Source organism: Mesoplodon mirus, assembly GCF_964341445.2.
Source record: "Mesoplodon mirus genome assembly, chromosome: 1".
Classification (NCBI taxonomy): domain Eukaryota; kingdom Metazoa; phylum Chordata; class Mammalia; order Artiodactyla; family Ziphiidae; genus Mesoplodon; species Mesoplodon mirus.
In genome coordinates, this window is record NC_138976.1 from 106,225,016 (window position 1) to 106,297,104 (window position 72,089).

The window sequence follows — 72,089 nt, forward strand, 5'->3', positions numbered from 1 at the left end:
GGGTACTCTCTCCAAGTGCTATGTCACCGTGAGCATTGTCAGCATGGGCAATTTCACCATGAGTAATGCCACCAAAGTCACTATCACCATGAGCAATGTCACCGTGGACACTGTCACCAGGGGCACTATCACACGTGGTTTTTGTTAACATGGGCCCCTTCCCCGTGAGCACTGTCACAATGGGCACTGTCACCATGAGCACTGTCACCATGGCCATTACCTCCGAGGGCACTGTCACCATTGTCACTGTCACCGTGTGCTCTCTCACCATTGCACTGTGATCTTGGGCACTGTCATCATGGGTCTATCACCGTGGGTATTGCCAACATGAGCAGTGTCTCTATGAGCACTGCCACCATGAGCACTGTCACGTTGAGCACAGACACTGTGAACACTATCACCATAAGCACTGTCATCATCGGCACTGTCCACTTGAGCACTGCCACAATGAGCACTGGCACCATGTGCACTTCCACCATGAGCTTTGTAACCATGAGCACTGTCTCAATGAGGAGGGTCTCCAAGGGCAATGTCACAATGGGCACTCTCACCCTGTGCACTATCACTGTGAGCACGGTTACCATGATCACTGTCACCTTGTGCACTACCCATCGGTACTCTCAGCATGGGAACGGCCACCATGAGCACTGTCACCACGAGCACTGCCACACAGGGCACTGCCACCATGAGCACTGTCACCATGAGAACTGTCATTATGAGAATTGCAACCATGGGCAATTTCTCGAAGAGTACTGTCACCATGGGTAATTTCAGCTTGCGCACTGTCACTGTGAACAATATTACCATGAGCACTTTCACTGTGAGCACTGTCACCATGGGCAATGGCACAATGCAGACTGCCACCATGAGCCCTGTCACCATGGGCACTATCAGCATGGGCAATGTCAACTTCGGCATTGGCACAATGCGAACTCTCACCATGAGCCCTGTCACAATGGGCAATATCACCGTGAAAAGTGTCACCATAGGCAATGTCACCATGGGCACTGTCCCCATGTGCAGTGCCACCATTGCACTGTCATTTTGATCACTGTCACCGTGGGTACTGCAACCATGAGCACTGTCGCAATTGGCAGTATCACCATGTGCACAGTCACCATGGGCACTATCACCATGAGAAATGTCAGAGTGGGTACTGTCACTGTTGGAAATGGCACAGTGGGCACTTCCACCCTGGGCAATGTGAACATGGGCACTATCACTGTGAGCACTGTCAACATGAGCATGTCAACATGGGCACTGTCAACATGGGTACTCTCTCAAAGGGCAATGTCACCATGAACATTTCCAGGATGGGCAATTTCACCATGAATGCTGTCACCAAAGGCACTATCACCATGAGCAATGTCACAGTGGGCATTGAAACCAGGGACACTATCACCGTTGTAAATGTTATCATGGGCCCTTTCCCTGTCAGCACTGTCACCATGGGCAGTGTCATCATGGGCACTGTCACCATGGGCACTGTCACCATAAACACTCTCCCTATGGCCATTGCCTCCTTGGACACTGCCACCATTGGCAATGTTATTTTGAGCACTGTCACCATGGGTACTGCAACCATGAGCACTGTCACCATGAGCACTCTCAGCATTTTTCACTGCCACCATGTGCACTGCCACCATGTGCACTACCACCATGTGCACTCTCACCATGGGCACTATCACCGTGAGCACTGTCACCATGAGTACTGTCATCATGGGCACTGTCACCAAGGGCACAGCCACCATGTCACTGGGTACCATCATCAGTATCACCGTGAGCACTGTCACCATGGGAATTACCAACATAGGCACTGTCATCATGAGCACTTTCAGAATGGGAACTGTCACCATGGGCACTATCACCGTGAGGACTCTCACCATGGGAATGAGCGCCAGGGGCACTACCACCTTGAGAATTATCACCATGAGTACTGTCAACATGGGTATTGTCACTATGGACACGATCAGCATTAGAACTGTCACCGTCCTCATTGTCACCATGGGCTTTGTCACTGTGAGCACTCTCACAATAGGCAAAGTCACGGTTTGCACTGTCCCCATGGGCACTGTCACAGTCAGTGCTATCACCTTGAAGGTGGTGTCCATGGGCACTGCCACCATGGGCACTACCAACTTGAGAATTATCACCATGTGTACTCTCAGCATGGGCGCAGTCAACAAGTGCACTATCACTATGCTCACTATTACCAGGAGCACTGTCACCAGGTGCAACTTAACCATGGGCACTATCACCATGAGCACTATCACCATCAGCACTATCACTGTGATCACTGTCACCATGAACACTATCATGGTGAGCACAGTTACCATGGGAACTGTAACTGTGAGCACTGTCACAATGGGTAATGCAACCATGAGCCCAGTCACCATGAGCACTGTCAGCATGGGTTGTCACCGTGTGTACCATCACCATGAGCACTGTCACCATGTGCTCTGTCACCATTTTCCTCTGCCACAATGTGCATTACAAACATGTGCACTGTCACCATGCGCACTATCACCATGAGCGCTTTCACCATGAGTACTGTCATCAAGGGCAATGTCACCGAATGCACTGTCAACATCTGCAATCATACCTTGGTCACTATCACTGTGATCACTGTCACCAATGGAACTACCAACATGGGGACTGTCATCATGAGCACTTTCACCATGCGAACTGTCAGCATGGGCACTATCAACGTGAGAATGGTCACCATGGGCAATGTCACCATGAGCATTGTCACCATGGTACTGTCACCGTGAAAACTGGCACCATGTGCACTGTCATCAAGGGCACCATCACCTTGAGTAGTATCACCATGTGTACTGTCACCATGGGCAATGTCACCATGGGCACGGTCATCAAGTACACTATCACTATGCTCACTATGACTGAGAACACTGTCACCATGGGCAGCTTTACAATGGACACTATCACTGGGAGCATTATCAGCATCAGCACAACTGTTGTGATGTCTGTAACCATGGGTCATATCACCGTGAGCACGGTTATGATGGACACTGTCACCATGTGCACTGCCCCATCGGTACTCTCACCATGGGAACTGCCACCATGAGCACTCTCACCATGAGCACTGACACCACGAGCACTGCCACCCAGGGCACTACCACCATGAGCACTGTCACCATGAAAACTGTTACTATGAGAATTATCACCATGGGCACTTTCTCGATGAGTACTGTCAACATGGGTATTTTCACCTTGGGCACTCTCACCATAAACAGTATTACCATGAGCACTTTCACTGTGAGCACTGTCACCATGGGCACTGGCAATGCAGAATGTCACCATGAGCCCTGTCACCATGGTCAATGTCACCCTGAAAAGTGTAACCACAGGCAATGTCACCATGGGCAATGTCATCATGGGCACTGCCATTTTGAGCACTGTCACCATTGGCAGTATCACCATGTGCACTGTCACCATGGGCACTATCACTATGAGAACTGTCAGCATGAGCACAGTCACTGTGGGCACTGGCGTCGTGAGCAATTCCACCACGGGCAATGTCACCATTGGAACTATCACTGTGAGCACTGTCAACATGAGCACATCACCATGGGAACTCTCAACATGGGTACTCTCTCCAAGGGCAATGTCACCATGAGCATTGTCAGCATGGGCACTGTCACCAGGGGCACTGTCACTGTGGTTAATGTTATCATGGGCACTTTCCCCATGAGCACTGTCACCATGGGCACTGTCACCATGAGCAGTGTCACCATGTTTGCCTCCGTGGCCACTGTCACCATTGTCACTGTCACCGTGAGCTCTCTCACCATTGCACTGTGACCTAGGGCACTGTCACCATGTGTCTATCACCGTGGGTATTGCCAGCATGAGCAGTGTCACTATGGTCACTGCCACCGTGAGCACTATCACCTTGAGCACAGACACTGTGAACACTATCACCATAAGCACTGTCATCATCAGCACTGTCCCCATGAGCACTGCCACAATGAGCACTGTCACCATGTGCATTTCCACCATGAGCACTGTAACAGTGAACACTGTCACAATGAGGAGGGTCTCCATTGGCAATGTCACAATGGGCACTCTCACCGTGTGCACTATCGCTGTAAGCACGGTTACCATTGGCACTCTCAACTTGCGAACTACCCTATCGGTAATCTCACCATGGGAACTGCCACCATGAGCACTGTCTCCATGAGCACTGTCACCACGAGCACTGCCACCCAGGGCACGGCCACCATGAGCACTGTCACCATGAGAACTGTCATTATGAGAATTGCAACCATGGGCACTCTCTAGATGAGTATTGTCACCATGGGTAATTTCACCTTGGGCACTGTCACCATGTGCAGTATTACCATGAGCACTTTCACTGTGAGCACTGTCACTATGGGCAGTGGTACAATGCAGATTGTCACCATGAGCCCTGTCACCATGGGCACTATCACCATGAGCACTCTCACCTTGGTCACTGTCACCATGGACACTGTCACCATGAGCACTGTCACCTTCGGTACTGGCACAATGCGGACTGTCACCATGCGCTCTGTCACCATGAGCAATGTCACCGTGAGAAGTGTCACCATAGGCAGTGTCACCGTGGGCACTGTCACCATGGGCACTGCCACCTTTGGCACTGTCATTTTGAGCACTGTCACCATGGGTACTGCAACCATGAGCACTGTCACAATGAGCACTGTCACCATTGGCAGTATCACCATGTGCACCGTCACCATGGGCACTATCACCATGAGAACTGTCACCATGGGCACTATCACTGTTGGCAATGGCACCGTGGGCACTTCCACCATGGGCAATGTCACCATAGGCACTATGACTGTGAGCACTGTCAACATGAGCAAGTCACCATGGGCACTGTCAACATGGGTACACTCTCAAAGGGCAATGTCACCATGAGCATTGTCAGGATGGGCAATTTGACCATGAGTCTTGTCACCAAAGGCACTATCACCATGAGCAATGTCACCATGGGCACTGTCATCAGGGGCACTATCACCATGGTTAATCTTATCATGGGCACATTCCCTGTGAGCACCGTCACCCTGGGCACTGTCATCATGGGCACTGTCACCGTGAGCACTATCTCCATGAGCACAGCCACTGTGAACACCATCACCATAAGCACTGGCATCATCGGCACTGTCACCATGAGCACTGCCACAATGAGCACTGTCACCATGAACACTTTCACCATGAGCACTGTCACTATGAGAACTGTCACCATGGGTATTTTCACCATGAGTACTGTCACCCTGGTTAGTGTCACCATTTGCACTGTCACCATGAGCACTATTACCGTGAGCACTATCAACATGAGACATCTCTCCATGGTCACTATCACCATGGGCACTGGCAGAATAGGGACTGTCACCATGAGCACTCTCACCATGGGCACTCAAACCATGGGCACTGTCACTGTGAGCACTGTCACCATGGGTAATGAAACCATATGCAGTGTCACTGTATTTTCAGCATGGGTTTTCACCATGTGCACTGTCACCATGAGCACTGTCACCATTTTTCACTGCCACCATGTGCACAACCACCATATACACTCTCACCATGGGCACTATCACTGTGAGCAGTGTCACCATTCGCACTGTCACCATGAGCATTGTCACCATAGGCACTCTCACCGTGAGAACTGTAACCATGTGCACAGTCAACAAGGGCACTATCACATTGAGCAGTATCACCCTATGTACTGTCAACATGGACACTGTCACCATGGGCATGGTCAACAAATACACTATCACTATGCTCACTATTACTGTGAACACTGTCACCATGGGCAACTTAACCATGGGCACTATCACCGTGAGCACTATCACCATGGACACTATCATGGAGAGCACAGTTAAACTGAGCACTGTAACTGTGAGCACTGTCACAATGGGTAATGCAACCATGAGCCCAGTCACCGTGAGCACCGTCAGCATGGGTTGTCACCTTGTGCACTGTCAGCATGAGCACTGTCACCATGGGCACTATAACTATTTTTCAGTGCCACCATGTGCATTACAAACATGTGCACTGTCACCTTGGACACTATCACCATGAGCACTGTCACCATGAGTACTGTCATCATGGGCAATGGAACAGCCACCATCTACAATCTTACCATGGTCACTATCACTGTGAGCACTGTCACCAATTGAACTACCAACATGGGCACTGTCATCATGAGCACTTTCACCATACGAACTGTCACCATGGGCACGATGAACGTGAGAACGGTCACCATGGGCACTGTCACCATGAGCATTGTCATCATAGGCAATGTCACCGTGAGAACTATCACCATGCGCACTGTCCACAAGGGCACTATCACATTGAGCTGTATCACCATGTGTACTGTCATCTTGGGCACAGTCACCAAGGGCACACTCACCAAGTACACTATCATTATGCTCACTATTACTCTGAACACTGTCACCATGGGCACCGTAACCATGGACACTATCACCGGGAGCATTATCAGCATCGGCACAACAGGCGTGATAACTGTCACCATGGGTCATATCACCGTGAGCACGGTTGCCATGGGCACTGTCACGATGTGCAATGCCCCATTGGTACTCTCACCATGGGAACTGCCACCATGAGCACTGTCACCATGAGCACTGACACCACGAGCACTGCCACCGAGGGCACTGCAACCATGAGCACTCTCACCATGAGAACTGTTACTATGAGAAATGTAACCATGGGCAATTTCTCGATGAGTACTCTCACCATGGGTATTTTCACCTTGGGCACTCTCAACGTAAACAGCATTACCATGAGCACTTTCACTGGGAGCACTGTCACCATGGGCACTGTCACAATGCGGAGTGTCACCATGAGCCATGTCACCATGGGAAATGTCACCGTGAGAAGTGTCAACATAGGCAATGTCACCATGGGCAATGTCACCATGGGAAATGCCATTTTGAGCACTGTCACCATGGGTACTGCCACCATGAGTACTGTCACCATGAGTACTGTCACCATTGGCAGTATCACCATGCGCACTGTCACCATGGGCACTATCACCATGACAACTCTCAGCGTGAGCACTGTCACTGTGGGCACTGGCATCGTGAGCAATTCCACCATGGGCAATGTCACCATGGGCACTCTCACTGTGAGCACTCTCAACATGAGCACGTCACCATGAGCCCTGTCACTGTGGGCAATGTCAGCGTGAGAAGTGTCACCATAGGCAATGTCATCGTGGGCACTGTCACCATGGTCACTGCCACCACTGTCACTGTCATTTTGAGCACTGTCACCAAGGGTACTGCAACCATGAGCACTGTCACCATGAGCACTGTCACCATTGCAAGTATCACCATGTGCACTGTCACCTTGGGCACTATCACAATGAGAACTGTCAGCGTGGGCACTGTCACTGTTGGCAAGGGCACCGTGGGCACTATCACTTTGAGCACTGTCAACATGAGCACGTCACCATGGGCACTGTCAACATGGGTACTATCTCGAAGGGCAATGTCACCATGAGCATTGTCAGGATGGGCAATTTCACCATGAGCACTGTCACCAAAGGCACTATCACCATGAGCAATGTCACTGTGGGCCGTGTCACCAGGGGCACTATCACCATGGCTAATGTTATCATTGGCACTTTCCCCGTGAGCACTGTCACCCTGGGCACTGTCATCATGGGCACGGTCACTGTGAGCACTATCTCCATGAGCACAGCCACTGTGAACACCATCACCATAAGCACTGGCATCATCGGCACTATCACCATGAGCACAGCCACAATGAGCACTGTCACCATGAACACTTTCACCATGAGCACTGTCACTATAACTGTCACCATGGGTATTTTCACCATGAGTACTGTCACCCTGGTTATTGTCACCATTTGCACTGTCACCATGAGCACTATTACCGTGAGCACTATCAACATGAGACCTCTCTCCGTGGTCACTGTCACCATGGGCACTGGCAGAATAGGGACTGTCACCATGAGCACTCTCACCATGGGCAGTCATACCGTGGGCACTGTCACTGTGAGCACTGTCACCATGGGTACTGAAACCATGTGCAGTGTCACTGTATTTTCAGCATGGGTTTTCACCATGTGCACTGTCACCATGAGCACTGTCACCATTTTTCACTGCCACCATGTGCACTACCACCATATGCACTCTCACCATGGGCACTATCACCGCGAGCAGTGTCACCATTCGCACTGTCACCATGAGCATTGTCACCATAGGCACTGTCACCGTGAGAACTGTCACCATGTGCACAGTCAACAAGGGCACTATCACATTGAGCAGTATCACCCTATGTACTGTCACCATGGGCATGGTCACCAAGTACACTATCACTATGCTCACGATTACTGTGAACACTGTCACCATGGGCAACTTAACCATGGGCACTATCACCGGGAGCATTATCAGCATCGGCACAACAGTCGTGATAAGTGTAACCATGGGTTATATCACTGTGAGCACGGTTGCCATGGGCACTGTCACCATGTACCCTGCCCCACCGGTACTCTAACCATTGAACTGCCACCATGAGCACTGTCACCATGAGCACTGCCACCATGAGCACTTCCACCAAGGGCACTGCCACCATCAGCACTGTCCCCATGAGAACTGTTACTATGAGAATTGTCACCATTCGCACTTTCTCGATGAGTACTGTCACCATGGGTATTTTCACCTTTGGCACTCTCACCGTAAACATTATTACCATGAGCACTTTCACTTTGAGCACTGTCACCAAGGGCACTGGCACAATGTGGACTGTCACCATGAGCCCTGTCACCATGGGCAATGTCACCGAGAGAAGCGTTAACATAGGCAATGTCACCATGGGCAATGTCACCAAGTCACTGCCATTTTGAGCACTGTAACCATGAGTACTCTCACCATTGGCAGTATCACCATGTGCACTGTCACCATGGGCACTATCACCATGAGAACTGTCAGCGTGAACACTGTCACTGTGGGCACTGGCATCGTGAGCAATTCCACCATGGGCAATATCACCATGGGAACTATCACTGTGAGCACTGTCAACATGAGCACGTCACCATGGGAACTCTCAATATGGATACTCTCTCCAAAGGCAATGTCATCATGAGCACTGTCAGCATGGGCAATTTCACCATGAGAACTGTCACCACAGGCACTATCACCATGAGAAATATCACCATGGGCACAGTCACCAGGGGCACTATCACCGTGGTTAATGTTATCACGGGCCCATTCCCCATCAGCACTGTCACCATGGGCAGTGTAATCATGGGAACTGTCACCATGGGCACTGTCTCCGTGAGCACTGTCACTGGCCATTGCATCCGTGGACACTGGCACCATTGGCACTGTCATTTTGAGCACTGTCACCATGGGTACTGCAACCATGAGCACTGTCACCATTTTCCACTGCCACCATGTGCACTCTCCCCATAGGCACTATCACCGTGAGCACTGTCACCATAAGTACTGTCATCATGGGCACTGTCACCAAGGGCACAGCCACCATGTCAATGGGTACCATCATCAGTATCACCATGAGCACTGTCACCATGGGATTTACCAACATAGGCACTGTCATCATGAGCACTTTCAGAGTGGGAACTATCACCATGGGCACTATCACTGTGAAGACTCTCACCATGGGCACTATCGCCATGGGCACTGTCACCATGGGTATTGTCACTATGGGCACTATCAGCATTAGAACTGTCACTGTGGATATTTTCACCATGGGCTTTGTCACTGTGAGCATTCTCACAATAGGCAAAGTCACGGTTTACACTGTCCCCATGGGCACTGTCACAGTCAGCACTATCACCTTGAGGTTGGTGTCCATGGGCACTGCCACCATGAGCACTACCAACTTGAGAATTATCACCATGTGTAGTCTCAGCATGGGCGCAGTCAACAAGCGCACTATCACTATGCTCACTATTACCAGGAGCACTGTCACCAGGTGCAACTTAACCATGGGCACTATCACCATGAGCACTATCACCGTCAGCACTATCACTGTGATCACTGTCACCATGGACACTATCATGGTGAGCACAGTTACCATGGGCACTGTAACTGTGAGCACTGTCACAATGGGTAATGCAACCATGAGCCCAGTCACTGTGAGCACTGTCAGCATGTGTTGTCACCGTGTGCACTGTCACCATGAGCGCTGTCACCATGGGCTCTGTTACCATTTTCCACTGCGACAATATGCATTACAACCATGTGCACTGTCACCATGGACACTATCACCATGAGCACTTTCACCATGTTTACTGTCATCATGGGCAATTTCACCAAATTAACTGCCAACATCTGCAATCATACCATGGTCACTATCACTGTGAGCACTGTCACCAATGGTACTACCAACATGGGCACTGTCATCATGAGCACTTTCACCATGCGAACTGTCAGCATGGGCACTATCAACGTGAGAACGGTCACCATGGGCACTGTCACCATGAGCATTGTCACCATAGGCACTGTCACCGTGAGAACTGCCACCATGCGCACTGTCATCAAGGGCACCATCACATTGAGCAGTATCACCATGTGTACTGTCACCATGGGCAATGTCACCATGGGCACAGTCACCAGGTACACTATCACTATGCTCACTATGACTGAGAACACTGTCACCATGGGCAGCTTAACCATGGACACTATCACTGGGAGCATTATCAGCATCAGAACAACAGTCATGATATCTGTAACCATGGGTCATATCACCGTGAGCACGGTTATGATGGGCACTGTCACCATGTGCACTGCCCCATCGGTACTCTCACCATGGGAACTGCCACCATGAGCACTCTCACCATGAGCACTGACACCACGAGCACTGCCACCCAGGGCACTGCCACCATGAGCACTGTCACCATGAAAACTCTTACTATGAGAATTATCACCATGGGCACTTTCTCGATGAGTACTGTCAACATGGGTATTTTCACCTTGGGCACTCTCACCATAAACAGTATTACCATGAGCACTTTCACTGTGAGCACTGTCACCATGGGCACTGGCACAATGCAGAATGTCACCATGAGCCCTGTCACCATGGTTAATGTCACCGTGAAAAGTGTAACTATAGGCAATGTCACCATGGGCAATGTCACCATGGTCACTGCCATTGTGAGCACTGTCACCATTGGCAGTATCACCATGTGCACTGTCACCATGGACACTATCATTATGAGAACTGTCAGCATGAGCACTGTCACTGTGGGCACTGGCATCGTTATCAATTCCACCATGGGCAATGTCACCATCAGAACTATAACTGTGAGCACTGTCAACATGAGCACATCACCATTTGAACTCTCATCATGAGTACTCTCTCGAAGGGCAATGTCACCATGAGCATTGTCAACATGGGCAATTTTACCATGAGTACTGTCACCAAAGGCACTATCACCATGAGCAATGTCACCATGGGCACTGTCACCAGGGGAAGTATCACTGTGGTTAATGTTATCATGGGCACTTTCCCCATGAGCACTGTCACCGTGAGAATTATCACCGTGAGCAATGCCATGATGGGCACTGGCGCCATGGGTCTTTTCACTATGAGCACTACAACAATGGGCACTATCACCGTGAGAAATCTCGCCATGCTAACTGTCCCCAAGGACACTGTCACAGAGAGAAAAGTCACCATGGGCACTGTCACAGTCAGTATTCTCGCCATTGGCACTCTCATTTTGGGCACTGGCACTGTTAGTACTATTACCATGAACACTGCTACCATGAGCACTATCATGATAAGGACTATCACCATGGGCACGGCCACCATGGGCACTCTCATGGTCTGCACTGTCACCATGGGCACTGTCACCATGACCACTGTAACCATGGGCACTTTCACCATGGGCACTATCACCATGAGAAATATCACCATGGGCACTGTCACTATTTTTCACTGCCAGCACATGCACCATGACCATGTGCACTCTCACCATGGGCAGTGTCTCCATCGGTAGTCTCACCATGGGCACTGCCACCATGAGCACTGTCACCAAGAGCACTGTCACAATGAGCACTGCCACCATGAGCACTGTCACAAGAACAGTCACTATGAGAACTGCCACCATGGGCACTTTCACCATGATTACTGTCATCGTGGGTATTGCCACCTTGGGTAGAGTCAACGTGAATAATATCTCCGTGAGCACTATTACCCTGAGCACTGTCACCACGGGCACAGCCTCAATGCGGACTGTCACCATGAACACTGTCACCATGGGCACTATCACGGTGAGAACTGTCACCATGGGCACTGTCACCATGGGCACTGTCATTAAGAGAATTATCACCCTAGGCACAGTCACTGTGAGAACAGTCACCATGGGCACTGTCAACATGGAGACTATCACCTTGAGTCCTGTCACCATGAGCACTGTCACCATGAGCAATTTCCACAGGGTCACTTTCACCGTGAGAACTGTCTCCACGGGGACTCTCACCATTGGCACTACCTCCGAGGGGTTGTCCCGATGAGCACTATCAACATGGGCAGTATCTCCATGGGCAGTTTCACCGTGAGCACTCTCACTATTGGCACTATCACCATTGGCACTGTCATCATTGGCATGGTCACCGTGAGCACTGTCACAATGGGCGTTGTCACACTGGGTGCTGTCACAATGGACACAGTCACCATTAGCACTCTCACCATGGGCACTGTGATCTTGGTCACTGTCACCATGGGCTCTGTCCCCGTGGGCACTGTCACAAAGGAAAGTATAACCATGGGCTTTGTTAGCATGGGCACTGTCACCGTGAGCACTACAATGTGAGAATTCTGACTCTGGCCACTGTCATCATGGGCACATTCGTCATTGGCACTATCACCGTAAACACTGTCACCATGAGCACTGTCTCTGTGTGCAGTTTCACTATACCCACTATCACCATAAGCAATGTCACCATGAGCAATATCTCCATGGGCACTGTCACCATTTTGCACTGCCACCATGTGCAGTTTCACCATGGGCACTTTTATCATGAGTACTGTCACCATGGGTAATATCACCATGGGCACTGTTACGATGAGCACTGTCACTATGATAATTTTCACCATAGGCACTGTCACCATGAGAACTGTCACCATGGGCACTGTCAACATGGAGACCATCACCTTGAGCACTGTCACCATGAGCACTGTCACCATGACCAATATCACCATGGTCACATTTAATGTAAGAACTGTCACCACGGGGACTATCACCATTGATACTGTCACTGTGGGGTTGTCAGAATGAGCACTATCAAAATGGGCATTGTCTCCATGGGCAGATTCACCATGCGCACTGTCACTATTGGCACTCTCACCATCGGCACTATCACCACGGGCACGGTCACCATGAGCACTGTCACCATGGGCTTTCTCACACTGGGCACTGTCATCATGGGCTCTGTCACCCTGGGCACTGTCACAACAGGAAGTATCACCATGGGCTTTGTCAGCGTGGGCACTGTCCCCATGGGAACTGACACCGTGACATCTATCACCATAAACACTGTAAACATGGGCACTGTCACCATGAGCACGGTCACCATGAGCACTGCCACAATGAGCACTGTTATTTATGGCACTGCCAACATGAGCACTGTCACCATGAGCACTGTCACCATGGGCAAGACACCATGAGCAGTGTCACCATGGGCATTGTCACCCTAGGTACTCTCACCATTGGTATTATCACTGTGAGAATTGTGAACATGGACACTGTCACAATGGGCACTATCACAATGAGCACTGTCACCGTGAGTACTGCCACCCTGGGTATTTTCACCATGGGCACTGTCACTGTGAGCACTACACCATGAGAATTGTGACTATGGGCACTGTCACCATGGACACTCTCACCATGGGAACTATCACCGTGAACACTGTCACCATGAACAATGTCACTGTGTGCAGTGTCAACATGTGCACTATCACCGTAAGGACTATCACTGTAAGCAAAGTCACCATGAGCAATGTCACCATGGGTGCTGTCACTATTTTTCACTGCCACCATGTGCAATGTCACTGTGGGCACTATCACAATGAGAACTGTCACCATGAGTACTGTCATGGGCAGTGACACCAAGGGCGCAGCCACCATGTGCACTGTTACCATGGTCACTATCACCCTGAGCACTGTCACCGTAGGAACTACCAACATGGGCACTGTCATTATGAGCACTTTCACAACGGAAACTGCCACCATGGGCACTATTAACGTGAGCCCACCCACCATGGGCACTATCACCAAGGCACTGTCAGTTTCAGCACTATCACCATGGGTACTGCAAGCATGACCACTGTCACCATAAGAACTGTCACCATTCTCAGTATCACCATGTGCACTGTCAACATGGGCACTATCACCACGAGGACTGTCAGCCTGGGCACTGTCACCATGGGTATTGTGACTTTTTGCACTGTCACTGTGAGCACTGTAACCTTGGGCAATGGCACAATGTGGACTGTCACCATGAGCATTGTCATCATGGGCACTATCACTATTAGAACTGTCACCATGGTCACTGTCACCATGTGCACTGTCACCATGGGCAGTGTCACCATCGGTAGTCTCACCATGGGCACTGCCACCATGAGCACTGTCACCAAGAGCACTGTCACCATGAGCACTGCCACCATGAACACTGTCACTATGAGAACTGCCACCATGGGCACTTTCACCATGATTACTGTCACTGTGGGTATCGCCACCTTGGGCACTGTCAACGTGTGTACTGTCACTGGGTGCTCTAGCACACTGAGCAATGTCACAACGGGTACAACCTCAATGCGGACTGTCACCATGAACACTGTCCCCATGGGCACTATCACGGTGAGAACAGTCACCGTGGTCACTGTCACCACGGGCACTGTCACCATGAGCACTGTCACTAACAGCATTATCACCATAGGCACTGTCTCCTTGAAAACTGTCACCATGGGCACTGTCAACATGGAGACTATCACCTTGAGCACTGTCACCATGAGCAATTTCAACAGGGTCACTTTCACCGTGAGAACTGTCACCACTGGGATGCTCACCATTGGCCTCCGAGGGGTTGTCATGATGAGCACTATCACCATGGGCAGTGTCTCCATGGGCAGTTTCACCGTGAGCACTCTCACTATTGGCACTATCACCACAGGCACTGTCAGCATCGGCATGGTCACCGTGAGAACTCTCAAAATGGTCGTTGTCACACTGGGTGCTGTAATCATGGGCACAATCACCATTAGCACTCTCATCATGGGCACTGTGATATTGGGCACTGTCACCATAGGCTCTGTCACCATGGACACTGTCACAATGGGAAGTATCACCATGGGCTTTGTCAGCGTGGGCACTGTCACCGTGGGCATGGCCACCGTGACATCGATCACCATAAGCACTGTAACCATGGGCACTGTCACCATGAGCACGGTCACCATGAGCACGGTCACCATGACCACTGCCACAATGAGCACTGTCACTTATGACGCTGTCCACATGAGATGGGTCACCATGATCACTGTCACCATGGGCAGGACACCCTGGGTATTGTCACCATGGGCACTGTCACCATGAGCACTCTCACCATGGGTACTGTCACCTTAGGTACTGTCACCATCGGCACTGTCACCGTGAGCAATTTTACCATGAGCTCTGTCACCCTGGGTATTGTCACAACGGGCACTATCACCGTGAGAGTTGTGAAAATAGGCACTCTCACCATGGACACTATCACCATGAGCAATGTCACAATGAATACTGTCACCCTATGTATTGTCACCATGATAACTCTCACCATGAGCACTACACCGTGAGAATTGTGACTGTGGGCACTGTCACCATGGGCACATTCACCATCGGCACTATCGCCGTGAACACTGTCACCATGAGCACCACCACTGTGTGCAGTTTCAACCTAAACACGATCGCTGTAAGCATTATCACCGTAAGCAATGTCACCATGAGCAATATCAGCATGGGCACTGTCACCATTTTGCACTGCCACCATGTGCAGTGTTACCATGGGCACTTTCACCATGAGTACTGTCACCATGGGTAATATCACCATGGGCATTGTCACCGTGAGCACTGTCACTATGAGAATTTTCACCATTGGCACTGTCACTGTGGGGTTGTCACCATGAGCACTATCACCATGGGCAATGTATCCATGGGCAGTTTCACCATGAGCACTGTCACTATTGGCAATCTCACCATCGGCACTGTCACTGTGAGCACTGTCACCATGGGCCTTGTCACTCTAGGTGCTGTCACCATGGGTACTGTCGTCGTGGGCACTGACACCATGACATCTATCACCATAAACACTGTAAACATCGGCAATGTCACCATGAGCATGGTCACCATGAGCACTGCCACAATGTGCACTGTTATTTATGGCACTGCCAACATGAGCACTGTCACCATGAGCACTGTCACCATGGGCATGACACCATGGGCACTGTCACCATGGGCACTGTCACCCTAGGTACTCTCACCATAGGCATTATCACTATGAGAATTGTGAACATGGGCAATGTCACTGTGAGCACTAAACCATGAGAATTGTGACTATGGGCACTGTCACCATGGACACTCTCACCATGGGAACTATCACCGTGTACACTCACCATGAACAGTGTCACCATGTGCACTGTCACCGTAAGGACTATCACTATAAGCAAAGTCACCATGAGCAATGTCACCATGTGTGCTGTCACCATTTTGCACTGCCACCATGTGCAGTTTCACCATGGGTAATAACACCATAGGCACTGTCACCGTGAGAAATGTGACTGTCCGGAATGTCTCTATGGGCACTGGCACCATAGGCCTTGTCACTGTGAGCACTGTCACAACGGGCACTATCACTGTGAGAAATCTCACCATGGTAACTGTCCCCATGGGCACTGTCACCGTGAGAAGTGTCACCATGGGCACTGTCACCAAGGGCACTGCCTCCATGTGCACTGTTACCATGGTCACTATCACCGGGAGCACTGTCACAATGGGAACTACGAACATTGGCACTGTCATCATGAGCACTTTCACAATGGGAACTGCCACCATGGCACTATTAACGTGAGCACACTCACCTTGGGCACTATCACCAAGGGCACTGTCACTTTCACCACTATCACCATGGGTACTGCAACCATGACCACTATCACGATAAGCACTGTCACCATTCTCAGTATCACCATGAGCATTGTCACCATGGGCACTATCACCATGAGAACTGTCAGCCTGGGCACTGTCACCATGGGTATTGTGACTTTGGGCACTGTCACCGTGAGCACTGTCACCTTGGGCACTGGCACAATGTGGAATGCCACCATGAGCACTGTCATCATGGGCACTATCACCATTAGAACTGTCACCGTAGTCACTGTCACCATGGGCACTGTCACAGTGAGCACTATCACCGTGAAAGTTGTGACCATGGGCACTGTCACCATGGGCAGTGTCCCCATGGTCAATTTCACTGTTAGTACTGTCACCATGGACACTATAACTAAGGGCACTGTCACCGTGAGCTCTGTCACCATGGGCACTTTCACCATGAGCATTGCCACTGTGACCACTCTCACCATAAGAACTGTCACCATGGGCACTTTCACGATGGGCACTTCCAACATTGGCACTATCACCGTGAGCACTATCAACAAGATCACTGTCATGGAGGGCAGTGTCACCATGAGCACTATCACCATGAGCACGGTCACCATAAGCACTATCACCATGAGCACTGTCACCAAGAGTACTGTCAGCCTAGGTATTTTCACCATGGGCACTGTCACTGTGAGAACTACACCATGAGAATTGTGACTAAGGGCACTGTTACCGTGGACACTCTCACCATGGGAACTATCACCATGAACACTGTCACTGTGTGCAGTGTCACCATGCACACTGTCACCGTAAGGACTATCACTGTAAGCAAAGTCACCATGAGCAATATCACCATGGGCACTGTCACCATCTTGCACTGCCACCATGTGCAGTGTCACCATGCGCATTTTCACCATAAGGACTATCACTGTAAGCAAAGTCACCATGGGCACTATCACCATGGGCACTGTCACGATGTGCACTATCACTGTGAGCATGGTTACCATGGGCACTGTAACAATGCAAAGTGTCACCACCGGTACTGTCCCCATGGGAACTGCCACCAAGAGCACTGTCACCATGAGCGCTGTCACTGTGTGCAATTTCACCATACATGCTATCACCGTAAGGACTATCACCGTAAGCCATGACACCATGATCAATATCACCATGGGCACTGTCACCATTTTTCACTGCCACCATGTGAAGTGTCACCATGGGCACTTTTACCATGAGTACTGTCACCATGGGGAATATCACCATGGGCACTGTCACCATGAGCACTGTCACTATGAGAATTTTCACCATATGCACTGTCACCATGAGAACTGTCACTATGGTCACATTCAACATAAGAACTGTCACCACGGGGACTATCACCATTGGCAAAGTCACCGTGGGGTTGTCACCATGAGCACTATCACCATGGGCAATATCTCCATGGACAGTTTCACCATGAACACTGTCACTATTGGCACTCTCACCATCGGCACTGTCACCATGGACACGGTCACCATGAGCAGTGTCACCATGGGCCTTGTACACTGGGCGCTGTCACCATGGGCACTTTCACAATGGGAAGTATCATCATGGGGTTTGTCAGATTGGGAACTGTCCTCGTTGGCACTGACAGCATGACATCTATCAGCATAAACAATGTAAACGTGGGCCCTGTCACCATGAGCATGTTCACCGTGAGCACTGTCACCATGGGCCTTGTCACACTGGCGCTGTCACCATGGGCACTGTCACTGTGTGCACTGTTACAATGGGAAGTATCACCATGGGATTTGTCACCCTGAGCACTGTCCCCGTGGACACTGAGGCCGGGACATCTATCACCATAAACACTGTAAACATGGCACTGTCACCATAAGCACGGTCACCATAAGCACTGCCACAATGAGTACTGTTATTTATGGCACTGCCAACATGAGCATTGTCACCATGAGCACTGTCACCATGGGCATGACACCATGGGCACTGTCACCATCAGCATTGTCAACCTTGTTACTCTCACCATAGGCATTATCACTGTGAGAATTGTGAACATGAGCACTGTCACCATGGACACTATCACCATGAGCATTGTCACCATGAGTACTGTCACCCTGGGTATTTTCACCATGGGCACTGTCACTGTGAGCACTACACCATGAGAATTGTGACTATGAGCACTGTCACCATGGACACTCTCAACATGGGAACTATCACCGTGAACAATGTCACCATGAACACTGTCACTGTGTGCAGTGCCACCACGCACACTGTCACTGTAAGGACTATCACCACAAAAAAAGTCACCATGAGCAATGTCACCATTTTGCACTGCCACCATGTGCAGTGTCACCATGGGTAATATCACCATAGGCACTTTCACCGTGAGAAATGTGACCATGCAGAATGTATCTATGGGCACTGGCACTATGGGCATTTTCACTGTGAGCACTGTCACAATGGGCACTATCACCATGAGAAATCTCACCATGTTAACTGTCCCCATGGGCACTGTCACCATAAGAAGTGTCACCATTGGCACTGTCACTGTCAGCACTCTCATCATGGGAACTGTCATTGTGGGCACTGTCACCATGGCCCCTGCCACCTTGGGCTCTGTCACCATGAACACCATAACAATGCCCATTATCACCGTGTGCACTGTCACCATGGGCACTATCATCATGAGCACTGTCAGCATGTACACTGTCACTATTTAGCACTGTCACAGGTGAACTACCACCATGGGTACTGTCACGATATGCACTATCACCATGAGCATGGTTACCATGGGAAATGTAACAATGCACAGTGTCACCATGGGTACTGTCCCCATGGGAACTGCCACCAAGAGCAGTGTCACGATTAGCACTGTCACCACGAGCACTGCCACCTTCGGCACTGCTATTATGAGCACTGTCACAATGAAAACTGTCAATATAAGAACTGCCACCATGGGTATTTTCAACATGAGTACTGTCACCATGGGTATTGTCACCATTTGCACTGTCACCATGAGCACTATTACCATGAGCACTGTCACCATGTGCACTATTACCGTGAGCACCATCACCATGAGCACTCTCACTGTGGTCACTGTCACCATGAGCACTGTTGCCATGGGTACTGGCACAATGCAGACTGGCACCATGAGCCCTGTCAGTATGGGCACTATCACTGTGAGCACTCTTACCGTGGTCATTGTCACCATTGGGACTATTACCATGAGCACTGTAACCATAGGCAATGGCGCCATGGGCACTGTCACCATGGGCACTGTCATCATGGGTAGTGTCACCATGGGCACTGTAACCATGGGCACTGCCACCATGGGCAATATCACTGTGAGAACTGTCACCATGGTTACTGCAACAAAGAGAACTGTCACCATCACAATGCTCCATGAGCCCTGACATCACAATTTTCCATAAACCCTGTCATCAAAATGTTCCATGACACTTTTCATCAAATTGTTCCATGACCGACAAGTGTCAGGGAGATCTATGCCATTGTCATTACAACCCTCCCTGCCCCATATACCCCAGTGTTCCGTGCCCTTGTCATCACAATGCTCCATGCCCACTCTCATCGCAATAATCCATGAAAATTTTCAGACCAAAGCTCCATGCCCTTGTCATTATAATGCTCCATTACACCTGTCATAAAAATGCTCCATGACCCCTGTTGTCACAATGATCCACGGCCTTGTCATCACAAGGCTCCATGACCCTTGTCTTCACAATGCTCCAAGACCCCTGTAATCACAATGCTCCAGGCCCTTGTCATCACAAAGCTCCATGACGCATGTCATCAGAATGCTCCATGGCCGTCTTATCACAATACTCAATGCCCTTGTCATCACAATGCTCCAAGACCCGTGTAATCACAATGCTCCATGCACATTTTCATCTCAATGCTCCATGAACCCTGTCTTCACAATGCACCATGTCCACCATCATAATGCTTCATGCTATTGTCATCACAATGAAATCAAAATACTCCATGACCTCTGTCATTATCATGCTCCAAACCCTTGTTATCACAATATTCCATAACCCTTGTCATCACAATGTCCCATGACGCTCCTCATCACAATTATCCATGGCCTTCTCATCACAATGCTCCATGATGTTTGTCATCAAAATGCTCAATACACTTGTCATCACAATGCTCCCTGACACTTGTCGTCAGTATGCTCCTTGAACCCTGTCATGACAAGGCTCCATGCCTTTTTCATCAAAATGATCCATGCCCTTTTCATCACAATACTCCAAGACACCTGTAATCACAATGCTCCATGCACTTGTCATCAAAAAGCTCCATGACGCATGTCATCAGAATGCTCCATGGCCTTCTCATCAAATTGCTCCCTCCCCTTGTCATCACAATGCTGCAAGACCCCTGTAATCACAATGCTCCATGCTCCTTTTCATCAGAAAGTTCCATGAGACTTGTCATCACAATGCTCCATGGTCCTCTCATCACAATGCTCCAGGACCTCGTCATCACAGTGCTCAATTCCCTTGTCATCACAATGCTCCATGAACGATGTCATCACCATACTCCATGAAAATATTTACCCCAATGCTCCATGACATTCTCAACACAATGCTCCATGACCCCTGTCATCACAATGCTCCATGACCACTGTCATCAGAATGCTCCATGACCCCTGACAATAAAATGATCCTGGACCCTTGTCATCAAAATGCTCCATGACACTTGTCATCACAATGATCCATGCCCTTGTCATCCCAAAGCTCCATGACCGCTGTAATCACAATGCTCCGTGACGCTTGACATCACAGTGCTCCATGACACTTGTCATCACAATTCTCCATTCCTTTGTCAGCAAAATGCTACATGACATTATCATCACAATGCTCCATGCACTTGTCATCACAATCCTCCATGAAATTTGGGATCACATTGCTTCATGCCCTTGTCATCTCAATGCTCCATGCTCCTTGAAATCAAAATGATCCATGACCTCTGTCATCACAATGCTCCAAACCCTTGTGATCACAATGTTCCATAACACTTGTCATCACAACGCTCTATGATGCCTGTCATCACAATATAACAGGCCTTAGTCATCACAATGCCCCATGATCATTGTCATCACAATGCTCAATACACTTGTCATCACAATGCTCCTTGAACCCTGTCATGAAAAGGCTCCATGTCTTTTTCATCACAATGATACATGCCCTGTTCATCACAATGCTTCATGCAATTGTCATCACAATACTCCACAAGCTGGTCATCAGAATGCTCCATGTCCCTTGTAATCACAATGCTCCATGACCCCTGTCATCACAATGCTCCATGACCCCTGTCATCACAATGCTCCATGCCCCTTGTCATTAAAGTGCTCCATGATACTCGTCATCACAATTATCCATGGACTTCTCATCACAATGCTCCACGGTCTTGCCATCACAATGCTCCATTCCCTGGTCATCACAATGCTCCATGTCCTTTGTCATCACAATTCTCCACGTTCTTGTCATCACAATGCTCCATGACACTTCTCATCACAATATTACATGCTCTTGTCATCACAATTCTCCAGGCACTTGTCATCGTAATGCTCCATGACCCCTGTCATAGCAAGCTCCATGCGCTTGTCATCACAATGCTCCATGACACTACTCATCACAATGTTATATGCTATTTTCATCACAATTCTCCATGCACTTGTCATTGCAATGCTCCATGAACCCTGTCATAGCAAGTTCCATGTGCTTGTCATCGCAATGCTTCACGACATTGTGATCAAAATTCTCAATGACCCTTGTCATCACAATGCTCCATGCCCTTGTCATCACAATGCTCCATGACCTTTGTCATCAAAATGCCCCATGACCTTTGTCATCACAATGCTCCATTACCTTTGTCATCACAATCCTCCATGACACTTGACATCACAATGCTCCATGCCATTTTCATCACAATGGACCATGACATATGTCATCACAATGCTCCCTGACAAATGTCTTCACAATACTCCATGACCTTAACATCACAATGCTCCATGCCCTTGTCATCACAACATGCCATGCCCACTGTCATCACAATAATCCATGAAACTTGTCAGACCAAAGCTCCTTGCCCCTGTCATCACAATACTCCATGCACTTGTCATCACAATGCTCAATGACCCCTGTCACCACAATGCTCCATGACTGCCGTCGTCACAATGCTTCATGACCTTTGTCATCACAATGGTCCATGCCCTCGTCATCACAAGGCTCTGTGACCTTTGCCACCACAATGCTCCATGAACTTTTTATCACAATGCTCCATGACCCTTGTCATCACAATGCCCCATGCATTTTTCAGCACAATGCTCCTTGACCCTTGTCATCACAATGCTACATGCTCTTGTCGGCACAATGCTCCATGACCCATGTCATTACAGTGCACCATGCGCTTGTCATCATAATGCTCCACAACTTTGTCATCACATTGCTCCATAAACATTTGCATCAAAATGGCCCATGCACTTCTCATCAAAATGCTCTCTCACCACAGATATCACAGTGTTCCATCAATAGTCATCACAATACTCTGTCACCACTGTCATCACAATGTTCCATGACCCCTGTCATCACAATGCTACATGCCCTTATCATCGAAATGCTCCATGACCCCTGATATTACAATGTTCCATAACCCCTGTCATCAAAATTCTCCATGACCCTTTTCAACACAATGCTCCATGAACCATGACATCACAATATTCCATAACCACTGTCGTGAAAATATTCCATGACACTTTTCATCAAATTGCTCCATGACAGTTTCATCACAATGCTCCCTGCCCTTCTCATCACAATGCACCACGCCCTTGTCATCAAAATGCTCCATGACCTTTGTCATCACAATGCTCCATGACCCTTGGCATCACAACGATCCATGCTGTTGTCATCACAATGCTCCACGGAACCTCTCATCACATTGCTCCATGCCATTGTCATCACAAAGCTCCATGACGCTTGTCATCACAATGCTCGATGTCCTTCTCATCACAATGCTCCATGCCCTTGTCATGACAATAATCCATGACCCATGTATCACCGTGTTCCGTGCCCTTTTCATCACAATGTTCCATGCCCACTCTCATCACAATAATCCATGAAAGTTTTCAGACCAATGCTCCATGCCCTTGTCATCACATTGCTCCATTAACCGTGTCATAAAAATTCTCCATGACCCCTGCCATCACAATGTTCCACAGCCTAGTCATCACAAGGCTCCATGACCCTTGTCATCACAATGGTCCAAGACCCCTGTAATCACAGTGCTCCAAGACGCCTGTAATCACAATGTTCCATGTCCTTGTCATCACAAAGATCCATGACTCTTGTCATCCGAAAGCTGCATGGCCTTCTCATCACAATTCTCAATGCCCTTGTCACCACAATGCTCCATGAGCTTTTCATCACAATGCACTGTGACCCTTGTCAACACAATGCTCCATGCCTTTGTCAGCACAATGCTCCATGACCCATGTCATCACAATACACCATGCACTTGTCAGCACAATGCTCTACAACCTTGTCATCACACTGCTTCATAAAACTTGTCATCACAATGCTCCATGCACTTCTCATCAAAATGCTCTCTCACCACTGATATCACAATGTTCCATCACTAGTCATCACAATACCCCCAAACCCTTGTCATAACAATGTTCCATGACCCCTGTCATCACAATGCTACATGCCCTTATGATCACTATGCTCCATGACCCCTGACATCACAATGCTCCATAACCCCTGTCCTCAAAATGTTCCATGACCTTTTTCATCAAGTAGCTCCTTGATCCTCTCATCAAAATCTTCCCTGCCCTTCTCAGCAAAATGCACCACGACCTTGTCATCAAAATGCTCCATGAATTTTTTCATCACAATGCTCCATGACCCTTGGCATCACAATGCTCTATGCCATTCTGATCACAATGCTCCATGAATCCTCTCATCATATTGCTCCTTGCCCTTGTCATCACAAAGCTCCATGACATTTGTCATCACAATGCTTGATGAACTTATCATCACATTGCTCCATGCCCTTGTCATTACAATCCTCCATGACCTATGTATCACAGTGTTCCGTGCCCCTGTCATCACAATGTTCCATGCCCACTCATCACAATAATCCATGAAAAAATTCAGACCAAAGCTCCATGACCTTGTCATCAAAATGCTCCATTACCCCTGTCATAAAAATGCTCCATGACCCCTGCCATCACAATGTTCCACGGCCTTGTCATCACAAGGCTCCATGATCCATGTCATCACAATGCCCCAAAACATCAGTAATCACAATGCTCCACGGCCTTGTCATCACAAGGCTCCATGATCCATGTCATCACAATGCCCCAAAACACCTGTAATCACAATGCTTCACGTCCTTGTCATCACAAAGCTCCATGAGGCATGTCATCAGAATGCTCCATGGCCTTCTCATAACAATGCTCCATGCCCATGTCATCACAATGCTCCAAGAACCCTGTAATCACAATGCTCCATGCCCTTTTTCATCTCAATGCTCCATGAACACTGTCATCACAATGCACCATGCCCATCATCAAAATGCTTCATGCTATTGTCATCACAATGAAATTAAAATGCTCCATGACCTCTGTCATCACAGTGTTCCAAACCCTTGTGGTCACAATGTTCCGTAACACTTGTCATCACAGCGCCCCATGATGCTCATCATCACAATTATCCATGGTCTTCTCATCACAATGCTCCATGACCTTTGTCATCACAGTGGTCCATGCCCTCGTCATCACAAGGCTCTGTGACCTTTGTCACAACAATGCTCCATGAACTTTTCATCACAATGCTCTGTGACCCTTGTCATCACAATGCTCCATGCACTCGTTAGCACAATGCTCCATGACCCATGTCATCACAATTCGCCATGCGATTTTCAGCACAATGCTCCACAACCTTGTCATCACAATGCTACATAAACCTTGTCAGCCCAATTCTCCATGCACTTCTCATCAAAATGCTCTCTCACCATTGATATCACAATGTTCCATGACTAGTCGTCACAAAACTCCAAACCCCTGTCATCACAATGTTCCATGACCTCTGTCATCACAAGGCTCCATGACCCTTGTCATCAAAAGGCTCCATGACTTTTGTCATCACAAAGCTCCATGACCATTGGCATCACAAAGATCCATGCCATTGTCATCACAATGCTCCATGGCCTTCTCATCACATTGCTCCATGCCCTTGTCATAACAAAGCTCCATGACGCTTGTCATCACAATGCTCGATGCCCTTCTCATCACAATGCTCCATGCCCCTGTCATTACAATCCTCCATGACCCATGCATCACAGTGTTCCGTGCCCTTGTCATCACAATGCTCCATGCCCACTCTCATCACAATAATCGATGAAATATTTCAGATCAATGCTCCATGCCCTTGTCATCAAAATGCTCCATTACCCCTCTCATAACAATACTCCATAACCCCTGCCATTACAATGTTCCACGGCCTCGTCATAACAAGGATCTATGACCCTTGTCATCACAATGCTCCAAGATCCCTGTAATCACAATGCTCCATTCCCTTGTCATCACAAAGCTCCATGATGCATGTCATCAGAATGCTCCATGGCCTTCTCATCACAATGCTCCATGCCCTTTTCATCACAATGCTCCAGGACCACTGTAATCACAATGCTCCATGCCCATTTTCATCTCAGTGCTCCATGAACCTTGTCATCACAATGCAACATGCCCATCATCATAATGCTTCATGCTATAGTCATCAAAATGAAATCAAAATGCTCCATGACCTCTGTCATCAAAATGTTCCAAACACTTGTGATCACAATGTTCCATAACACTTGTCACCACAACTCCCCATGACGCTCGTCATCACAATTATCCATGGTCTTCTCATCACAATGCTCCATGACTTTTGTCATCACAATGCTCCATACACTTGAAATCACAATGCTCCTGGACACGTGTCGTCAGTATGCTCCTTGAACCCTGTCATGACAAGGCTCCTTGTCTTTTCCATCACAATGATCCATGCCCTCTTCATCACAATGCTCCAAGACCCCTGTAATCAAAATGCTCCATGCCCTTGTCATCACAATGCTCCATGACGCATGTCACCAGAATGCTCCATGGCCTTCTCATCACAATGCTCCATGCCCTTGTCATCACAATGCTCAAAGACCCCAGTAATCACAATTCTCCCTGAATATTTTCAGCACAATGCTCAATGAACTTCTCATCACAATGCTCCATGACCACTGTCATCACAACACTCCATGACCCCTGACAACACAATGATCCGGGACTCTTGTCATCAAAATGCTCCATGACACTTGTCAACACAATGAGCCGTGCCCTTGACATCCCAATGCTCCATGACCCATGTACACACAATGCTCCGTGACGCTTTCCATCACAGTGCTCCAAGACACTTTTCATCAGAATGCTCCATGCCTTTGTTAGCAAAATGATACATGACCTTGTCATCACAATGCTCAATACATATTTCAACACAGTGCACCCAGACACTTGTTGTCGGAATGCTCCTTGAACGCTGTCATGAAAATGCTCCATGCCTTTTTCATCACAATGCACCATGCCCATTTCAAAACAATGTTCCATGCCATACTCATCACAATACTCTACAAGCTTGTCATCAGAATGCTCCATGGCCCTCGCCATCACAATGCTTCATTAACTTTGTCATCACAATCCTCCATGATACATGGCATCACAATGCTCCATGCCATTGTAATCACAATGGACCATGACATATGTCATCACAATGCTCCCTGACACCTGTCTTCACAATATTCCATGACCTTGACAACACAATGCTCCATGCCCTTGTCATCACAATATGCCATGCGGACTGTCATCACAATAATCCATGAAACATGTCAGACCAATGCTCCATGCCTCTGTCATCACAATACTCCAGGCACTTGTCAACAAAATGCTCCATGACCCCAATCATCACAATGCTCCGTGACTCCAGTCATCATAATGCTTCATGACCTTTGTCATCAAAATGGTCCATGCCCTCGTCATCACAAGGCTCTGTGACCTTTGTCACCACAATGCTCCATGAAATTTTCATCACAATGCTCTGTGACCCTTGTCAACACAATGCTCCATGACCCATTTCATCACAATACACCATGTGCTTGTCAGCACAATGCTCCACAACCTTGTCATCACAATGCTCCATAAACCTTGTCATTGCAATGCTCCATGCACTTCTCATCAAAATGCTCTCTCACCACTGATATCACAATGTTCCATCACTAGTCATCACAGTACTCCCAAAACCTTGTCATCACAATGTTCCATTACCCCTTTCATCACAATGCTACATGCCCTTATGATCACAATGCTCCATGACCCCTGACATCACAATGCTCCATAACCCCTGTCCTCAAAATATTCCATGACGTTTTTCATCAAATAGCCCCATGACTCTGTCATCAAAAACCTCCCTGCCCTTCTCATCAAAATGCACCACGCCCTTGTCATCAAAATGCTCCATGAACTTTGTCATCACAATGCTCCATGACCCTTGGCATCACAATGATCCATGCCATTCTCATGAAAATGCTCCATGAACCCTCTCATCACATGGATCCATTCCCTTGTCATCACAAAGCTCCATGACACTTGTCATCACAAAGCTTGATGACCTTATCATCACATTGCTCCATGCCCTTGTCATTACAATCCACCATGACCTATGTATCACAGTGTTCCGTGCCCTTGTCATCATAATGCTCCATGCCCACACTCATCACAACATTCCATGAATCGTTTCAGACCAATGCTCCATGAACTTGTCATCACAATGTTCCATTACCCCTGTCATAACAATGCTCCATGACCCCTGCCATCACAATGTTCCATGGCCGTGACATCACAAGGCTCCATGATCCATGTCATCACAATGCCCCAAGACACCTGTAATCACAATGCTCCATGCCCTTGTCACCACAAAGCTCCATGATGCATGTCACCAGAATGCTCCATGGCCTTCTCATCACAATGCTCCATGCCCTTGTCATCACAATGCTCCAAGACCCCTGTAATCACAATGCTCCATGCCCCTTTTCATCAGAATGCTCCATGAGATTTGTCATCACAAGGCTCCATGGTCTTCTCATCACAATCCTGCAGGACCTTGTCATCACAATGCTCCATTCCCTTGTCATCACAATGCTCTATGACCACTGTCATCACAATACTCCATGAATATTTTCAGCCCAATGTTCAATGAACTTCTCATCACAATGCTCCATGACCACTGTCATCACAACACTCCATGACCCCTGACAACACAATGATCCGGGACTCTTGTCATCAAAATGCTCCATGACACTTGTCATCACAATCATCCATGCCCTTGACATCCCAATGCTCCATGAACCCTGTAATCACAATGATCTGTGACGCTTGTCATCACAGTGCTCCATGACCCTTGTCATCACAATGCTCCATGCCTTTGTTAATAAAATGATACATGACCTTGTCATCACAATGCTCAATACACATTTCAACACAGTGCACCCTGACACTTGTTGTCAGAATGCTCCTTGAACCCTGTCATGAAAATGATCCATGCCTTTTTCATCACAATGCACCATGCCCTTTTCAAAACTATGCTCCATGTCATTGTCATCACAATACTCCGCAAGATTGTCATCAGAATGCTCCATGACCCTTGTCATCACAATGCTCCTTGACCCCTTTAATCACAATGCTCCATGACACCTCTCATCACAATGCTCCATGCCCCTTGTCATTAGAGAGCTCCATGACGCTCGTCATCAAAATTATCCATTGCTGTCTCATCACAGTTCTCCAAGGTTTTGCCATCACAATGCTCCATGCCCTGGTTATCACAATGATCCATGTCCCTTTTCATCATAATTCTCCACGTCCTTGCCATCACAATGCTCCATGACACTACTCATCACAATGTTACTTGCTCTTGTCCTCACAATTCTCCATGCAGTTGTCATCACAATGCTCCATGAATCCTGTAATAGCAAGCTCCATGTGCTTGTAATCACAATGCTTCACGACCTTTTCATCAAAATTCTCAATGACCCTTGTCATCACAATGCTCCATGCCCTTGTCATCAGAATGGGCCATGCGCACTGTCATCACAATAATCCATGAAACTTGTCAGACCAATGCTCCTTGCCCCTGTCATCACAAAACTCCATGCACTTGTCATCACAATGCTCAATGACCCCTGTCTCCACAATGCTCCGTGACTCCAGTCATCACAATGCTTCATGACCTTTTTCACCACAATGCTCCATGAACTTGTCATCACAATGCTTCGTGACCCTTGTCATCACAATGCTCCATGCCTTTTTCAGCACAATGCTCCTTGACCCTTGTCATCACAATGCTAAATGCTCTTGTCGGCACAATGCTCCATGACACATGTCATTACAATGCACCATGCACTTCTCATCATAATTCTCCACAACATTGTCATCACAATGCTCCATAAAATTTGTCATCAAAATGCTCCATGCACTTCTCATCAAAATGCTCTCTCACCACTGATATCACAATGTTCCATCACTAGTCATCACAATACTCCGTCACCACTGTCATCACCATGTTCCATGACCCTTGTCATCACAATGCTACATGCACTTATCATCACAATGCTCAATGAACCCTGATATTACAATGTTCCATTTCTCATGTAATCAAAATGCTCCATGACCCTTTTCAACACAATACTCCATGACCCCTGACATAACAATGTTCCATAAGCCCTGTCATCAAAATGTTCCATGACCCTTTTCATCAAATTGCTCCATGACACTATCATCACAATGCTCCCTGCCCTTCTCATCACAATGCACCATGCACTTGTCATCAAAATGCTCCATGACCTTTGTCATCACAAAGCTCCATGACCCTTGGCATCACAATGCTCCATGCCATTGTCATCACAATGCTCCATGAAACCTCTCATAACATTGCTCCATGCCATTGTCATCACAAAGCTCCATGACGCTTGTCATCACAATGCTCGATGCCCTTCTCAACACAATGCTCCATGCCCTTGTCATGACAATCCTCCATGACCCAAGTATCACAGTGTTCCGTGCCCTTGTCATCACAATGCTCCATGCCCACTCTCATCACAATAATACATGAAAGTTTTCAGACCAATGCTCCATTCCCTTGTCATCACATTGCTCCATTAACCCTGTCATAAAAATTCTCCATGACCACTGCAATCACAATGCTCCACAGCCTAGTCATCACAAGGCCCCATGACACTTGTCATCACAATGCTCCAAGACCCCTGTAATCACAGTGCTCCAAGACCCCTGTAATCACAAAGTTCCATGCCATTGTCATCACAAAGCTCCATGACGCTTGTCATCCGAAAGTTGCATGGTCTTCTCATCACAATGCTCAATGCCCATGTCACCACAATGCTCCATGAACATTTCATCACAATGCTCTGTGACCCTTGTCATCACAATGCTCCATGTGCTTCTCAACACAATGCTCCATGACCCATGTCATCACAATACACCATGCACTTTTCAGCACAATGCTCCACAACCTTGTCATCACAATGCTCCATAAACATTGTCATCGCAATGCTCCGTGCACTTCTCATCAAAATGCTTTTTCACCACTGATATCACAATGTTCCATCACTAGTCATCACAATAGTCCCTATCCCTTGCCTTCACAATGTTCCATGACCCCTGTCATCGCAATGCTACATGCCCTTATGATCACAATGCTCCATGACCCCTGACATCACAATGCTCCATAACCCTTTTCATCAAAATGTCGCATGACACATTTCATCAAATAGCTCCATGACCCTGTCATCAAAAACCTCCCTGCCCTTCTCATCAAAATGCACCACGCACTTGTCATCAAAATGCTCCTAGAATTTTGTCATCACAATGCTCCATGACCCTTGGCATCACAATGCTCCATGCCATTCTCATCACAATGCTCCATAAACCCTCTCATTACATTGCTCCATGACCTTGTCATCACAAAGCTCCATAACACTTGTCATCACAATGCTCGATAACTTTATCATCACATTGCTCCATGCCCTTGTCACTACAATCATCCCTGACCTATGTATCACAGTGCTTCGTGCCCTTGTCATCACAATGCTCCATGCCCACTCTCATCACAATAATCCATGAAACTATTCAGACAAATGCTCAATGAACTTGTCATCACAATGCTCCACTACACCTGTCATAACTATGCTCCATGACCCATGCCATCACAATGTTCCACGGCCTTGTCATCACAAGGCTCCATGATCCATGTCAACACAATCCCCCAAGACACATGCAATCACAATGCTCGATGTGCATGTCATCACAAAGTTCCATGACACATATCATCAGAATGCTCCATGGCCTTCTCATCACAATGTTCCATGCCCTTGTCATCATAATGCTCCAAGAACCCTGTAATCACAAGGCTCCATGCCCTTTTTCATCTCAATAATCCATGAACCTTGTCATCACAATGCACCATTCCCATCATCATAATGCTTCATGCTATTGTCATCACAATGAAATCAAAATGCTCCATGACCTCTGTCATCAAAATGCTCCAAACCCTTGTGATCACAATGTTCCATAACACTTGTCATCACAACGCCCCATGATGCTCATCATCACAATTATCCATGGGCTTCTCATCACAATGCTCCATGACCTTTGTCATCACAATGCTCAATACACTTGTCATCACAATGCTCCCTGACACTTGTCTTCAGTATGCTCCTTGAACCCTGTCATGACAAGGCTCCATGCCTTTTTCATCACCATGATCCATGCCCTTTTCATCACAATGCTCCAAGACCCCTGTAATCACAATGATCCATGCCCCTTTTCATCAGAATGCTCCATGAGACTTGTCATCACAAGGCTCCATGGTCTCTCATCACAATGCTCCAGGATATTGTCATCACAATGCCCCATTCCCTTGTCATCACAATGCTCCATGACCCCAGTCATCACAATACTCCATGATATTTTCAGTCCAATGCTCCATGACCTTCTCATCACAATGCTCCCTGTCCCTTGTTATCACAATGCTCCATGACCACAGTCATCACAACACTTCATGACCCCTGACAACACAATGATCCGGGACTCTTGTCATCAATATTCTCCATGACACTTGTCATCACAATGATCCATGCCCTTGTCATCCCAATGCTCAATGACCCCTGTAATCACAATGTTCCGTGACGTTTATCATCACAGTGCTCCATGACCCTTGTCATAACAATTCTCCATGCCTTTCTCAGCAAAATGCTACATGACCTTGTCATCACAATGCTCCATGCTCTTGTCATCACAATCCTCCATGAAACTTGGGATCATATTGCTTCATGCCTTTGTCCTCAAAATGCTCCATGCTCCTTGAAATCAAAATGATCCATGACCTATCTCATCACAATGCTCTAAACACTTGTGATCACAATGTTCCATAACACTTGTCATTACAATGCTCCATGATGCCTGTCATCACAATACTCCATGCCCTTTTCATCACAGTGCTCCATGAAGTTTGTCATCACAATGCTCAAAACACTTTTCATCACAATGCTCCCTGACACTTGTTGTCAGAATGCTCCTTGAATCCTGTCATGCAAAGGCTCCATGCCCTATTCATCACAATGCTCCATGCCATTGTCATCACAATACACCCCAAGCTTGTCATCAGAATGCTCCATGACCCTTGTCATCACAATGCTCCAGGATCCCTATCATCACAATACTCCATGAACATTTTCAGTCCAATGCTTCATGACCTTCTCATCACAATGCTCCCTGTCCCGTGTCATCACAATGCTCCATGACCACAGTCATCACAACACTTCATAACCCCTGACAACACAATGATCCGGGACTCTTGTCATCAATATACTCCATGTCACTTGTCATCACAATGCTCAATGCCTTTGTTAGCAAAATGATACATGACTTTGTCATCACAATGAGAAATACATATTTCAACACAGTGCACCCTGACACTTGTTGTTGGAATGCTCCTTGAAAGCTGTCATGAAAATGCTCCATGCCTTGTTCATCACAATGCACCATGCCCTTTTCAAAACAATGTTGCATACAATTGTCATCACAATACACCCCAAGCTTGTCATCAGAATGTTCCATGGCCCTTGTCATCACAATGCTCCATGACCCATGTCATCACAATGTTCCATGACACCTGTCATCAAAATGATCCATGCCCCTTGTCATTAGAGTGCTCCATGACGCTCGTCATCATAATTATACATTGTTGTCTCATCACAGTGCTCCACGGTCTTGCCATCACAATGCTCCATGCCCTGGTCATCACAATGCTCCCTGTCCCTTGTCATCACAATTCTCAACGTCCTTGTCATCACAATGCTCCATGACACTGCTCATCACAATGTTGCATGATCTTGTCATCACAATTCTCCATGCACTTGTCATCACAATGCTCCATGAACCTTGTCATAGCAAGCTCCATGAGCTTGTCATCACAATGCTTCACGACCTTGTCATCAAAATTCTCAATGGCCCTTATCATCACAATGATCCATGCCCTTTTCATCACAATGCTCCATACCCCTTGTCATCACAATGCTCCAAGCACTTGCCATCAAAATGCTCCATTATCTTTGTCATCACAATCCTCCATGACACTCGGTATCACAATGCTCCATGCCATTGTCATCACAATGGCCCATGACATATGTCATCACAATGCTCCCTGACACCTGTCTGCACAATACTCCATGACATTGACATCACAATGCTCCATGCCCACTGTCATCACAATAATCCATGAAACTTGTCAGACCAATGCTCCATGCCCCTGTCATCACAATACTCCAGGCATTTGTCAACACAATGCTCCATGACCCCTGTCATCACAATGCTCCGTGACTCCGGTCATCACAATGCTTCATGACCTTTGTCATCAAAATGGTCCATGCCCTTGTCTTCAAAAGGCTCTGTGACATTTGTCACCACAATGCTCCATGAACTTTTCAACACAATGCTCTGTGACCCCTGTCATCACAATACTCCAGGCATTTGTCAACACAATGCGCCATGCCCACTGTCATCACAATAATCCATGACACTTGTCAGACCAATGCTCCATGACCCATGTCATCACAATACGCCATGCGCTTGTCAGCACAAAGTTCCACAACATTGTCATCACAATGCTCCGTAAACCTTGTGATCACAATGCTCCATGCACTTCTCAGCACAATGCTCGCTCAAAACTGATATCACAATGTTCCATCACTAGTCATCACAATACTCCCAAACCCTTGTCATCACAATGTTCCATGACCCCTGTCATCACAATGCTACAGGCCCTTATGAACACAATGCTCCATGACCCCTGACATCACAATGCTCCATAACACCTGTCCTCAAAATGGAACATGACCCTTTTCATCAAATAGCTCCATGACCCTGTCATCAAAAGCCTCCCTGCCCTTCTCATCAAAATGCACCACGCCCTTGTCATCAAAATGCTCCATGAACTTTGTCATCACAATGCTCCATGACCCTTGGCATCACAATGCTCCATGCCATTCTCATCACAATGCTCCATGAACACTCTCAGCACATTGCTCCATGCCCTTGTCATCACAAAGCTCCATGACACTTGTCATCACAATGCTCGATGAACTTATCATCACATTGCTCCATGCCATTGTCATTACAATCCTCCATGACCTATGTATCACAGTGTTCCGTTCCCTTGTCATCACAATGCTTCATGCCCACACTCATCACAATAATCCATTAAACATCTCAGAGCAATGCTCCATGACTTTGTCATCACAATGCTCCATTACCCCTGTCATCACAATGCTCCATTACCCCTGTCATAACAATGCTCCATGACCCCTGCCATCACAATGTTCCACGGCCTTGTCATCACAAGGCTCCATGATCCATGTCATCACAATGCCCCAAGACACGTGTAATCACAATGCTCCATGCCCTTGTCACCACAAAGCTCCATGATGCATGTCATCAGAATGCTCCATGAACTTCTCATCACAATGCTCCATGCCCTTGTCATCACAATGCTCCAAGACCCCTGTAATCACAATGCTCCATGCCCCTTTTCATCTCAATGCTCCATGAACACTGTCATCAAAATGCACCATGCCCATCATCATAATGTTTCATGCTATTGTCATCAGAATGAAATCAAAATGCTCCATGACCTCTGTCATCACAAAGCTCCAAACCCTTGTGATCACAATGTTCCATGATACTTGTCATCACAACGCCCTATGACACTCATCATCACAATTATCCATGGGCTTCTCATCACAATGCTCCATGACCTTTGTCATCACAATGCTCAATACATTTGTCATCACAATGCTCCCTGACACTTGTCGTCATTATGCTCCTTGAACCCTGTCATGACAAGGCTGCATGCCTTTCTCATCACAATGATCCATGCCCTTTTCATCACAATGCTCAAGGATCCCTGTAATCAAAACGCTCCGTGCCCTTGTCATCAAAATGCTCCATGACCACAGTTATCACAACACTTCATAACCCCTGACAACACAATGCTCCGGGACTCTTGTCATCAATATTCTCCATGTCACTTGTCATCACAATGCTCAATGCCTTTGTTAGCAAAATGATACATGACCTTGTCATCACAATGCGAAATACATATTTCAACACAGTGCACCCTGACACTTGTTGTTGGAATGCTCCTTGAAAGCTGTCATGATAATGCTCCATGCCTTTTTCATCACAATGCACCATGCCCTTTTCAAAACAATGTTGCATACAATTGTCCTCACAATACACCCCTAGCTTGTCATCAGAATGCTCCATGGCCCTTGTCATCACAATGCTCCATGACCCCTGTCATCACAATGTTACATGACACCTGTCATCACAATGATCCATGCCCTTTGTCATTAGAGTGCTCCATGACGCTCGTCATCATAATTATCCATTGTCATCTCATCACAGTGCTCCACGGTCTTGCCATCACAATGCTCCATGCCCTGGTCATCACAATGCTCCCTGTCCCTTGTCATCACAATTCTCAACGTCCTTGTCATCACAATGCTCCATGACACTGCTCATCACAATGTTACATGATCTTGTCATCACAATTCTCCACGCACTTGTCATCGCAATGCTCCATGAACACTGTCATAGCAAGCTCCATGCGCTTGTCATCACAATGCTTCACGACCTTGTCATCAAAATTCTCAATGGCCCTTGTCATCACAATGCTCCATGCCCTTTTCATCACAATGCTCCATACCCCTTGTCACCACAATGCTCCAAGCACTTGTCATCAAAATGCTCCATTACCTTTGTCATCACAATCCTCCATGACACTCGGTATCACAATGCTCCATGCCATTGTCATCACAATGGACCATGACATATGTCATCACAATGCTCCCTGACACCTGTCTGCACAATATTCCATGACATTGACATCACAGTGCTCCATGCCCTTGTCATCACAATGTGCCATGCCCACTGTCATCACAATAATCCATGAAACTTGTCAGACCAATGCTCCATGCCCCTGTCATCACAATACTCCAGGCATTTGTCAACACAATGCTCCATGATCCCTGTCATCACAATGCTCCGTGACTCCGGTCATCACCATGCTTCATGACCTCTGTCATCACAATGGTCCATGCCCTTGTCATCAAAAGGCTCTGTGACCTTTGTCACCACAATGCTCCATGAACTTTTCATCACAATGCTCTGTGACCCTTGTCATCACAATGCTCCATGCGGTTGTTAACACAATGCTCCACAAACTTTTCATCACAATACTCCATAAACTTTCTCATCACAATGCTCCATGCAATTATCAAAATGCTCTCTCACCACTGATATCACAATGTTCCATCACTAGTCATCACAATACTCGCTCACCCCTACCATGAAAATGTTCCATGACCCCTGTCATCACAATGCTACATGCCCTTATGATCACAATGCTCCATGACCCCTGACCAAACAATGATCCATAACCCCGGTCATCAAAATGTTCCATGACACTTTTCATCAAATTTCTCCATGACACTGTCACAACAATGCCCCATGCCATTCTCTTCACAATGCTCCATGAACCCTCTCATCACATAGCTCCATGCCCTTGTCATCACAATGGTCGATGACCTTATCATCACATTGTTCCATGCCATTATCATTACAATCCTCCATGACCTATGTATCACAGTGTTCCGTGCCCTTGTCATCACAATGCTCCATGCCCACTCTCATCACAATAATCCATGAAACTTTTCAGACCAATGCGCCATGACACCTGCCATCACAATGTTCCACGGCCTTGTCATCACAAGGCTCCATGATCCATGTTAACACAATGCCCGAAGACACCTGTTATCACGATGCTCCATGCACTTGTCATCTCAAAGCTCCATGACGCATGTCATCAGAATGCTCCATGGCCTTCTCATCACAATGCTCCATGCCCTTGTCATCACAATGCTCCAAGAACCCTGTAATCCCAATGCTCCATGCCCCTTTTCATCTCAATGCTCCATGAACCCTGTCATCACAATTCACCATGCCCATCTTCATAATGCTTCATGCTATTGTCATCAAAATGAAATCAAAATGCTCCATGACCTCTGTCATCACAATGCTCCACAGCCTTATGATCACAATGTTCCATAACACTTGTCATCACAAGGCCCCATGACACTCATCATCACAATTATCCATGGGCTTCTCATCACAATGCTCCATGACCTTTGTCATCACAATGCTCAATACATTTGTCATCACAATGCTCCCTGACACTTGTCGTCAGTATGCTCCTTGAAGCCTGTCATGACAAGGCTCCATGCCTTTTTCATCACCATGATCCATGCCCTTTTCATCACAATGCTCCAAGACCCCTGTAATCACAATGCTCCGTGCTCTTGTCATCAAAAAGCTCCATGACGCATGTCATCAGAATGCTCCATGGGCTTCTCATCACAATACTCCATGCCCTTGTCATCACAATTCTCCATGACCCCTGTCATCAAAATACTCCATGAACATTTTCAGTCCAATGCTACATGACTTTCTCATCACAATGCTGCCTGTCCCCTGTAATCACAGTCCTCCAAGACCACAGTCATCAGAACACTTCATGACCCCTGAAAACAAAATGAACTGTGACTCTTGTCATCAATATTCTCCATGTCACTTGTCATCACAATGCTCCATGCCTTTGTTAGAAAAATGATACATGATCTTGTCATCACAATGCTCATTACATATTTCAACACAGTGCACCCTGACACTTGTCAGAATGCTCCTTGAACCCTGTCATGAAAATCATCCTTGCCTTTTTCATCTCAATGCACCATGCCCTTTTCAAAACAATGTTCCATGCCATTGTCATCACAATACTCCACAAGCTTGTCATCAGAATGCTCCAGGGCACTTGTCATCACAATGCTTCATGACCCCTGTCATCACAATGCTCCATGCCCCTTGTCATTAGAGTGCCCCATGACGCAATTCATCACAATTATCCATTGGTGTCTCATCACAGTGCTCCACGGTCTTGCCATTACAATACTCCATGTCCTGGTCATCACAATGATCCATGTCCCTTGTCATCACAATTCTCCACGTCCTTGTCCTCACAATGCTCCATGACACTACTCATCACAATGTTACATGTTCTTGTCATCACAATTCTACATGCACTTGTCATCACAATGCTTCAAGAACCCTGTCATAGAAAGCTCCATGCGCTTGTCATCACAATACTTCACGACCTTGTCATCAAAATTCTCAATGGCCCTTGTCATCACAATGATCCATGCCCTTTTCATCACAATGCTCCATACCCCTTGTCATCACAATGCTCCAAGCCCTTGTCATCAAAATGCTCCATTACCTTTGTCATCACAATCCTCCATGACACTTGGCATCACAATGCACCATGCCATTGTCACCAAAATGGACCATGACATATGTCATCACAGTGCTCCCTGACCCCTGTCTTAACAATATTCCATGACCTTGTCATCACAATGCTCCATGCCCTGGTCCGCAATGTGCGCCATGCCCAGTGTCATCACAATAATCCATGAAACTTGTCAGACCAATGCTCCATGCCCCTGTCATCACAATACTCCAGGCATTTGTCAACACAATGCCCCATTAACCCTGTCATCACAATGCTCCGTGACTCCATTCATCTCAATGTTTCAGGACCTTTGTCATCACAGTGGTCCAGGCACTCGTCATCACAAGGCTCTGTGACCTTTGTCACCACAATGCTCCATGAACTTTTCATCTCAATGCTCTGTGACCCTTGTCATCACAATGCTCCATGTGCTCGTCAGCACAATGCTCCATGACCCAAGTCATCACAATTCGCCATGCGATTTTCAGCACAATGTTCCACAACCTTGTCATCACAATGCTACATAAACCTTGTTATCCTAATGCTCCATGCACTTCTCATTAAAATGCTCTCACACCATTGATATCACAATATTCCATCACTAGTCGTCACAACACTCCCAAACCCCTGTCATCACAATGTTCCATGACACCTGTCATCACAATGCTTCATGCCCTTATCATCACAATGCTCCATGACCCGTGACATCAAAATGTTCCACAACCCTTGTCATCAATATGCTCCATGACACTTTTATTCGCAATTATCCATGATCCCTGACATCACAATGTTCCATAACCCCTGTCATCCAAATGTTCCATGACACTTTTCATCAAATAGCTCCATGACCCTGTCATCACAATGCTCCCTGCCCTTCTCATCACAATGCACCACGGCCTTGTCATCAAAATGCTCCATGAACGTTGTCATCACAAAGCTCCATGACGCTTGTCATCACAATGCTTGATGCCCTTATCATTACAATCCTCCATGACCCATGCATCACAGTGTTCCGTGCCCTTGTCATCACAATGCTCCATGCCCACTCTCATCACAATAATCGATGAAACTTTTCAGACCAATGTTCCATGCCCTTGTCATCACAATGCTCCATTACCCCTGTCATAACAATACTCCAGGACCCCTGCCATCACAATGATCCACGGCCTTGTCATCACAAGGCTCCATGACCCTTGTCATCACAATGCTCCATGACACCTGTCGTCAGAATGCTCCTTGAAACCTCTCATGAAAAGTCTCCATTCCTTTTTCATCACAATGATCCATGTCCTTTTTATCACAATGCTCCATGCAATTGTCATCACAATACTCCACAAGCTGGTCCTCAGAATGCTCCATGACCCTTGTCATCACAATGATCCATGACCCCTGTCATCACAATGCTCCATGACACCTGTCATCACAATGTTCCATGCCCCTTGTTATTGCAGTGCTCCATGACGTTCATCATCACAATTATCCATTGTCATCTCATAACAGTACTCCACGGTCTTGCCATCACAATGCTCCATGCCCTGGTCATCACAATGCTCCATGTCCCTTGTCATCACAATTCTCCACGTCCTTGTCATCACAATGATCCATGACACTACTCATCACAAAGTTACATGCTCTTGTCATCACAATTCTCCATGCACTTGTCATCACAATGCTCCATGAACCCTTTCATAGCAAGCTCCATGCACTTGTCTTCACAATGCTTCACGACCTTGTCATCAAAATTCTCAATGACCCTTGTCATCACAATGCTCCATGCACTTGTCATCACAATTCTCCATGGCCATTGTCATCACAATGCTCCAAGCCATTGTCATCACAATGCTTCATTACCTTTGTCATCACAGTCCTCCATGACACTTGGCATCACAATGCTCCATGACATTGTCATCAAAATGGACCATGACATATGTCATCACAATGCTCACTGACACCTGTCTTCACAATACTCCATGAGCTTGACCTCACAATGCTCCATGCCCTTGTCATCACAATACGACATGCCCACTGTCATCACAGTAATCCATGAAACTTGTCAGACCAATGCTCCATGCCCCTGTCATCACAATATTCCAGGCACTTGTCAACACAATGCTCCATGACCCCTGTCATCACAATGCTCAAGTGACTCCAGTCATCACAACGCTTCATGACCTTTGTCATCACGATGGTCCATGCCCTCGTCATCACAAGGCTCTGTGACCTTTGTCACCACAATGCTCCATGAAATTTTCATCACAATGCTCTGTGACCCTTGTCATCACAATACTCCACGTGCTTGTCAACACAATGCTCCATGACCCATGTCATCACAATGTGCCGTGTGCTTGTCAGCACAATGCTCCACAACCTTGTCATCACAATACTCCATAAATCGTGTGATCACAATGCTCCATGCACTTCTCAGCACAATGCTCTCTCACTACTGATATCACAATATTCCATCATTAGTCATCACAATACTCCCAAACCGTTGTCATCACAATGTTCCATGACCCCTGTCATCACAATGCTCCATAACCCCTTTCATCAAAATGTTCCATGACCCTTTTCATCAAATAGCTCCATGACACTGTCATCAAAAACCTCCCTGCCCTTCTCATCAAAATGCACCACACCCTTCTCATCAAAATGCTCCATGAACTTTGTCATCACAATGCTCCATGACCCTTGGCATCACAATGTTCCACGGCCATGTCATCACAAGGCTCCATGATCCATGTCATCACAATGCCCCAAGACACCTGTAATCACAATGCTCCATGCCCTTCTCACCACAAAGCTCCAAGAACCCTGTAATCACAATGCTCCATGCCCCTGTTCATATCAATGCTCCATGAACCCTGTCATCACAATGCTCCAAACCCTTGTGATCACAAAGTTCCATAATACTTGTCATCACCACACCCCAAGACGCTCATCATCACAGTTATCTATGGGCTTCTCATCACAATGCTCCTTGACATTTGTCATCACAATGCTCAATACACTTGTCATCACAATGCTCCCTGACACTTGTCTTCAGTATGCTCCTTGAACCCGGTCATGACAAGGCCCCATGCCTTTTTCATCACAATGATCCATGCCCTTTTCATCACAATGCTCCAAGACCCCTGTAATCACAATGCTCCATGCCATTGTCATCAAAAAGCTCCATGACGCATGTCATCAGCATGTTCCATGGCTTTCTCATCACAATGCTCCATGCCCTTGTCATCACAATGCTCCAAGACCCCTGTAATCACAATGATCCATGCCCCTTTTCATCAGAATGCTCCATGAGACTTGTCATCACAAGGCTCCATGGTCTCTCAACACAATGCTCCAGGATCATGTAATCACAATGCCCCATTCCCTTGTCATCACAATGCTCCATGACCCCAGTCATCACAATATTCCATTAATATTTTCAGTCCATTGTTCCATGACCTTCTCATCACAAAGCTCCCTGTACCCTGTCCTCACAATGCTCCATGACCACAGTCATCAGAACACTTCATGACCCCTGACAACACAATGATCCGGGACTCTTGTCATCAATATTCTCCATGACACTTGTCATCACAATGATCCATGCCCTTGTCATCCCAATGCTCAATGACCCCTGTAATCACAATGTTCCGTGACACTTGTCATCACAGTGCTCCATGACCCTTGTCATAAAAATTCTCCATGCCTTTCTCAGCAAAATGCTACATGACATTGTCATCACAATGCTCCATGTGCTTGTCATCACAATCCTCCATGAACCTTGGGATCACATTGCTTCTTGCCCTTGTCCTCACAATGCTCCGTGCTCCTTGAAATCAAAATGATCCATGACCTCTCTCATCACAATGCTCCAAACCCTTGTGATCACAATGTTCCAGAACACTTGTCATCACAATGCTCCGTGATGCCTGTCATCACAATACTCCATGCCCTTTTCATCACAATGCTCCATGACGTTTGTCATCACAATGCTCAATACACCTTTCATCACAATGCTCCCTGACTCTTGTCGTCAGAATGCTGCTTGAATCCTGTCATGAAAAGGCTCCATACCCTTTTCAACACAATGCTCCATGACATTGTCATCACAATAATCCACAAGCTTGTCATCATAATGCTCCATGACCCTTGTCATCACAATGCTCCATGACCCCTCTCATCACAATGCTCCAAGACACCTGTTATCACAATTCTCCATGACCCTTGTCATTACAGTGCTCCATGACGCTCGTCATCACAATTATCCATGGTCTTCTCATCACAATGCTCCACCTTCTTGCCATCACAATGCTCCATGCCCTGGTCATCACAATGCTCCATATCCCTTGTCATCACAATTCTCCACGTCCTTGTCATCACAATGCTCCATGACACTTCTCATCAGAATGTTACATACTCTTGTCATCACAATTCTGAATGCACTTGTCATCACAATGCTCCATGAACCCTGTCACTGCAAGCTCCATGCACTTGTCATCACAATGATTCACGACCTTGTCAACAAAATTCTCAGTGACCCTTGTCATCATAATGCTCCATGCCATTGTCATCACAATGCACCATGACCCTTGTTATCACAATGCTCCAAGCTCTTGCCATCACAATGCTCCATTACCTTTGTCATCACAATCATCCATGACACTTGGCATCACAATGCTCCATGCCATTGTCATCAAAATGCTCCATGAGACTTCTCATCACAAGTCTCCATTACCCCTGTCATAACAATGCTCCATGAACCCTGCCATCACAATGATCCACGGCCTTGTCATCACAATCCTCCATGACCCTTGTCATCACAATGCTACTAGCACTTGTCATCACAATGCACAACTACCTTTGTCATCACAATCCTCCATGACACTTGGCATCACAATGCTCCATGCCATTGTCATCATAATGGACCATGACATATGTCATCACAATACTCCCTAACACCTGTCTTCACAATACTCCATGACTTTGTCATCACACTGCTCCATGCCCTTGTCCTCATAATGTGCCGTTCCCACTGTCATAACAATAATCCATGAAATTTGTCAGACCAGTGCTGCATTCCCATGTCATCACAATGCTTCATGGACTTGTCATCAGAATGCTCCATGACCACTGTAATCACAATGCTCCGTGACTCAGCCATCACAATGCTTCATGACCTATGTCATCACAATGGTCCATGCCCTCGTCATCAAAAGGCTCTCTGACATTTGTCACCACAATGCTCCAAGAACTTATCATCACAAATCTCCAAGACCCTTGTCTTCACAATGTTCCATGCCATTGTCAGCACAATGCTACATGACCCTTGTCATCACAATTCTCCATGCGCTTGTCAGCACAATGGCCATGACCATTGTCATCACAATGCTTCATGCCCTTATCATCACAATGCTCCATGACCCCTGACATCACAATGTTCCGTAACCCCTGTCATCTAAATGCTCCATGACCCTTTTCATAACAAAGCTCCATGACCCCTGACATCACAATGTTCCATAACAAATGTCATCAAAATGTTCCATGACCCTTTTCATCAAATTGCTCCATGACCCTGTCATCACAGTGCTCCCTGCCCTTCTCATCACAATGCACCACGCCCTTGTCATCAAAATGCTCCATGACCTTTTTCATCACAAAGTTCCATGACCGTTTACATTATAATTCTCCATGCCATTGTCATCACAATGCTCCATTAAACCTGTCATAACAATGCTCCATGAACAATGCCATCACAACGTTTCACAGGCTTGTCATCACAAGGCTCCATGACCGTTGTCATCACAATGCTCCAAAACCCCTGTAATCACAATGCTCCATGCCCTTGTCATCACAATGCTCCAAGACCCCTGTAATCACAATGCTCCATGCCCTTTTACATCTAAATAGACCATGAACACTGTCTTCACAATGCACCATGCCCATCATCATAATGCTTCATGCTATTGTCATCACAATGAAATCAAAATCCTTCATGACCTCTGTCATCACAATGCTCCAAACTCTTGTGATCACAATATTCCATAACACTTGTCATCACAATGCCCCATGACGCTCATCATTACAATTACCCATGGTCTTCTCATCACAATGCTCCAAGACCTTGTCATCACAATGCTCAATACAATTGTTATCACAATGCTCCCTGACACTTTTCGTCAGTATGCTCCTTGAACCCTGTCATGACAAGGCTCCAAGCCTTTTTCATCACAATGATCCATGCTCTTTTCATCACAATGCTCCAAGACCCCTGTAATCACAATGCTCCATGCTCTTGTCATCACAAAGCTCCATGACGCATGTCATCAGAATGCTCCATGGCCTTCTCATCACAATGCTCCATGCCCTTGTCATCACAATTCTCCATGACCAGTGTCATCACAACGCTCCATGACCCCTGACAACACAATGATCCGGGACTCTTGTCATCAATATGCTCTATGAACCTTGTCATCACAATGATCCATTCCCTTCTCATCCCAATACTCCATGAACCCTGTAATCACAAGGCTCCGTGACGCTTGTCATCACAGTGCTCCATGACTGTTGTCATCACAATACTCCATGCCTTTGTCAGCAAAATGTTATATGACATTGTCATCTCAATGCTCCATGTGTTTGTCCTAACAATTCTCCATTACCATTGTCATCACAATCCTCCATGAACCTTAGGATCACGTTGCTTCATGCCCTTATCATCATAATGCTCCATGACCATTGTCATCACAATGGTCAATACACTTGTCATCACAAGGCTCCCTGACACTTGTCATCAGAATGCTCCTTGAACCCTCTCATGTAAATGCTCCATGCCCTTTTCATCACAATGCTCCATGCCATTGTCATCACAATACTCCACAAGCTTGTCATCAGAATGCTCCATGACACAATTCATCACAATGCTCCATGACCCCTGTCATCACAATGGTACATGACACCTGTCATCACAATGCTCCATGCCTCCTGTCATTACAGTGTTCCATGACGCTCAACATCACAATTATCCATAGACTCCTCATCAAAATGCTCCACGGTCTTACTATCACAATGCTCAATGCCTTGGTCATCACAATGCTCCATGTCACCTGTCATCACAATTCTCCACGTCCTTGTAATCAAAATGCTGCATGACACTTGCCATCACAAGGTTACATGATCTTTTCATCACAATTCTCCATGCAATTGTCATTGCAATGCTCCATGACCACTGTCATAACAAGCTCCATGCGCTTGTCATCACAATGTTTCACGACCATGTCATCAAATTTCTCAATGGCCCTTGTCATCACAGTGCTCCATGCCCTTGTCATCACAATGCTCCATTACCTTTGTCATCGCAATCCTCCATGACACTTGGCATCACAATGCTCCATGCAATTTTCATCACAATGGACAATGACATATGTCCTCACAATGCTCCCTGACACCTCTCTTCAAAATATTCCATGAACTTGTCATCACAATGCTCCATGCCCCTGTCATCTCAATGTTCCATGACCTTTTTCATCACAATGCTGAACACACTTTTCATCACAATGCTCCCTGACACTTGTCATAAGAATGCTCCTTGAACCCTGTCATGTAAAGGCTCCATGCCATTGTCATCACAATAATCCACAAGCTTGTCATCAGAATGCTCCATGACACTTTTCATCACAGTGCTCCATGACCCCTGTCATCACAATGCTCCATGACACCTGTCATCAGAATTCTCCATGCCCCCTGTCATTACAGTGCCCCTTGACGCTCATCATCACAATTATCCATGGTCTTGCTATCACAATGCTCCATGCCCTGGTCATCACAATGTCCATACCCTTTTCATCACAATGCTCCATGCCCCTGTCATCTCAATGCTCCATGACCTTTTTCATCACAATGCTCAACACACTTTTCATCACAATGCTCCCTGGAACTTGTCATCAGAATGCTCCTTGAACCCTGTCACGTAAAGGCTCCATGCCTTTTTCATCACAATGCTCCATGCCATTGTCATCACAATAATCCACAAGCTTGTCATCAGAATGCCCCATGACACTTTTCATCACAATGCTCCATGACACCTGTCATCAAAATTCTCCATGCCTCCTGTCATTACAGTGCCCCTTGACACTCATCATAACAATTATCCATGGTCTTGCTATCACAATGCTCCAAGCCCTTGTCATCACAATGCTCCATTACCTTTGTCATCACAAACTCCATGACACTTGGCATCACAATGCTCCATGCTATTTTCATCACAATGTTCCATGACCACTGTCATCACCATGCTACATGCCCTTTTCATCACAATGCTCCATTACCTATGACATCACAATGTTCCATAACCCCTGTCATCAAAATTCTCCATGACCATTTTCATCACAATGCTCCATTATCCCTGATGTCACAATGTTCCATAACACCCGTCTTCAAAATGTTCCATGACACTTTTCATCAAATTGCTCCATGACCCTCTCATCACAATGCTCCCTGCCCTTCTCATCACAAAGCACCACGCCCTTGTCATCAAAATGCTCCATGTCCTTTGTCATCACAAAGCTCCAGGACACTTGGCATCACAATGCTCCATACCATTGTCAACACAATGCTCCATGAACACTCTCATCATATTGCTCCATGCCTTTGTCATCACAAAGCTCCATGCCGCTTGTCATCACAATGCTCGATGCCATTCTCATCACAATGCTACATGCCCTTGTCATGATAATCCTCCATAACCCATGTATCACAGTGTTCCATGCTCTTGTCATCACAATGCTCCATGCCCACTCTCATCACAATAATCCATGAAAATTTTCAAACCAATGCTCCATGCCTTTGTCATCACAATGCTCCATTACCCCATCATAACAATGCTCCATGACCTCTGCCATCAAAAGCTTCCAAGGTCTTGTCATCACAAGGCTCCATGACCCTTGTCATCACAATGCTCCAAGACCCCTGTAATCACAATGCTCCATGCCCTTGTCATCACAAAGCTCCATGACGCATGTCATCAGAATGCTCCATGGGATTCTCATCACAATGCTCCAAGACCCCTGTAATTACAACGCCTCATGCCCATTTTCATCTCAATGCACCATGAACCCTGTCATCACAATGCACCATGCCCATCATCATAATGCTTCATGCTATTGTCATCAAAATGAAAGCAAAATGCTCCATGACCACTGTCATCGCAATGCTCCAAACCCTTGTGATCACAATGTTCCATAACACTTGTCATCACAATGCCCCATGACGCTCGTCATCACAATTATCTATGGTCTTCTCATCACAATGCTCCATGACATTTGTCATCACAATTCTCAATACACTTGTCATCACAATGCTCCCTGACACTTGACATCAATATGCTCCTTGAACCCTGTCATGACAAGTCTCCATGCCTTTTTCATCCCAATGATCCATGCCCTTTTCATCACAATGCTCCAAAATCCCTGTAATCAAAATGCTCCATGAACTCGTCATCACAAAGCTCCATGACACATGTCATCAGAATGCTCGATGGCCTTCTCATCACAGTGCTCCATGCCCTTGTCATCACAATGCTCAAAGACACCAGTACTCACAATGCTCCATGCCCCTTTTCATCAGAATGCTCCATGAGATTTGTCATCACAAGGCTCCATGGTCTTCTCATCACAGTGTTCCAGGACCTTGTCATCACAATACTCCATTCTCTTGTCATCACAAAGCTCCATGACACCTGTCGTCACAATACTCCATGAATATCTTCATCCCAATGCTCCATGACCTTCTCATCACAATGCTCCATGACCACCGTCATCACAATGCTCCATGTCCCCTGTCATCACAACGCTCCATGACCTCTGACAAAACAATGAGCCGGGACTCTTGTCATCAAAATGTTCCATGACACTTGTCATCACAATGATCCATGCCCTTGTCATCCCAATGCTCCATGACCCCAGTAATCACAATGCTCCATGACGCTTGTCATCACAGTGCTAAATAACCCTTGTCATCACAATGCTCTATGCCTTTTTCATCCGAAGGCTCCATGACACCTGTAAACACAATGCTCCATGCCTTTGTCAGCAGAGTGATAAATGACCTTGTCATCACAGTGTTCCATGCGCTTGTGATCAAAATACTCCTTTACCATTGTCATCACAATCCTCCATGAACCTTAGGATCACATTGCTTCATGCCCTTGTTATCACAATGCTCCATGCTCCTTGAAATCAAAATGATCCTTGACCTCTGTCATCACAATGCTCCAAACTCTTGTGATCACAATATTCCATAACACTTGTCATCACAACGCTCCATGATTCCTGTCATCACAATATTCCATGCCCTTGTCATCACAATGCTCCATGACCTTTGTCATCACAATGCTCAATACACTTGCCATCACAATGCTCCCTGACACTTGTCGTCAGAATGCTCCTTGAACCGTGTCATGAAAAGGCTCCAAGCCTTTTTCATCACAATGCTCCATGCCATTGTCATCACAATACTCCACAAGCTTGTCATCAGAATGCTCCATGACACTTGTCATCACAATGCTCCATGACACCTGTCATCACAATGCTCCATGACACCTGTCATCACAATGCTCCATGCCCCCTGTCATTACAGTGCTCCATGATGCTCATCATCACAATTATCCATGGTTCTCTCATCACAATGCTCCACGGTCTTGCCATCACAATGCTCAATGCCATGGTCATCAAAATGCTCCATGACACTTCTCATCACAATGTTACATGCTCTTGTCTTCACAATTCTCCATGCAATTGTCATTGCAATGCTACATGACCCCTGTCATAGCAAGCTCCATGTGCTTGCCATCACAATGCTTCACGACCTTGTCATCAAAATTCTCAATGGCACCTGTCCTCACAGTGCTCCATGCCCTTGTCATCACAATGCTCCATGACCCTTGTCATCACAATGCTCCAAGCCCTGGTCATCACAATGCTCCGTTACCTTTGTAATCACAATCTTCCATGACACTTAGCATCACTATGCTCCATGCCATTGTCATCACAATAGACCATGACATATGTCATCACAATGCTCCCTGACACCTGTCTTCATAATACTCCATGACATTGTCATCACAATGCTCCATGCCCTTGCCTTCACAATACTCCCTGCCCTTGTCATCACAATGCTCCAGGCCCATGCCATCACACTGCTCCATGCCCTTGTGATCTCAATGCACCATGCCCACTGTCATCACTATAATCCATGAAACTTGTCAGACCAATGCTCCATGCCCCTGTCATCACAATGCTCCATGGCCTTGTCATCATAATGCTCCATGACCCCTGTCAACACAATGCTCCGTGACTCCAGTCATCACAATGCTTCATGACCTTTCTCATCACAATGGTCCATGCCCTCGTCATCACAAGGCTCTGTGACTTTTGTCACCACAATGCTCCTTGAACTTTTCGTCACAATGCTCCGTGAACCTTGTCATCACAATGCTCCATGCTTTTGTCAGCACAATGCTCCATGACCCTTGTCATCAAAATGCTCCATGCTTTGTCAGCAAAATGCTCCATGACCCTTGTCATCGCAATGTGCCATGCGCTTGTCATCACAATGCTCCAAAACCTTGTCATCACAATGCTCCTTAAAACTTGTCATCACAATGCTCCATGCACTTCTCATCAAAATGCTCTCTCACCACTGATATCACAATGTTCGATCACTAGTCATCACAATACTCCCTCACCCCTGTCATCACAATGTTCCGTGACCCCAGTCATCACAATGCTCCATGGCCCCTGACATCACAATGTTCCATAACACCTATCATCAAAATGCTCCATGACCCTTTTCATCACAATGCTCCATGACCCCTGACATCACAATGTTCCATAACCCCTGTCATCAAAATGTTCCATGACACTTTTCATCAAATTGCTCCATGCCCCTGTCATCACAATGTTCCTTGCCCTTTTCATCACAATGTTCCATGACCCCTGTCATCACAATGCTACATGCCCTTATCCTCACAATGCTCCATGACCCCTGACATCACAATGTTCCATAACCCCTGTCATCAAAATGCTCCATGACCCTTTTCATCGCAATGCTCCATGACACCTGATATCACAATGCTCCATACCCCCTGCCATCAAAATGTTCCATGACCCTTTTCATCAAATTGCTCCATGACATTGTCATCACAATGCTCCCTGCCCTTCTCATCAAATTGAACCATGCCCTTGTCATCAAAATGCTCCATGTCCCTTGTCATCACAAAACTCCATGACCATTGGCATAACAATGCTCCATGCCATTGTCATCACAATGCTCCATGACGCTTGTCATCACAATGCTCAATGCCCTAGTAATCACAATGTTCCATGCCCTTGTCATTACAATCCTCCAAAACCCGTGTATCACAGTGTTCCGTGCCCTTGTGATCACAATGATCAATGCCCACTCTCATCACAATAATCCATGAAACTTTTCAGACCAATGTTCCATGCCCTTTTCATCACAATGCTCCATTACACCTGTCATAACAATGCTCCATGACACCTGCCATCAAAATGATCCACGGCCTTCTCATCACAGGGATCCATGACCCTTGTCATCACAATGCTCCAAGACCCCTGTAATCACAGTGCTCCACGAACCCGGTAATCCCAATGTTTCATGCCCTTGTCATCACAAAGCTCCATGACTCATGTCATCAGAATGCTCCATGGCCTTCTCATCAGAATGCTCCATGGCCTTGTCATCACAATGCTCCAAGACCCCTGTAATCACAATGATCCATGCCCCTTTTCATCTCAATGATCCATGAACCCTGTCATCACAATGCACCATGCCTATCATCATAATCCTTCATGCTATTGTCATCACAATGAAATCAAAATGCTCCATGACCTCTGTCATCACAATGCTCCAAACCCTTGTGATCACAGTGTTCCATAATACTTGTCATCACAACGCCCCATGACGCTCGTCATCACAATTATCCATGTTCTTCTCATCACAATGCTCCATGACCTTTGTCATCACAATGCTCAATACCCTTGTCATCGCAATGCTCCCTAACACTTGTCGTCAGTATGCTCCTTGAACCCTGTCATGACAAGTCTCCATGCCTTTTTCATCACAATACTCCAAGACCCGGGTAATCTCAATGCTCCATGCCCTTGTCATCTCAAAGCTCCATGACACATGTCATCAGTATGCTCCATGGCCTTCTTATCACTATGCTCCATGCCCTTGTCATCACAATGCTCCAAGACCCCTGCAATAACAATGCTCCATGCCCCTTTTCATCTTGTTTGACCAAATTTCAAAAAAGAAGTGAAGAATGAACCTACCTGCCAGGAAGGGACATCGTGGGGTGCAGCATCCAGTCAGATCAGGGCTCTGCATCTCCTGCTCAGAAACCTTCGCCACCTGTCTCATGGTGTTGCTGGCAGCTGAGCAGCCCTGGAGAAGGTGATCTTGTATCCAGACCTCGCAGAGAAGCAGGGGAGTTCCCCGGAGGAGGTTGCTCACACCCTGGCATGTTCTGAGTGCCTCCTGCCATCAGCTCTGAGCAGGCCCTGGACTCTGGGCCCTGTGGTGGGGAAGGGCTGGCCGATACATATGCACTGCTGTGGGGCCTGCAGAGCCGGTGCCCAGGCAGGGTGAGCTCTGAAGGAGAAGGCTTCCACAGTCCCCAACAATCTCCGCATGGTGTCCCATTCCGTGCCAAACCCCTGCCACCCACAGCGAGAAGACCCAGCCACTAGAAAGTCCAGAATGGGCCCCGCCCTTTGCCTTTGGGCTGGGGTTTCTCCACCAGCTGGGCTTGCATGTGCCCCCTGCCTCACCCACTGCCCCGCCTGCCCTTTCTCTGTGACACGTACAATGGACATGTCACAGAGGCAGGCAGAGCCGTCAGATATAAAAGGAGTGAGAAGCTCTCCCACTGTCACTCTCTGCTCTCAGATCAGGCACGCAGCAGCTCTGATATGGAAGCCATGGACACCACACCTCCTTCCCATGCCATCATCTACCATTCTGCTCCTGTTTTCCACAGCACCCCATTTACGGCTTTGGCGGGCATCTGTGCTTCAGCAGGCAGCACGTCTGACCCCAAACCTATGGACACCACACCTCCTTCCCACGCCATCATTTTCCATTCTGCTCCTGTTTTCTCCAGCATCCAATTTACGGCTTTGTCGGGCATCGGTGCTTCAGCAGGCAGCACCTCAGACCCCAAACCTATGGACACCACACCTCCTTCCCACGCCGTCATCTTCCATTCTGCTCCTGCTTTCTCTAGCACCCGTTCACGGCTTTGGCAGTCATGGCGTTGGCGGGCGTCAGTGCTTCGGCAGACAGCACATCTGACACCAAAGCTACGGACACCTTACCTCCTTTCCAGGCTGACAAGACCCAACAGATATAAAGCAGAAAAAAATAATAAAAAAATAAAAAAACAGAAAACAGACAAACAAAAAAACAAAACAAAACAAAAAAAATAGACCAACACTTCAATGTTATGACAGAAAGTTGAGTAAGGTATACATGTGGAATTTCATTTATTATTATTAAAAAGCACAACTGTAGTGCTTAGACTATAACAAGTACTATTCTAAGTCCTTATCAAATATTAACCCACATATTCCTCATAATGGCAACCCTATAGGCAGGTAATGTTCTTTTTTTTGTGGTACACAGGCCTCTCACTGTTGTGGCCTCTCCCATTGCGGAGCACAGGCTCCGGATGTGCAGGCTCAGTGGCCATGACTCACGGGCCCAGCCACTCCACGGCATGTGGGATCCTCCCAGATATGGGCACGAACCCGTGCCCCCTGCATCAGCAGACGGACTCCCAACCACTGCACCACTATGGAAGCCCGGCAGGTAATATTCATAATATTTACTTTGGGGGGGGGGAAACTGAGGCCCAGAGATGTTGAATAGCTTGCCTAATGCCACACAGTAAGTAGGTGGCAAAAACCCAGGATTAAAACCAGACCATCTAGACTTTCATCACTTTGCTGTGTCACTTTATTATAAGTTGTGGTTAGGGAAGGGACTAAATTGGCAAGACTCTGAATTCAAAGGAGAAGGGAGAAATGAGAAAATGAGTGATCCTAGAAACTAGAGAAGATTTAGGCTCAGAAATTTCTGGTGATGAGACCTGGAAGATCAAGAACTTGGTTGGAATATTAACTTGGGGTAGTATCTGAATCCATTGAGGAATGGTTTTGTTTTCTGTAAAATTTAGAAAGGACAGTTGGATGAAGACTAATGAAGAAAAAAGGAAGGAAAAGGAAAAGGTGCCTTAAGTGAGACATAACCACTTCACTCTAAGTACTAGGTGTGTGGTCCTGTGGGAGAGGATGGAGCTCTCTCTACGAGGTTTGTCACCAGGATGAACAAGGAAAAACATGGCAACCATTGTACTGGTTTTGATGATCCCTCAAAACCACGGCTTCAGTTTCCAATAATGACTTACGGTAGCATAACTACTGTGTGTCAGACATGCCACTATGTGTGTTTCCAGTGCCACATTTTAATTGGAGAAAAGGTTCAATAGTCTTATCTACCTAAGATCACACAGAGGGTGGGAGAGCCCGTTTTTAAACCATCTGTCTCCAATTCCAGGTGCCAGGAGCCAGACTCAGCCTACAGGTCTCTTCTGCTCGCCTGGAAGTGAAACCATGTGTCATGATTAGTGAAATCCTGTCTTCACTCATCAAGGTACCTTGAACACTTGCATGTCCTCCAAGTAGCATGTAGCAGAAGCAATAAGATGTTTGCCCCGGTATTGTCCAGGAACATGGAATCAGCTGTGCCTAGTTAGGCGGAGCTGGTTTAGAGTGGAGAGGACCACCAATCTTCCACCTGGGCAAGTGCCTTTTGACCTTCTGCCATCAGAGGGACAAAAACTCCAACCTGAGAATGTGCTGAGCCCTGTAGCCTATTACAGCAGCTCAGAACAATGATGAGCACATCTTTTTCCAATCACCTTTCCTCATGCTCCCCATGACCCATACTGCCCTGCTTCTTTATTCTTTATCCCACAGATACCCCAAGCCCCTTGCCTTCGGGAAGGAGGATTTGACACGTATTCTCACGTCACTTCCTCGCTTGGCTGCACTGTGAATAAACCTCCTCTTTGCTTCAAACCTCAGCATCTCAGTGTTTTGGCTTGCTGCACCTCAGACACAATGGTTGGGAGCAGTGGTAAAGGTCCCTTGCCTGTAAGGGAAGCTGGTGCCTAGTAGTCACTTTGCGGATGTTTTCTCCTCCCGGGGTGCAGACGTCCTGCTCTTCCAGAAAGGGAGAAATGCAGGAGCTGGACCCTTGCCCTCAGCATCACCATCACCTAGGAGCTTCTTAGAAGCACAGAATCCAGGCCCCACCCAGAACTACTGAATACCAGCCTGCATTTAACAAGATCCCCAAGAGAGGCACACCCATATGAAAGTTGGAGAGGCACCAAGCTGTCATCCTCTTCTCCGCAGCTAATGAAAACCAAGCAAAGATTCATCCCGAGCCTACTCTGCCTCAGTCACTTGGATATCACAGGAGCTCATTTAATCCTCCCCAGAACCTGCAAATGAGACTGCCCATGCCACTGAGCAATTAAGACCGTGCGCCACAACTATTGAGCCTGCGCTGTAGAGCCCGTGAACCGCAACTACTGAAGCCCACGCATATACACTACATGCTCAGCAACAACGAGAAGCCACCCCAATGAGAAGCCTGTGCACTGCAACAAAGAGTAGCCCCCACTCACTGCAACTAGAGAAAGCCCGTGCACAGCAATGAAGAGCCTATGCAGCCAAAAATAAATAAATACATAAATCTGTTAAAAAATAAATAGTGTTTTAGTAACTTACTAAAAGGCACACAATCAGTAAATTTGAGCAAGAATTCAATCCCAAATCTGTCACACTGAAGTTTAAGCTAGTACTTGAGATTAATAAAAACAGCACTAAATTAAAAGTTCAGATATATATATATATATATATATATATATATATATATATATATATATATTTCATACTCTTTCACTAACACTCTTTGGAGATAAATCATTTCATTTATATGGGCCATAGTTTTTTTTTTTTTTTTTTTTTTTTTTTTTCTTTTTTTTTGCAGTATGCGGGCCTCTCACTGCTGTGGCCTCTCCCGCTGCGGAGCACAGGCTCCGGATGCGCAGGCCCAGCGGCCATGGCTCACGGGCCCAGCCGCCCCGCGGCATATGGGATCCTCCCAGACCGGGGCACGAACCCCTATCCCCTGCACCGGCAGGCGGACTCTCAACCACTGCGCCACCAGGGAGGACCTGGGCCATAGTTTTTACAACTATAATAGTTGGAAGCTTGACTAGATGATCTGTATGTAGTCTTCCAATTCTAAAATGTTCCACTAATTTGGATTCCTACAATAATTGCTCTTGCAATACATGCATGCGGCCACCAAGTAGCAGTAGAGACTACTAGTTCCTTTTTTATCCCTAGTGGGGAGTGCATTTTGACATCAGACTTATCCGTCAATAGTACAACCTGTTAGTATAACTATAAAATAACAGAATAATCTGGTATTCTTTCCTGCAAAGCAGAAGCTTTACATTGTGTCTGTGAGTCGTATCACAATCACTTGTAGATTTTGAAACATAGAGGAAATCCAGAACCCATTGAATGAGAATCTTCAGAGACAGGATTTGGGCATCTGGATTTTTGGCATCCCATCATTTATATATTTTATTTCATTTTATTTTTTGCCTATGTACAATATTAGTCACATCCTTTTGAATCTTTAAAAGTTTCTTTTTGTTTTAAAATTTAGAATATTCCATAATCTTCACCTACTTGTCTTAAGGTGTTATCTGTTATGTGTATTCGATCTTGTGCTTCTCCTGGTTAAGACTTCATTATTTTCTTTTTTTTTCCAGGGCCCTGCCTCATGTCTTGCAGGATCTTAGTTCCCTGACCTGGGATTGGACTCAAGGGCCACAGCAGTGAAAGCACCAAGTTCTAACCACTGGACCACCAGGGAATTCCCAAGGCTTCTGTTTTAAATGACTTTTTTCCCAGTCTAATTCATTCCTGGGATGAATTTCATGCTTGAATATTAAAGCAACCTGGCATTACCAAAATAAAGCTACTTTGATTGGTGATAGATGTCACGGGGGCCGTGCCAACTGTGACAGTGCCCACGCTGACAAAGCCCATGGTGATACTTCCCATTGTGACAGTGCCCACGGTGACAGAGCCCATGGTGACGGTGCCAAAGATCACAGAGCCCATGGTGAGAGTGCTAACGGTGACTGTGCCCATGGTGACAGTGCCCAGTGTGACAACGCCCATTGTGACAGTGCTCACAGTGTCCGTGATGATGATGACAGTGCCGATGGTGATAGTCCCAATAGTGAGGGTGCTCACGGTGAAACTGCCCATGGAGACACTGCCCATGGTGATAGTGCTCATCGTGACAACCCCTCGGAGGCAGCGCCAATGGTGAGAATCCCCGTGGTGACAGTTCTCACGGTGAAAGTGACCCTGTTGAAATATCTCATGGTGACAGTGCTCATGGTGACAATGCTCATGGTGACAGTGCTCAAGGTGATAGTCTCCATGTTGACAGTGCACATGCTGACTGTTCTCACGGTGACAGTGCCTATGGTGATAATGCTCTTAGTGACAGTGCTCACGGTGACAGTGCCCATGGTGACAGTGACCACGGTGAATGTTCTCACCGTGATAGTGCCCCTGGTGACAGTGTTCATGGTGACAGTCCGCATTGAGGCTATGCCCGTGGTGACAGTGCTCAGTGTGATAGTGCTCACGGTGATAGTACTCACGTTGACAGGGCCAAGGTGACAATACCCACGGTGACAGTAATCATGGTTAAAGTGCCCATGGTGTCAGTTCTCATAGTGACATTTCTTGTGACAGTGCTCATGGTGGCAGTGCTTGTGGTGAGAGTGCTCTCAGTGACAGTGCTCATGGTGGCAGTGCCCATGGTGAGACTACCCATGGTGACACTGCCCATGGTGACAGTGCACATGGTCATGGTGCATCTGGTGGCAGTGCAAAATAGTGACAGTGCCCATGGTGATATTGCTCATGGTGATAGTGCCCATGGTGAGAGTGCCCATGGTTACAGTGCTCATGGTGACAGTGCCCATGGTGAGAGTGCCCATGGTTACAGTGCTCATGGTGACAGTGCCCATGGTGACAGTGCCCCTGGTGACAGTGCACACTGTGAGAGTGCCCATGGTGGCCATGCCCATGTTGACCGTTCTTATCATGATAGTGCTCACGGTAGCAGTGTTCATGGTAATAGTGCTGATGGTGGCAGTGCCCACAATGAGACTGCCAATGGTGAGAATACTGTGACAGTGCCCATGGTGACTCTTCTCTCTGTGACAGTGCCCTTGGGGACAGTTAGCACGCTGAGATTTCTCACGGTGATAGTGCCCATTGTTTCAGTGCTCGTGGTGACAAGAACCATGGCGCCAGTGCCCATCATGGCATTGCTCACAGTGATAGTTCTCTCTGTGACAGTGCCCATGGTGCTATTACCCATGGTGACAGTACTCAGTGATAAAGTGATCATGGTGACAGTGCCTAAGGTGATACTGCACATGGTGGCAGTGCAAAATGGTGACAGTGCCCATGGTGACATTGCTTAATGTGATAGTCCTTGTGGTGATAGTGTGCATGGTGACACTGCCCACCGTAACAGTGCTCATGGTGATAGTGCCAATGTTGGAAGTGCCCAACGTTAAAATGCCCATGGTGACAGTTCTAATGGTGAGAGTGGTCAGAGTGGCAGTGCTCATGGTGAAAGTGCCCATGGTGACAGAGCTCACGGTGACAGTGCCCATAATTATAGTGTCCATGGTGACAGTACTAACAGTGAAATTGTCCATGGGGTCACTGCCCATGGTGACAGTGCCCATGGTCACAACCCTCAGGGTGATAGTGCTCACCGTGACAGTGCCCATGATGACAGTGCTCATGGTGACAGTCCACATTGTGCCAGTGCCCAAGGTGACAGTGCTCATGGTGACAGTGCCCAAAGTCACAATACCCATGGTGACAGTTCCCAGGCTGACAGTTCTCATGTTGATAGTGCCCATGGTGACAGTGCACATGGTGATACTGAGAATGGTGACAATGCTTATGTTGACAGTGGTCATCGTTGCAGTACCCATGGTGATAGTGCAGAAACTGACAGTGCCCTTGGTGATAGTGCCCATGGTGAGTGTGCTCATGTTAATAGTGACCATGGTGCCAGTTCCCATTGTGAAAGTGCTCATGGTGACAGTGTTCATGTTGGTAGTTCCCATGGTGACAGTGCTCACGGTGATAGTGACCATGGTAACAGTGCACATGGTAGCTGTGCCCTTGGTGACAGTGCCCGTGATGACAGTACTCATGATGACAGTGCTCACGGTGATAGTGCCCATGGTGACAGTGCCCATGGTGGTAGTGCACATTGTGGCAGTGAAAAATGGTGACAGTGCCCATGCTGACAGTTCTCATGTTGACAGCGCACACAGTCACAACCCATGCTGACAGTGCTCATGGTAGAAGTACCCGTGGTGACAGTGCTCACAGTGATAGTGCCCATGGTGGCAGTGCCCATGGAGACACTGCCAACAGTGACAATGCCCATGATGACAGTGCCCATGGTGACAGTGCCCACAGTGCCATTTTCTTGGGTGACAGTGCTCACAGTGACAGTACCCATGGTAACAGTGACCACGGTGAGAGTGCTCATGGTGGTAGTGTCTATGGTGACAGGGCTCATTGTGACAGTCCGCATTGTGCCAGTCCCCAGAGTGAAAATACTCACGGTGAGAGTGCCCATGGTGAGAGTGCTCACAGTGGTAGTGCTCACAGTAATAGTACTCATGATGACAGTGCCGAAGTTGAAAGTGCTCACGGTGACAGTGCTCATGGTGATAGTGCCCATGGTAAGAGTCCGCACGTTGATAGTGCCCATGGTGGCAGTTCCCATTGTGAAAGTGCCCATGATGACATTGCCCATGTTGGTAGTTCCCATGGTGACAGTGCTCACGGTGATAGTGACCATGGTAACATTGCAGATGGTGGCAGTGCCCTTGGTGACAGTGCCCATGATGACAGGACTCATGGTGACAGTTCTCATTGTGATAGTGCCCACGGTGACATTGCATATGGTGGCAGTGAGAAATGGTGACAGTGCCCATGTTGACTGTTCTCATGGTGACAGTGCACATGGTGACAACCCATGCGGACAGTACTCACAGTGACAGTTCTCTTTGTTGCGGTACCCATGGTGACAGTGCTCACAGTCATATTGCCCATGATGACAGTGCCCATGGTGAGAGTGCCCATGGCGCCATTGCCTATGGTGAAAGTGCTCATGGTAACAGTTCCCATGGTGACAGTGACCAAGGAGACAGTGCTCACAGTGATAGTGCCCATGGTGACAGGGCTCATGGTGCCAGTCCGCATTGTGCCACTACCCATGGCGACAGTGCTCATGGTGACAGTGACCACAGTGAGGGTGCTCACAGTGATAGTGCTCACGGTAATAGTGCTCATGGTGACAGTGCAAATGGTGACAATACCCATGGTGACAGTACTCATGTTGAAAATACCCATGGTGAACAGTTCTCATAGCGACAGTTTTCATGGTGACAGTACTCATAATAGCAGTGCTCAAGGTTGCAGTGTTCGTGGTGACAGTGCTAATGCTGACACTGCACTTGGTGGCAGTTCCTATGGGGACAGTACCGTTGGTGACACTGCGCATTGTTACAGTGCCCATGGTAACTGTGCTCACAGTGATAGTGCACATCGTGACAGTGCCCATGGTGGTAGTTCACCTGGTGACAGTGCTAAATAGTGACAGTGGACATGCTGACAGTGCTCATCGTGAAAGTGCCCATGGTGACAGTGCAGATGGTGATAATGGGCATTGTTACAGTGTTCATGGTGACAGAATCCAAGGTGGCAGTGGCCATGGTGACAGTGCCCACAATGAGAGTGCCCATGGTGACACTGCCAACAGTGACAGTGCCCATGGTGACACTTCTCACGGTGACAGTGCCCATGGGGACAGTTAGCAAGTGAGATTTCTCACGGTGATAGTGCCCGTTGTGATGGTGCTCACAGTGACCTTGCCCTTGGTGCCAGTTCCCATAGAGACATTCTGCAAGGTCACATTTCCCACGGTGAAACTGCTTATGGTGATATTACCCATGGTGACACTGCACATGGTGGCAATGCAAAATGGTGACAGTGCCCATGGTGACATTGCTCATGGTGACTTTTCTTACTGTGATAGTCCTTATGGTGACAGTGCACATGGGGACACTGCACACAGTGACAGTGTTCATGGTGACAGTGTTCACGGTAATAGTTCCCATGGTGAGAGTGTCCATGGTGACATTGCCCATAGTCACAAATCTCATAGTGTAGTGCTCACAGTGACAGTGCCCATGGTGAAAGTACCCTGGGTGACAGTACTCATGGTGACAGTGCTCATGGTGATAGTGCCCATGGTGACAGTGCCCATGTTCACAATTCTCACAGTGATAATGCCTATAATGAGAGTACCTAGGGTGACAATGCCCATGGTGACAGTGCCCATGGTGTCATGCACATGGTGACAGTGCTCATGGTGATAGTGCTTATGTTGGCAGTGCCATAAATAACAGTGCTCATTGTGGCAGTACTCATGGTGACCCTGCTCATTGTGACAGTGCCCCTGTTTACATTGTTTATGGTGATAGATGTCATGGTGGCAGTTCCCACGGTGAAAGTGCCCATGCTGACAAAGCCCATGCACATTCTTCCCATTGTGACAGTGCCCACGGTGACATTGCCCATGGTGACAGTGCCCAGTGTGACAAGGCCCATGGTGACAGTCCTCACGTTGACCGTGCCCATGGTGACAGTGTTGATGGTGAGAGTGACAATAGTGACAGTGCTCATGGTGAAACTGCCCATGGAGATATTGTCCATGATGATAGTGCTCATGGTGACAACCCCATGGTGACAGTGCCAATGGTGATAGTCCCCGTGGTGACAGTTCTTACGTTGAATGTGACCATGGTGACATTGATGATGGTCACAGTGCTCAAGGTGATGGTCTCCATGTTGACAGTGCCCATGGTGACATTTCTCATGGTGACAGTGCCTATGTTGAAAATTCTCATAGTGAGAGTGCTCATGGTGACAGTGCCCATGGTGATATTACCCATGGTGACAGTACTCATGGTAAAAGTGCCCATGGTGACACTGCACATGGTGGCAGTGCAAAATGGTGACAGTGCCCTTGGTGATATTGCTCATTGTGACATTGCTTATGGTGATAGTCCTTACAGTCATAGTGTGTATGGTGAAACTGCACACAGTGACAGAACTCATGGTGACAGTGTTCATGGCAATAGTGCCGATCGTGAATGTGCCCATGGTGACAGTGCCCATAGTCACAATTCTCACGGTGTAGTGCTCATGGTGACAGTGCCCATGGTGACAATACACAGGTTGACAGTATTCATGGTGATATTGCTCATGGTGATAGTGTCCACGGTGAGAGTGCCAATGTTCACAACTCTCAAGTTGATAGTGCCCATGTTCACAACTCTCAAGGTGATAGTGCCCATGGTGACAATACCCAGGGTGACAGAGCTCATGGTAAAAGTGCTCAAGGTGACAGTGCCCATGGTGACAGTACCTAAGGTGAGAATTCCCATGGTGAGTGTGCTCATGGTGATATTGCCAATGGTGACAATACCCTGTGTGTCCTGCCCAAAGTGATGGTGATCATGGTGACACTGCTCATGTGGACAGTGCCATAAGTGACAGTGCTCATTGTGGAAGTGCTCTTGGTGACTGTGCTCATGGTGACAGTGCCCATGGTTACAGTGCTTATGGTGATACATGTCATGGTGGCCATGCCCACGGTGAAAGTGCCCATACTGACAAAGCCCATGGTGATACTTCCCATTGTGACAGTGCCCACGGTTACCGAGCCTATGGTGACAGTGCCCAAGATTACAGTGCCCATGGTGACTGTGCCCATGGTGACAGTGCTCAGTGTGACAACGCACATTGTGACAGTGCTCACGGTGACCGTGCCGATGCTGACAGTGCCAATGGTGATAGTGCCAATAGTGAGTGCTCATGGTGAAACTGCCCATGGAGACACTGTCCATGTTGATAGTGCTCATCGTGACAAACCCTCGGAGGCAGTGCCAATGGTGAGGGTCCACATGGTGAAAGTTCTCACGGTGAAAGTGACCCTGTTGAAATTGCTCATGGTGACTGTGCTCATGGTGACAGTGCTCAAGGTGATAGTCTCCATGTTGACAGTACCCATGGTGACTGTTCTAACGGTGACAGTGCGTATGGTGATAATGCCCTTAGTGACAGTGCTCATGGTGACAGTGCCCATGGTGACAGTGACCACGGTGACTGTTCTCACCATGATAGTGCCCATGGTGACACTGTTCATGGTGACAGTCTGCATTGAGGCTGTGCCCGTGGTGACAGGGCTCAGGGTGATAGTGCTTCCAGTGATAGTACTCACGTTGACAGTGCCCAAGGTGACAATAACCACGGTGACATTAATCATGGTGAAAGTGCCCATGGTGGCAATTCTCATAGTGACAGTTCTTGTGACAGTGCTCATGGGAGCAGTGTTCGTGGTGAAAGTGCTCTTGGTGACAGTGCTCATGGTGGCAGTGCTCACGGTGAGACTACCGATGGTGACACTGCCCCTGGTGACACTGCACATGGTCATGGTGCATCTGGTGGCAGTGCAAAATAGTGAAAGTGCCGGTGGTGATATTGCTTATGGTGATAATGCCCATGGTGAGATTGCCCATGGTTACAGTGCTCATGGTGACAGTGCCCATGGTGACATTACTTAATGTGATAGTCCTTGAGGTGATTGTGCGCATGGTGACACTGCCCACCATGACAGTGCTCTTGTTGAGAGTGCTTACGGTGATAGTGCCATTGCTGGAAGGGCCCATCGTGAAAGTGCCCATGGTGACATTTCTTATGTTGAGAATGGTCACAGTGGCAGTGCTCATGATGAAAGTGTCCATTGTGACAGAGCTCACGGTGACAGTGCCCATAGTTATAGTGTCCATGGTGACAGTACTAACAGTGAAATGTTCCATGGGGACCCTGCCATGGTGACAGTGTATATGGTCACTACCTTCATGGTGATAGTGCTCACGGTGACAGTGCCCATGGTGACAGTGACCACGGTGACAGTTCTAACAGTAATAGTGCCCATGATGACAGTGTTCATGGTGACAGTCCACATATTGCCAGTGCCCAAGGTGACAGTGCTCATGGTGACAGTGCCCTAAGTCACAATACCCATGGCGACAGTGCCCAGGCTGACAGTTCTCATGGTGGTAGTGCCCATGGTGACAGTGTACATGGTGATACTGAGAATGTTGACAGTGCTTATGGTGACAATGGTCATGGTTGCAGTACCCATGGTGATAGTGCTGAAACTGACAGTGCCCTTGGTGATACTGCCCATGGTGAGTGTGCTTACGTTAATATGGCCCATGGTGGAAGTTCCTATTGTGAAAATGCTCATGGTGACTGTGCCCATGTTGGTAGTTCCCATGGTGACAGTGCTCACGGTGATAGTGACCATGGTAACAGTGCACATGGTAGCTGTGCCCTTGGTGACAGTGCCCATGATGACAGTACTCATGGTGACAGTGCTCACGGTCAGAGTGCCCATGATGACAGTGCTCATGGTGGTAGTGCATATGGTGGCAGTGAAAAATGGTGACAGCACCCATGCTGACACTTCTCATGGTGACAGTACACATGGTGACAACCCATGCTGACAGTGCTCATGGTAGCAGTAAGCGTGGTGACAGTGCTCACAGTGACAGTGATCATGGTAGCAGTACCCATGGTGATACAGCTCACAGTGATAGTGCCCATGGTTGCAGTGCCCATGGTGACACTGCCCATGGTGACAATTCCCATGATGACAGTGCCCACAGTGCCATTCCCTATGGTGACAGTGCTCACAGTGACAGTACCCATGGTAAAAGTGACCACGGTGAGAGTGCTCATGATGATAGAGTCCGTGGTGACAGGCCTCATTGTGACAGTCCGCATTGTGCCAGTACCCATAGTGAAAGTGGCCACGGTGACAGTGCCCATGCTGACAGTGACCATGGTGAGAGTGCTCACGGTGGTAGTACTCACAGTAATATTGCTCATGGTGACAGTGCCGATGGTGACAGTGCTCACAGTGACAGTGCCCATGTTGGTAGTTCCCATGGTGAGAGTGCTCAAGGTGATAGTGACCATGGTAACAGTGCACATGGTGGCCATGCCCTTGGTGACAGTGCCCGTGATGACAGGACTCATGGTGACAGTTCTCATGGTGATAGTGCCCACGGTGACATTTCACATGGTGACAGTGAAAAATGGTGACAGTGCCCATGTTGACAGTTCTCATGGTGACAGTGCAAACGGTGACAACCCATGCAGACAGTACTCACAGTGACAGTTATCTTTGTTGCAGTACCCATGGTGACAGTGCTCACAGTGATATTGCCCATGGTGGCAGTGCCCATGGTTACAGTTCCCATGGTGGCACTGCCCATGATGACAGTGCCCACGGTGACCGTGCCCACAGCGCCATTGCCTATGGTGAAAGTGTTCATGGTAACAGTGCCCATGGTGACAGTGACCACAGTGAGAGTGCTCACAGTGATAGTGCCCATGGTGACAGGGCTCATGGTGCCAGTCCGCATTGCATCAGTACCCATGGCAACAGTGCTCATCGTGACAGTGACCACAGTGAGAGTGCTCATGGTGAGAGTGCTGACGGTAATAGTGTTCATGGTGACAGTGCAAATGGTGACAATACCCATGGTGACAGTACTCATGTTGAAAATACCCATGGTGGCAGTTCTCATATCGACAGTTTTCATGGTGACAGTGCTCATAATAGCAGTGCCCAAAGTGGCACTGCTCGTGGTGACAGTGCTAATGGTGACAGTGTTCTTGGTGGCAGTTCCCATGGGGACAGTACCCATAGTGACACTGAGCATTGTTACATTGCCCATGGTAACCGTGCTCACGGTGATAGTGCACATTGTGACAGTGCCCATGGTGGTAGTTCACCTGGTGACAGTGCTAAATAGTGACAGTGCACATGCTGACAGTGCTCATGGTGAGAGAGCCCATGGTGACAGTGCACACGGTGATAATGGGCATTGTTACAGTGTTCATGGTGACAGAGCCCAAGGTGGCAGTGGCCATGGTGACAGTGCGCACAATGACAGTGCCCATGGTGACACTTCTCACGGTGACAGTGCCCAAGGGGACAGTTAGTATGGTGAGATTTCTCATGGTGATAGTGCCCGTTGTGACAGTGCTCACAGTGACAATGCCCATGGTGCCACTGCCCATAGAGACATTCTGCACGGTCATATTTCTCACGGTGAAAGTGCCTATGGTGATATTACCCATGGTGACACTGCACATGGTGGCAGTGCAAAATGGTGACATTGCTCATGGTGACTTTTCTTACTGTGATAGTCATTACGGTGAGAGTGTGCATGGTGACACTGCATACAGTGACAGTGTTCATGGTGACAGTGTTAACGGTGATAGTTCCCATGGTAAGAGTGTCCATGGTGACAGTGCCCATAGTCACAATTCTCATGGTGTAGTGCTAACACTGACAGTGCCAATGATGAAAATACCCAGGGTGACAATAGTCATGGTGACAGTGCTCATGGTGATAGTGCCCATGGTGACAGTGCCCATGTTCACAATTCTTACAGTGATAATGACTATGGTGAGAGTACCTAGGGTGACAATGCCCATGGTGACAGTGCCCCTTGTGTCATGCCTATCGTGACAGTGCTCATGGTGATAGTGCTCATGTTGGCAGTGCCATAAATAACAGTGATCATTGTGGCAGTGCTTATGGTGACCATGCTCATGGTGACAGTGCCCATGTTTACAGCATTTATGGTGATAGATGTCACGGTGTCAGTGCCCATGGGGACAGTGCCCAGGGTGACAAAGCCCATGGTGATACTTCCCATTGTGACAGTGCACACGGTGACAGTGCCCATGGTGACAGCGCCCATTGTGACAAGGCCCATGGTGACAGTGCTCATGGTGACCGTGCTCATTGTGACAGTGCCCACGTTTACAGTGTTTATGCTAATAGATGTCATGGTGTCAGTATCCACCGGGACAGTGCCCAAACTGACAAAGCCCATGGTGATACTTCCCATTGTGAAAGTGCCTATGGTGAGAGCGCCCAGTGTGACAAGGCCCATGGTGACACTGCTCATGTTGACCATGCCCATGGTGACAGTGCCGATGGTGAGCGCCAATAGTGACAGTGCTCATGGTGAAACTGCCCATGGAGATATTGCCCATGGTGATACTGCTCATGGTGACAACCCCACGGTGACATTGCCAATGGTGATAGTCCCCGTGGTGACAGTACTTACGTTGAATGTGACCATAGTGACAGTTCTCATGGTGTCAGTGCCTATGGTGAAAATTCTCATAGTGACAGTGCTCATGGTGACAGTGCCCATGGTGATATTACCCATGGTGACAGTACTCATGGTAAAAGTGTCCATGGTGATACGGCACATGGTGGCAGTGCAAAATGGTGACAGTGCCCATGGTGATATTGCTCATGGTGACATTGCTTACGGTGATAGTGTGTATGGTGAAACTGCACAGTGACAGTGCTAATGGTGACAGTGCCCTTGGTGGCAGTTCCCATGGGAACAGTACCGATGGAGACACTTTGCATTGTTACAGTGCCCATGGTAAGCATGCACACCGTGATAGTGCACATCGTGACAGTGCGCATGGTGGTAGTTCACCTGGTGACAGTGCTAAATAGTGAGAGTGCACATGCTGACAGTGCTCATGGTGATAGTGCCCATGGTGACAGTGCACACAGTGATAATGGGCATTGTTACAGTGTTCATGGTGACAGAGCCCAAGGTGGCAGTGGCCATGGTGACAGTGCCCAAAATGACAGTGCCCAAAGTGACAGTGCCGACAGTGACAGTACCCATGGCGACTCTTCTCCCGGTGACAGTGCCTATGGGGACAGTTAGCATGGTGAGGTTTCTCACAGTGATTGTGCCCTTTTTGACAGTGCTCTCATTGAGAAGGCCCATGGTGCCAGGGCCCATAGAGACATTCCCCACAGTCACATTTCTAATGGTGAAAGTGCCTATAGTGATATTACCCATGGTGACACTGCACATGGTGGCAGTGCAAGATTGTGACAGTGCACATGGTGACATTGCTCATGGTGACTTTGCTTACAGTGAAAGTCCTTATGGTGACAGTGCGCATGGTGACACTGCATACGGTGACAGTGTTCATGGTGACAGTGTTCACGGTGATAGTTGCCATGGTGAGAGTGTCCATAGTAACAGTGCCCATAGTCACAATTCTCATGGTGTAGTGCTCACAGTGACAGTGTCCATGGTGAAAATACCCAGGGTGACAGTACTCATGGTGACAGTGCTCATGGTGATAGTGCTTATGGTGACCATGCTCATGGTGACAGTGTGCATGGTGACACTGCCCACCGTGACAGTGCTCTTGATGACAGTGCTCACAGTGATAGTGCCAATGTTGGAAGTGCCCATCATGAAAGTGCCCACGGTGACAGTTCTTAGGGTGAGAGTGCCCATGATGACAGTGCTCATGGTGACAGTCCACATCGTGCCAGTGCCCAATGTGACAGTGCTCACGGTGACAGTGCACCAAGTCACAATACCCATGGTGACAGTGCCCAGGCTGACAGTTCTCATGGTGATAGTGCCCATGGTGACAGTGCCCAAGGTGATACTGAGAATGGTGACAGTGCTAATGGTGACAGTGGTCATGGTTGCAGTACCCATGGCGATAGTCCTGAAACTGAGAGTGCCCTGGGTGATAGTGCCCATGGTGAGTGTGCTCACGTTAATAGTGCCGTGGTGGCAGTTCCCATTGTGAAAGTGCTCATGATGATAGTGCCCATGTTGGTAGTTCCCATGATGATAGTGACCATGGTAACAGTGCACATGTTGGCTGTGCCCTTGGTGACGGTGCCCATGATGACAGTACTCATGGTGACAGTGCTCACGGTGACAGTGCCCATGGTGAGAGTGCACATGGTGGTAGTGCACATGGTGGCAGTGAAAAATGGTGACAGTGTCCATGCTGACAGTTCTCATGGCGACAGTGCACACGGTGACAACCCATGCTGACATTGCTCACAGTGACAGTGCACATGGTAGCAGTACCCGTGGTGACAGTGCTCACAGTGCTAGTGCCCATGGTGGCCATGCCCATGGTGACACAGCCCACAGTGACAATACCCATGATGACAGTGCCCATGGTGACAGTAACCACGGTGCCATTGCCTATGGTGACAGTGCTCACAGTGACAGTACCCATGGTAACAGTGACCACGGTGAGAGTGCTCATGGTGATAGTGTCCATGGTGATAAGGCTCATTGTGACAGCCCGCATTGTTCCAGTACACATAGTGACAGTGCTCACAGTGACAGTGGCCATGGTGACAGTTACCACGGTAAGAGTGCTCATGGTGCTAGTGCTCACAGTAATAGTGCTCATGGTGACAGGGCCAATGGTGACAGTGCTCACAGTGATAGTGCCTATGTTGATAGTGCCAATGGTGAGAGTCTGCACGTTGATAGTGCCCATGGTGGAAGTTCCCACTGTGAAAGTGCTCATGATGACATTGCTCAAGTTGGTAGTTCCCATGGTGACAGTGCTCACTGAGAAAGTGACCATGGTAACAGTACACGTGGTGGCTGTGCCCTTGGTGACAGTGCCCATGATGACAGTACTCATGGTGACAGTGCTCATAATAGCAGTGTCCAGGGTGGCAGTGCTCGTGGTGACAGTGCTAATGGTGACAGTGCTCTTGGTGGCAGTTCCCATGGGGACAGCCACCGATGGTAACACTGCGCATTGTTACAGTGCCAATGGTAACAGTGCTCACGGTGATAGTGCACATTGTGACAGTGCCCAAGGTGGTAGTTCACCTGGTGACAGTGCTAAATAGTGACAGTGCACATGCTGACAGTGCTCATGGTGATAGTGCCCATGGTTACAGTTAACAAGGTGATAATGGGCATTGTTTCAGTGTTCATGGTGACAGAGACCAAGGTGGCAGTGGCCATGGTGACTGCCCACAATGACAGTGCCCATGGTGACAGTGCCGACAGTGACAGAGCCCATGGTTACCCTTCTCACGGTGACAGTGCCCATGGGGACAGTTAGCATGGTGAGATTTCTCACGGTGATAGTGCCCGTTGTGACAGTGCTCACAGTGACAATGCCCATGGTGCCAGTGCCCATAGACATTCTGCATGGTCACATTTCTCACGGTGAAAGTGTCTATGGTGATATTACCCATGGTGACACTGCACATGGTGGAAGTGCAGAATGGTGACAGTGCCCATGGTAACGTTCCTCATGGTGACTTTGCTTACGGTGATATTCCTTATGGTGACAGTGCACATGGTGACACTGCACACAGTGACATTGTTCATGGTGACAGTGTTCACGGTGATAGTTCCCATGGTGAGAGTGTCCATGGTGACAGTGCCCATTTTCACAATTCTCATGGTGTAGTGCTCACAGTGACAGTGCCCGTGGTGAAAATACCCAGGGTGACAGTACTCATGGTGACAGTGCTCATGGTGATAATGCCCATGGTGACAGTGCCCATGTTTACAGTGTTTATGGTGACATATGTCACGGTGTCAATGCCACGGGGACAGTGCCCACGCTGACAAAGCCCATGGTGATACTTCCCATTGTGACAGTGCCCACAGTGACAGTGCCCATGGTGACACCACACAGTGTGACAAGGCCAATGGT